Source organism: Triticum urartu, chromosome 4A, assembly GCF_056163025.1.
Source record: "Triticum urartu cultivar PI428250 chromosome 4A, HENAU_Tu73, whole genome shotgun sequence".
Classification (NCBI taxonomy): Eukaryota; Viridiplantae; Streptophyta; class Magnoliopsida; order Poales; family Poaceae; genus Triticum; species Triticum urartu.
The window spans coordinates 50,781,051-50,853,139 of NC_141876.1; the positions used below are offsets into that span (position 1 = coordinate 50,781,051).

A 72,089-nucleotide genomic window follows, 5' to 3' on the forward strand; every position below is an offset into this window, starting at 1 on the left:
CTCGTTGCTATGCATCACCATGATCTTGCGTGTGCGTAGGAATTTTTTTGAAATTACTACGTTACCCAACATCGGCTCCTGCCACCTGCTCACTATCCGGAGGACCTGCAGGATCTTAGAGCATCTCTAACAGATTTCTTATATCGCAGATCTGTAAAGTAAGTTTACAGTTCGTGGAATGCTTTGGATACAAACCGAAAACAGCCGCGGCAGAACAGAAACTGAAAATGAAACTGTAAATTTTGAAATCAGAACTTCCCGAGAGAAATCAAATGACTTCAGTATAACTAGTAGCATTCATAGTGTTTGATCATCATGCATATTTCATACATAGCCTATTTGTATAAAATAGATCGGAGGAGCAGTGGCCACCGTAAACCCTACTGCCAAAATTTGCCTCACTGGAGCCATCCGGGTGCGGCGGTGCCGCTACGGCGGCGGAGGAGCTCAGTCATTGTCGGAGGAGGAGACGAGGTTGACGTACATGTCGTCCCGCGCCTTGGCTTCGCGGTACCATGCCTCCAAATTGTTGTCGACATCTTGCGCCTTTGCGACCCCCTGCTCGAGGAGGACTACGTCGAGGTCGGCTTCCAATCGACGGCGTTGCTCCGCCTCCTCCTCCCGCGCACTGCGCGTGACGATGGCCCGCTCAAAGATGTTCGCCTCCGCCGGGGGAAGGAAATCCTCCGGCCTGATGACACCACCGCCCCGCCGCACCGGCTCCGCCTCGAGCTCCCTCTTCACCGCACGGAGCGGCGGGAGCTCCTCCGGCTCCCTTTTCACCGGCATGAGGAGCGGCGTACGGGAGCTCGACCCCTCGGCGGAGCTGCCCGCGCCGAAGGACAGACGTTTCTGCCTGCGGTCGTACTTCTTCGTCTCACGGCGGCGGCTCTAGGCCGCGGTTCGTGTACTTTCGGGCGGCTCGCTTCCTCACACCGTCGGCTTTGACACACTGCTGCCGCTCGAGGTCGTCGCTACCGCTGGAGCTGCGTCCCGAGCTCCACATCCCGCGCCACATGGTGGAGTGCGGCGGCAGATTGGAGTCATCGGCGACAAGAAATCGAGAAGGGGAGGGGGATTGCGGCGGCACGGGGGTAGGGTTTGGCCCCGTATACTCGTCGCGAATCCGTAGATATACTGCCCGAGGGGGTGATTTTTCAGGCTACTGTAAAAACATTTATGGGCCGGGCGACTATACGGGCTCTGGTCTAGCCTAAAAAAGGGCCAAGCCCGGACTTTTACAATTTGCACGTTTTTAAGAAGTCTGTTAGAGATGATCTTACTTTGTCCACTGACCCACAAAAAACGTATGGCATTAACATGTTTTTAGGGAATCAGGCCATGAAATAAGTATTTTAAGGGTCAATGCACAACATAATAAGATCTCTACGGGATGGGGGGGCTGCTGATGAGGCATTTATTTCTCAAAATAGGGAGACGTAGATAAACTAGTACTTTTCTTTTTTTTGCTCTCTTTGTTTTTATTTAGTCCACGTACTAGCTTTGGTCAAAGTAAAGCTTTATGAACTTTGATAAAATTTATAAATCACATCATATAAATTTGTTATGGTAAATATTTTTTTTATAAACTTGATCAAACATTATGAAGTTTAACTTCAGTCAAATGTAATATGCAAAGTAAATAAAAACAGAGTGAGTACTACGATTCGTCATAGTTAGTTCTAGTGCCAGTAGTTCTAAAAAAAGTCTACGGCCAGTAGTACATCAAATGATGAACTGCCACAGCGGCCCACAGACACTAGCCACTATGTTATTAGAATCAGGTACGACTAGGTTGCCACGCCCTCAAAGAAGAAGAAAAACCAGAGGCTCAGCACACAGAAATCAAACGAGTACAGATAAACCTTCACCAAATGCAGCTAACTAATGAGCAACATCAAAGGACGCCGACGCCTTGTCTGTTACCAATCGGCAGGGACACGAGCCGGCCCGACGTTTCGATCCCATCGTCTGTTACCGCCATGTCCATCTTGGAACGAGTGGTCTACCCAGAGACGATATTATCCGTTTCTGTCGCGTTCCATGTTGCCACTAATCGTTCAAGTTGCCACGCGTCATCGTCTACCGGATGCCCCTAGAAACCACTAGTGGCGTTTTCTTCGCTGGAAAAGAATCTAGTACTGTACAAATGAAGTGTGTACCATAGCGTAAAAAGAAAGATAAGTATGTACCACAAGATTCGCGCTCAAAGCAGCGCCTTACGCTATATCCCCATACAACAAGCACGCACCTCTTCATTCTCTAGCTCCCTTGCATATCACTGCGGCCATGGCGGTGCAATATTTCCAAGATTATTTCCGATTCTCACTCACGGCCAACACAAATTAATGGTTACATTCGAAGGGAGACTGGAGAATCGGAATACAGTTGAGAGGATACATCATCTTCTGGAAAATCTCGGTCGCCTTCGGGTAATGAGGGAAGCACCGCTCTCCATGTACCTGCCAGTTCTTGCCTCGTCTTCGTCTTCACTCGACTCGTCGGACCTCCACCTTGACCCGCCTTGGCCGGCTGCTCCTTCACCAACTGGGGGTTTCTTGCCCAAGCTTCAAACAACAGAGAAAGAAGAACACTTCAGTGTTAATTACTGTGCCCACCACAAGGTTCAAGTCTTTCAAGTAACCACCGGTGAAGGCAACCTTACAACAAATGATAGACCGCACCAGTCCAGGCCACAATCCATTACAACCATTAGAACTATGAATCTACATTATGATTTACATCGATTCCACCCAACTTCTGCGCTAGGGCCTATTTGGTTCACTGCAAACTTTGACTCAGCATGTTCGACAGTTTGAAGTTTAATGATGCGATCTGATTCAAGCCACGGCTGTGGCGAGTTCTACCCTTTACCCCCCCGGCCCCCGCGGTGATATTCATTTGTTAGCCAACTTCTGCAAAAAAAGTAAAGTGTGGCAAAGTATGGCAAGTGACCAAACAAAGCCCTTACTCTTCCTATGTACAGTAAAACTTATTTCTTTTAAATCAGGCCAGCACTACATTGTCTGCCTGAAAAATTTCAGCGGTTATCTACCAGGTATGATGTAGTCCCTCCGTTCACAAAAATGTTTATATATTTTCAATATGGACTACATATGGATTGAAATGAGTGAACAAACACAGTAAAACATGTCTACACACATCCAATTCAGAAAAAAAAAGTTAGAACATCTTATATTTGTGAACGGAAGGGGTACCAAACTGGCCACCTTGACAGAAGGGACAGACCTATTACAGCCAGCAACAAAGATCAATACCACACCAGGAAACAGCAGTCAGCCCCAGGATAGTTAAAAGTAAAACTGTACAGATATTTTAAATTTAAAATCAAATGGACAAACAGTAAAACTGGCACTACCCAACACATAATGTTGTGAACTTAAAATTTCATACAGAACTTCTCGGAGAAAAGCATTCTCCGAACCAACCATGGGCCATGCTTTTTTTTTTCTGAATCTGCTCAATTGACCAACCAGGGTTACCCAATAAAGTACCAGTTACTCTAAACCCTTGGCCTATGGGACTATGCTTTTAAATCGTATCAACCCTCAGAAATTACCGTGAAAATTGTCAAAAGGTAGTAACTAAATAAGCAACATCAAGTAAAACAATAAACATATTGCAACTGTACACAACAAAGATTACCTCAAAACGTTCGGTGTCATTAGAACTTTTGTCTTCTCCATATGATTCTCACGACGAAATCCAGCACTATCAGATACCTTTGTTTGGCCATTTTGACCAGCCCCAGTCCCACTTAAGATGAAAGGCTTCTCAGCACGTACACCAAAGTCAAACTCTCCCTTTCTGACAGAATCTTTTCCTTGAAAGAAAGTGTTTTTGTTACGCTCAGTCCTCACCAAACTTGTTCCGTTGGTTTTCTTAGGTGTATCGCCAGCACCCAAGTTGAAATACATAGGAATTGAATCATGACCAGCAGGTTTGGTTCCTTCTTTAAAACCTGGCTCTCCTTTCATAAAGCTGAGTTCTCTTGTCCCCTTTAAATATGGATTCTCACCATTTTGACCCAGAGAGGGGAATATACCCCCTGCAGTGGATCTCATATTGGATGCAGGTGTCGCTGGAGGAACTGGCCTACATTGGAGGATAGATGGAACCTTTCTGCCAAACTCTGAACGGACACTACCGATAAGAGCACCAGAATCAGTCAGCCCATGGATATTCCTGGAGTGGAGAGGGTTTGATTTATTCTGAAGAGCAGGGGTGAAGGACGAGCTCAATCCAATGGTCAGACTGGCTGATTTGACAACAGGATTAACAGGAGAAGACGTTTGCATGGTTCGGATGGCAAATTGACTTTGGTCCCCGCTGCTGATGGACCTCATATCCTCCCTCTGGACCTCAGGAAGCATTTCAAGGCATTTAACCTGTAAAGAGACATACAACATACTGAAGTGTTGTGTATGCATCTAAAGAATTCATGCAGTGCAGCAGATTATGTCTTGAAGAAAATAGGCATCTTTCATTCATCCAAAATTAAATTATATACTTGCTCTATTCAACAATACATAACACTTGTGACTTTGGCACGGTCTTCAGCATGTAACTTTTGTAATAAATATGTTGGCATGAAATAGCTATATCATAAAATACTTTTCATAACAAATGTGTTGATACTATTTTGACATAATCAATCTAGGTCAGAGATGTTTCATAGTACACCTTTTAAAATGCTATGTATTTACAGATGTAGGCGGTAGCGTGTTAGTAACAGTATGTCATGTTTGGAGGTTCACAGAGTGGTCCAGCAGAGTCATAACGAGCTCCAACAGTTCCTAATTATGTTTAATAAGAATATTTTCATAACCAATCTAGTAACAACATGTGCACATGCCAATTCCAAATACTACCTCCGTCCTGGTTTATTAGTCCCCTTCATATTTTGTGTCCAATTTTGACTAGAGCTTTAACTAACAAAATATTAATGCATGTCACCAAAAATTATATCATTGGATTCGTATTTGAACATAGTTTCCAATTATAATATTTTTTATGACATGCATTAACATTGTGTTAGTTAAATTTAAGGTCGAATTTTGGCATAGAATATGAAGGGGGACAATAAACCAGGATGGAGGTAGTAGTTTCCAGTACATTGGCTATCAAGCTTCTAATAGGACACACATTCTAAAACGACATCTGAAAAGAATATAGGAGTAGTCATTAAATCAAGTTCAGCAACTGCGACGCATATATTACAAAGAGAATAAATCAAAAAGCATTTTCCTGATAGAATAAAGCATAATAAAAACAAGACATGAATGCCGAGACAAAACCAAAGTATGGAAGTACTTACCACCAAACCTTCTCTCCACCGAGCAATTGTGCTGATTTTGGATGCAACCTCTTCACTGGCAGTTTCCAGTGTGTTTTGCTCGAAGTTCTGAAGACTACGATGGACATCATATGCTTCCAAGTACCGATAACGCTAAAAGAGCAACCAGAAAAAAAATACAGAAAGTCCTCTGCTAATTAGCTACTGATATGTTTCCTTATGATGAAAAGTTGAAAATATGTGCATATGTCAGTAGCCCATGGTAGTATTTCAAACTAAACTGACAATAGCACTATTTAATTCTCCATTAGTCCAAATTCAACTAGACTACAATAATTAGAAGTGTAGTGTAAATTTGGTAACTAACAGTCCAGCCAAATGCAACATACAAAAATCTCAAGGGTAGCGCCATCTACAGAGACCATAACATCAAAATCATATATGAGTTTAACAAAGTAAAAGTTGCTTTTAGGCACCAAGTGAAAATATCCATGAAGCATTATAACAACACATGTATGAAGCAAGAAAAGTATCCTACAGACAAGAGACAACGTGGGGACGAACTTCCCATTTATCATTTCTTCTAACAGTAACATCAAACACCACTGATTAATCTCTTCTCATTATATTTTCTATAAATATACATAGTATCTCTTTGCTACCTTGATTTATGTACATTAATAATAAGAAATAAGAAAACCTACATGCAAGGATGGATGCTTGAATTTACGGTTTAGGTACTTCCGTATCTCAGAACATTCTTACAAAATTCATTGATTCACTATGTTGGAACAAGTGCACCAGCCAAAAATTCAGCAAAAATACAATGCATTGTGCACTGTTCAAGAAAGACAGGTGGTTCTACCAGCGATGTTCTAAAAAATAACTAGAATCTTTTGTGTGCTTTTTCAGGGCACAGTGATCACACTTCCGCATGATTTAATGCAGGTGCACTATTCTTATATGAATATTTTCATATTTTGAGAAATTTTCGATAGGCACAAGTAACTAAAAAATAAAGTAGCACCCACCCTTGCATGTACAATATCCAATCTCTAATAGTAGTATACATGAACTTCTGTGTTCATGAAAAAATGCTGCACTAGCTAGGCTTAACCGCTTTGGATTCTAACTGTTATATGTATCTGTTCCATGTCTGAAAGATGTGCATGGCTATTAATATATGAAGTAGCATGTGAGTAAACAGAAGAGATTTAATGAAATTTCATTACACTAGAATTTCATAAACCTACAGTATCATTTCCTCGTGACCCTGAATCCCTGATGACCTTAGTACACTGAAATGACAAAATGAATATGCAAGCATACAGAAAATTTACCTGGAGGTAGAAAACAACAAGCAGACTACCACATGGCCCTGTGGGCGCCTCACGAGCAGAATCAAAGAGGGACTTGTGAAGATATTTCTCTTCCTCAGAATCCCAAGGCAGATCAATTATTCTATCAACAATATTTCGTTCAATGCAGATCTCACAAAACTCAACCATCATCACCTCAACATGATGCATCACATCTGCTGGTCTTTGCTCTTTTATCCTAGAGCAGTAGCTCCTATGGAACATAAATGCTTCTGTTACTTGGCCATATTCAATTCTTACACGGATTGCAGTCACTGCCTCACTAAGACATAACAGTCCATCTTTCTCAATGTTTGCAGTAGCGGAGAAGCTATCACACCCTGTGCACTTCAACACAACCAGTGCCACATCAGGTTTCTGACGTTCAAGAAGAACTTGTGCTATCTTTGGATGTGTTTCCTTGCTAGAAATCTTTGGAAGAAGAGAGCATGCCTCCTGCACAAAGAGTAGATGTGCATCACAATGGAAGTTAATTGACTACAAGAACAGTATTTACTGAATAAGCATTTTCACCATATACAAGTAGAACTCAAGCTCCGATGTCACTAGCACCATAAATGGGGAAAGGGGGACTTCACTAGAATTCATAGAACAAATGCTTGTTTTAAGCAAATTGCTAGTGAATATGCAGGTTTAGTATATACAAGTAGAACTCAAGCTCTGATGTCACTCACACCATAAAAGGGGAAAGGGACACTTCAATGGAATTCATAAAATAAATTATAGTTTTAACCCTTAAGCAGCATATATTGGAAATAACAATTCAGTGGAGGGCAAGTAAAAGGCAGAAACTAAAGGGACAGTTTCAACACAATACACATCTCCATTTACATGCTTATTCAGTATGGTAACAATATAAATTCTGTATGAGTAGCTAAATTAATAGGGGGTGCAAAACTGGTTCCAAGGGATTCAACCCCACATAGCTTGAAGTTCAAATGTATTTTGTACAAATAAGCAAGTTTTGTTTCAAGGGATTACAGTCCAAAAATGAGTGCAAAACTGTACAGGACTTGCAGAAAACAAACCCTAACAGCTGAACTACTGAAAGCACTCTCCCTCTCCTTTTCAAAATATTGTCCTCCAAAGCAACTGAACAGAACAATAAAATAAAGATATGATGAGAAACAGTTCTACTTTACTTCAGCACCCAAAGACTAGGCAGCCCAACCACCCCAAAAGGGTCTTTCTACAATTAGTAAGCTTGAAGCAATTGTGACCATATAATGTGAATAGCTTTGATAAATATGAAAGACAGGAAATTCAAAAAGCGGTGCAGATCACTCAAAAAAATGTCAAAACTCAACTTCACAGGCAAAATAGGAAAATATAATTAACCATTTGACTTGGACAAAGAAAACATTTAATGAATCAGATATATGCACGACCCATGCACCATAGCTAAGAACATCATGTCGAGAAAAGACAGGTGTTAATCAGTTACCTCCAGAGCCTGTGAAGAGTGGTCGTCCAAAAGACAGAATACTAGGCATTCGAGCAACGTTCTACAGGAGATCCCAAATGTAGCACCAAAATCATCCACCAGATACCTCCATTCTGAATCTGGTCTGGTCCAATGCCGATCAAATATGTAGTATAAGAACTAAAGAATGTCAAGGAAACCGAAAAAGTAGCATGTTTCAATGTTTGTGAGTAGCATTGTAATGTTGAATTCACTATCAGATAACAAAAAAAAAAGGATACAATTGCTTGCTTTGCAATCACCATGTCAGATCCTCCGTGAAGAAACAGTACATCAACTGCCTCACGCAAGTTTTTAAATGGGTAACTATTGACACTAAACTGATCAATTGTACAAGAGAACTCAGATGCTGATTGTTCATTCTGCAAACAGGTGATTTCCGCTCCTTCCTCATTATCCCTATAACTTAGTTGACACCCAAGGTTTTGTAGTGCCTGCTCGATGAAAAGTATACCCTGGTTGACTTCGTTGTGACCTGATGATTTATCAGAGAATTCAGGCCATTGTCGTTCTTCTGCAGACTTTTTCCTGTTAACCACATCAGCGCTCCAAGTAGCAAAACTAGCATGGCGCGAGCAAACTTTCTCAAGAAATTCATGCCTGGTGCACCATATCATGGCTTCCAAATGCTGTAGGAAAAACTCCAAAATTAACACTTCAGGAAGAAATAATGATGGTGTAAGACATCTGATTACTTTTCTTCTAAAGCATTTCAGTGAAAAACAAGTTATGGTCAACATAAATGAACAAGATAGAGAAACAAAAAGGGAAAGACAAGATAAAGAGGGATAAACGTAGTTGTAGTTGTCCATATTCCAGTCTAACTTGAGCTATGTATCCAAATCAATTCAAATAACTCCATGAATAGAAAGTAAGCTGCTGAATGAATCTACGGCCCAGTTCTTTTGCCAGAATCTGGGGATTCTCCCAGAATCCGACCCCTACCCAGCTTCTCCCAGAATCCTATCTAGTTAGGGTCTAACTAGATAGGATTGTAACACAAATGGGGCTCAAAGATTCTGGATTGTAAAACAAATGGGGCTCAAAGATTTTGGGAGAAGCTGGGTAGGGGTCGGATTCTGGCAAAAGAACTGGGCCTACACCTCCTAGCATAATCATCTTATAGCAAAACCCAACTACCATGCTTAGCAGAACTTAAAAGCCCTAATAGCCATGGATTTCAGAATTAAGACCTGCTTTGCCTTCATTGTGTTCTCGATGAGACGATGCAGGTCATTTACATGAACTGCCTCTCTGAAAGATGCGATCATAGCTTCAACAACAGTGGATATCCCTGACAGCTGCACTGCAAACTTTTGCATCTGGGATAACTTAGACTTCATCGTCTCTAGTCCAGATCTATCTAAAGACATGGTTAAGGTGTTATTAACAATATAACCTTGCCTCTCCCTCAACATGCATGGCTGTGCTTGAGTGAAGAGATGAAAGGCTAGTAAAAATATATATAAATTATGTAACTGGAACTAGAATTAGTTAAACATTGGTGGATACAAATTGTGCCTATCTCTGATATGAGTGACTTAACAGCCCTCTTGCACCAGTCCTTGATGACCACCTCGTCCAAAAGAAAAGCCAGAAGTGGATCACTTGACACAGCATTCTCATCCAAACAAACATCTGTTATATCTGATCTAAATGTCAAGGTAACAGAAGGAAAAAAAGAGGACACTATGTAAACAATTAAGATGAAACTGTGTCTATCAGCCTAAAGCAAAAGTAACCTTCTAAAGAGGATACAGTGGCAAATCAGGGAAACTAGATTATTCTGAAGCGCAACATCAAACAAGGAATGCAACCGCTGGACGTCCATGTTAACAGGATCACCATGGCCTTCCTTTTCCTGAAACCTTTCATCATGCTGCTTAGAGATAAGGCCGACCTCCAAGCACTTGTGGTAAAGGCGGAGCCGCACTCTTTTTCCATTATCAGGTATTGGACTTCTGCAAATTGGGCAGACATCACATCTCTGGCTACACTCGGCACATAACGAGGCATGCCCACATGAGTTAAGCACATGCTGCACATAGCGGCCGCAGCTACTCAAGTCCCTAGTTGCACGGCAGTGCTCGATTCTAGCCTCCTTGCTCAGCTCAATGAGATCAATGGACGCCAATTGCTCCAAAGCATTCTGCCAACATAAATTTAATTTTTCAGCAACTAGGCACAACATTTTACCACACAGGAATGTACTTCTATTAAATAAACCCTATGTGCTGAGCTCGTTTAAAAGACAAACATATAAATAAGTAAAACTTGGTATTTGTAGCCATTTAATTAATTGGCACCATACGAATTACTAGATGAGCATTATGAAAACATAAGAAACAGAAATAAAATGTTGAAGTCACATGCGCACCCAAACAGTTAAAGCACCTAGCAGCTTGACATGCGAATTGGATCATGTGCGATTATGTATCCGCAACAAATAAAAACTATCCCTTCAACTGAAAGACACTCACGGCGACTCAAACAAGTCATTCACTTGGTAACAACTAGTCATGCAGAAATTAAGCTTAGCAGATTGTGTAGCTATGACGTTAGATAACCATGTGAATGCTACAAGGGATGTGCTCTGCACTGCTAGCAATATATTCATATGTTTACAGCTGACTCCGTACCAAATCGGCCCATTTCAAGTGTTACCCTCTTGTACTACTAACTGGTAACTACATTTACCAACCAAGGACGATGACAACATGCTTGGGCGGTGACCACAACCTTTTACTGTTGACCAATCCAGCGCCCTGGCAGATGAGCCGAACCGAAACCGACATCTGCAGACGGTAGCTATTCTACCATGGGGCAGGGTTCAGATACGGGCGCTAACGGCTGGCTCGAAGCTGTAGGTGACCAAATTCCACGAGCGATGGGGGGTTGCTACAGAAGCACGGACCTGGACGGCGTCGCTGCCGTACTTGGGAGGGTGCCTCGGCGACGAAGGGAGAGCCTCCATCCGCAAACCCTCTCCAGCACCCACGGCTTGCTACCGCATCAACCGTGGCTCCGGGCGGCGCGGCTTGCGGGGGAGCGGGTGGGAGCCCCGGCGAGGGAGATGGTGGAGCCGGGAAGGGAGAGGCGCGGCGGCGGTGCGGCCGGTCCGGGGGGAGGCGGCTGGCAACAGTGGCGGAGCTAAGCAATCTGTCAAAGGCGAGCTAGGGCACGGAGTCGCCGTCTCGCGGTCTCGACCAGACGAACAGGCATTTCGCGAGCAACTGGATCGGCTCCTGCGCTCCAGCCCGATCAGGTCCGCGGGATGCCCTCGTCGCCCCTGGCCTGCTTGCTGTTTCTTTTCTTTTTGAGGGAGCTGGCCGGCCCAAGCGATAGGGAGCGGCCTAGCTGGCCCATTTCATTTTCCCGAGACCTGCTCGATCATTTGCCCTACGTATATCCACGAAAAAAAAAGAAATTGCCCTACCTTCTATCACTGGGAGGTGGACCCGAGCCTTTTTTCATTAAAAAAAGGTAGACCCCAGCCGGTCAGAGCGGTGGCAGAGAAGACGCCATGACACACACCGACCGAACCCGACAAAGTATCCTATTGAAAGTTTGAAATTCAGTTTCAAGAGAGCTAATCCAAACCGGAGCTAGAAAGGAAGCGAAGCTTGGCGTGAACCTAGGGAAGCACAAAGGTGATTCAAACGGATTGCCGTAACTAAAAGTAGTGAGACTAAAACTTACTAACCTCATCCATGTTTGAATCCAAATACTAATAAAGAGACTAAAATCAAATTAATGAGCATTTATTATCTTCTAAACCCTTCAATCCAGAACTCGCTTGTGTCAAAGGAGAGGAGTTAAATGAGGACAAAGAGGACTAATACACATTTTAATAGAGGTACCCTGACTAAAACATTTTAGTCTCAAGACTAGTTTTAGCCTCTTTTTAGTCAGGGGTGCTTGGAACTTTAGCATCTTGAAGAGACTATTTTTAGTCAGACTAAAATAAGTCCCTTGGATCCAAGCACCCTCCAAGTACAGAAATGTTTAAACATTGGGATAACCGTACATGGTAGGAAGGCGATATATTCAAAATGTAGCAATTAATGAGCATTCAGCAAAAGTTGGCCAAACAATCTTCAACATCGTCAATCAAATGGTTCCAAATTAATTTCCTTTCACAAGGAACGCACTTAAGTAACACAAGCTTACACACAGAATGGTTTCAGCAGTAGTCATCCCTGCTTTACTGCCCAGGAGCAAGGGCAATCAACTACAAGAAATACATGTTTATTTTTCACAAGTATCCGTAAATCATGGGCGTTTTCCCCGTCTGCTGTTTTTACTTGTACAATAAGGTTTACTTGTCCTCTGGTGCAGGTGTGGGTTCAGGTGCAGCAACAGTAGTAGCGAAATTACTGAGGCCCAACTTAAACATGTCGAGATTCAATCCGTTGTTTACCAGAACACTTGTAACTCCCATTTTCGATACCTGAAAGCAAGGCGTACATAAATTAGTTAATCATTTGTAAAAAAACTATTTACACCTGCATAATAATCACAGACTGGAATATCACACCGAAGGACCATTAGCTAGAACCAAACAATAAAAGGAGCATAAAAATCTGGCGCAGGACTAAGATACAAAGGTTCAAATCAAGGAACCGGTCTTACTGAATGAAAACATTGTTCAAGGAAAACCAGCCACAGTAAGATAGGGAGCTTCCAGAAGATGAGTGTGGGAGAGATGTCTCCCTTGGAAGAAAGAACCAACACAGTTTCAGCTTAAATGCCTATGTAATCTTAAAGCTAGATCACATGACTTCTTTTGAAGCATACCTCCCACTAGAGGCCCCATATAAACTGAAATTTTGAAAAACAGCAGTTGACCCTTGGGGCATTTTTTTTTGGCGAAAGTATTCTTGTATTACTCAGAAACTCAGATTGGGGCATGCAGTTACAAGATGAAACCATAATAATCTATTTTACCAAACAAGCTTCAGCTAGACTGTGCCTGAAAACAACGAGAAAAACTGATAAAGCTTACTGAAAATATTTATTCTACAAACTAAGGTTGTGTTCAGATTGGGGCATGCAGTTACAAGATGAAACCATAATAATCTATTTTACCAAACAAGCTTCAGCTAGACTGTGCCTGAAAACAACGAGAAAAACTGATAAAGCTTACTGAAAATATTTATTCTACAAACTAAGGTTGTGTTCGGCATTGAGATGGATTCTCACAATCCTGTTTGTCCCACCCACTCTTCCCTATTTTAGTGTTTGTATATATTTGTATGACCCACTTCACTTTTGTGGCTAATTTTCCAAAGTAAATTATAAAATAAGCACCACAAAACACAGTTCAGCAACCACAGCTGAGCCTAAGAGCAATGGTAAGACAAAACCACAATAACCTAGCCTCTGAAACCAGACAGCATAAGAAGAACTTTGAACCTTGTAGCAAATATTAAATCAACAGACTAAGAGCCAACAATATATATGCACCACAAATTTGATGCAAAACCTGGCAAGTTGAATAAAACTCCACTGGAGACCACATACTGAATATTCTGTATTAAGACGTTCAACATTTTTCGATAGTACTTGTGGATAAAGATGACTGCACTAAGAATTAGGACATTACCGATTGAATATTCCTGTCCTCGTCGTCAAAGAACAGCATGGACTTGTACGGAACCCCAGTTTTTCTGTGGATCTTTTGGAAATGCTCCGTCTTGTGAGTCCAGCTGGAGAATATTTCCTTCATACAGACCAAGAGTCCAAGAGTAAGCAATACGTCCAGTTTTTGTTACAAAAATGTGCACATGCTTAACTAGGATATTATGAGTTGAAGACAGAGGTGTATACCATGCATTGTCATAGATGATCACACATCAGAGCAGTGGCGGAGTGTGAACACTAAAGGGGGGGGGGGGGGGGGCTAAACGGCAGCACACGGCAAGATCAGCTAGGGAGATTAGAGTGGCCAGGTAACTTAAAGTGAGTTTAGCAATAGGATTAGCATCTCTTTGCATCAGATTCTTTTGGAAGGGGCGCAGGACCCAGGATTGTCCCGTCGACGCTCCGCCTCTGCATCAGAGATATTTCAAGTGATGTTTTTTCCAGGACTTCGCACAGAACAGAGCATGAATAATTCCATGCAGTGCTCTTCTACAGGATTAATAAGATGTGGTGTTTATTGTGTACTAAGTCTAAAGTTAAGATGTTAACAAAATTCTATTGGCATGTCAACTTTCTCGATCAACATACCTTAAATCTGTACGCAATTTCTATCTATATTCCGTTAGCCTTTCAGTGACAATGAGACATGTTTATTGCATACTAAGCTTAAGATGAAATAACAAGATCAGCATCCAACATTCTCAAGGGCCTGCCCATTTTTGATTCTGCTCCCATTCAGCTCAAGGCTTTCATGGTCAAATCAAAGGAATGAAAACATCCACGCGTAAGTATCCGTTTCGAATGTGCTCCATGCTTGGTGCATCGAAGAACCATTTTGCACGCATGCACATGCCTAATTTTAGCTACTTTTACATCACTAGGCTGATTGCTAACAAGCTGACTGAATTCCGGTGCGCTGAGGATGTACTAAAACCAGCTGCAGGGCGAGGTTTACCTGTGCGACGAACATGGGCTGGAGCTCGAGCTTGTCAATGAAGACCCTGGCGATATCGGAGGTGGGCGAGCGCGACGCAATGGCCATGTCGACCCCCTTCTCCTTGAGCGCGCACATGATGCCCTTGGCGTGGCGGTACAGGCTGGGCGACTCCCTCTTGGAGCGGCACTCGCTGGTGAATGAAAAGCGTCAAATCACCGGCGGAACCCAGCGGAATCGGGGCCGAGGAGCGAGGCGTACCAGTAGAAGGGCCACAGGGTGTAGTCGAGGTCGAAGACGACGAGGCGGGGGAGCACCTGGAACAGGCCCAGGATCTGCAGCGCCTCCGCCTTCACGCGCTCGTCGCCCATCCCGGAAGGCCGGACCCCTCCTCCTCTCCTCGCTGCTGCTGCGGCGGCCGTGGCGGAGATTGCTCGCCGGCGGCAGGGAGGGATTGGTCGCCCGGTTCAACGGCGTTCGGCTGGGGCAGGTTTTTTTTTTTTTTTTGAGGCAAAGCTGGGGCAGGTAAAAAGAAAGGATATGCCGACGACGAGATCAAAACGCGTGGAGGAGGATGGTGGTGAAAAGGCCAGACGACCAGGCCCATCCCGTCCTGGTGTTCTCTACTGGGCCGGTCCAATCAAGCGGGCCGGGCTCTTCGTGTTCCTCGCCGTGTCCGGGCCGGTCAGGCCCGCACCACTCGGGCTCTCTCTTCTCTCTCCATAACACCAGACCGGGAGGGGTTCTGCTCCCCAACCGGCGCCACCGAAACCCCTTGACGGCCGGACCACCGCTGCCGCTGCCGCCCGTCGCCGCGCCCCTCCTCGGCGTCCTCCGGAGGACGCCATAGTATTGCGGCATCCCCTCCACACCCGCTTCCATCAAGCGGTGTTCACCAGCAGGGGGGAGGGGGGCTCGATTCGGCTGCTGGGAGCGGAGGTAGGAGCGGCCAAGATGTCGGATTTCCAGACCTCCACGCACCGGGAGCGGTGGATCTTCCAGCCGCAGGACCTGGTAGCCCTCCCTCTCCGATCCATTCTCTCTTCTTCCCTGCTTGGTGCCCAGGGTTTGCTTTGGCCTGGGACGGCTAGCCTATACTATAGCATCCTCTGGACATCACATGGTAATGGCATGCTGATGCCGTTGATTCTGCTTTGCAGGTGAATAAATGGACGACGGCGAACCGGCGTTCAGCGGAGATCCTCGCCCAGGTTGGCTTCTCCCGACGCCATTGCATTCCTTCACTTGTTTATTTAGCTTATGTGTGGCTGCTCATTGTTTTTGTTCCCTTTGTTTAAATTTGTGAAGTATGGGACGACGAGATTGAAGGTGGACCCTGTTGATGGCTCAATATCGAACCCTGAACCTCTGCCCGATCATGGTACACGCCATTTGATGGTTTCTGCTGCCTATATGTTTCTATGAGTAGGCATGAGCTTGAGAAGCGATGTCTATGCACTGATTTCACTTAAAAGTTTGGTTCTTTCATAGTTGTGCTTGTTTCCTTGTTGGCCAGTGTTAATAGTAAGTTTTTGCAGAGTTTGTTCGACTACTCGCATTTAGATGTATTATTATAGTGTTAAACTACTGTTTTGAATTCAGTTGTTGGGAGCTCGAGCGTGAAGCCTCTATCCTGCGAAGAGGAGCAAGTGATGCGGATATTTTACGAGCAAAAGATTCAAGAAGTGTGCAGAGCATTCAAATTCCCCCACAAAATTCAGGTAAAGCATTCCTCTTCCAAGGTACCGTGCCTTTGCTAACTTAGTGATTGAATGCTAACAGTCAGTTGTTGCTTTGCAGGCTACAGCGATAATATATTTCAAGAGATTCTATCTACAGTGGTCTGTAATGGAGCACCACCCAAAGCATATTATGTAAGCAATGGTGATAACATGAATAATTTTGTGGTTAGGAACACATAAAATCCTGGTCTATGAATACTCAGCTAAGATTTACTTCCCTCTCAAACGTAGCTGGAAAACTAGGCAAACGAATGGGACCCTTCATACTTCTGTGCAAAGTGAATATGTATATCCTAATCAAAAATAAAAGTATAAGTGTCTGTAGCGTCTTATATTCCTATCAATGTTATTTCCTGACCCTGTTAGTATTTGCCAGTGGCCAAGTTAATCAATTTTGTTTTCACAGGTTAACCTGTGTATATGCTTCTTGCAAAGTGGAAGAAAATCACGTTTCTGCTGAGGAACTTGGCAAAGGGATTCAGCAGGACCACCAGATTATTCTAAATAATGAGATGATTGTTCTGAAAGTATGCCATTTCCATATTCAAGTTTTATAGCACCTCCAAGCAAACAGAATGTGACACTGAATTTCTTGCTTTCTTGCAGTCTTTAGATTTTGATTTGATCGTTTATGCTCCATATCGTTCTATCGAAGGATTTATTGATGACATGGATGTAAGTTCCGTGTGAACATTCCATTATATTCAGCATATAAGTCCATCATAATTTAGCTTATCCTATGGCTGCATTGGCTAATGACATTCTTTTTTTTTGTTCTATGAAGGATTTTTGTAGGGCAGGTAATGGTGCACATCAACGGTTGAAGGTCATACATTCCTTTCACCCTTTTGCCATACTGTTCAAGAACACATTAATAAAATGTTTACTGTGTTAGCCTTTTCTGACATGTGTACGTAAATATATGTTCTATATTTTACTCGATGTTTCCTGACAATCATTTACATAGCCATAGTATTTTATGAATGGCAGTCACAAATTCTATGTCCTAATCATTGAGAAAATAATGTGAGTTCATGATAGAAGTCTGGTTTGGTTAACCCTAAACTTGTAGATGAAGGTAAACTGTGAATGCTGGGGGTTTTACTAATTGATAATACCAAGATCTTAGCATAAACTTATGAGTTAAGCATTAGTTTAAATACTTTGATATCAGAATAAGGAAAAGAATGAACTATTATCTACAACCTTGGGTTTCCTAGGTGACCGTCAAAACATTGATAGAATAATGCATGAATGTTAGTTCTGAAAATTGAGTTGGTGCCACATTTGCTTTTGGAATTGCATCAACAGAAGGATACAGAAAACATGAACCATCAAGTCTTATCGATTTACTATATCACACTATGGCTAGTGCTGAACATTAACTTTCTTCACTTCTTTCTACTAGATAGTAAGACACGTCATACACCAATTCGCCACATAAGCAAATAAGGCAAATAAATATTGTGAACTAATTTGTGTGACTTTCTCAAACAATAACTAAAGCATCCATTGCCAAATTTATAAAACCAGTTTATAATGTAAAAGAAGCTCTTTCACCTTATTTCTTACATGGAAGGAAAGAAAGGTAATATGAATAACAAAACATGCAAGCTTTGTGACTGCCCTGCTTATGCATCAGATGTTTGTATTGTAGGATTTGCATCAAACTGCGAATTCTGAGGTTGACACAATGATGTTGACTGATGCACCTCTTCTCTATACTCCTGGACAGGTAGTCTTAAACTATAAATACTATGGTTAATCTTCAGTTAGTGTGCTACTCCAGTACATCACTGTCATTTTCATAATTTTCTTGGTTAATGTTCATCGATTAAGAAAGCTTAATCCTCAGCGTCAAGCTTAGGGTATTCAAACCCCAGAGTTTCAACCAATTTCTTATGTGATCTGATTGGATAGTGTGTTCCATTTTTTACAGTTGGCTTTGGCTGCTCTGTACAAGTCCAACAGTGCACTCAGTGTCCTCGATTTTGAAAGGTCGTAAACTTATCTTTGTTTATTATGACCTTAATTTGTCAGAACTCCGTGTTTCACGATGCAATATTTTATCTTACATTTACTCATTGTTGATCTTGCTAAATTCATTGATTGTTTGCAGATACTTGGAAAGTGTTTTTTCAAGGCAACACTTTGATTGTCCAGTCGAACAATTTATTCAGATAATCAGTTCAATCAATCACCTGGTAAGAATGTTTACCTGGCTTGGCACAAATACAGTTTATAACACAATCATGTAAACTCCCACCAATAGTTGTTCTTGAACTGTGTGTTTCATTTCACCGCTTGAACACTTTGTGTTAACAAAAAAGGATTAACCAAGGTGGTGCGTGGTTGAACATATGCCACTCTTTAGGAGGGTATTTAAACATTGATGCCCTTATCAGTACCTTTGGCGTTGCCTCTATTATCTGTGTATGTATATATGCAGGTTAGCCAGCTTCAACTACCTGGCACGAAAGAAATGAGGCATGCTGATCGCAAGCTGAAGCATTGTTTGGATCCAAGCTCAAGCTCTCATGATGAGTAAGCTCTCTCAACTCCACAAGCCTGCATGCCCTCAATGATTGTTTGTACCGTCATGTACTCATGCTTGCTATCTGAAAACTTCTACAGCCACAAGAAGAAAGAGAAGAAGTCAAAGCACAAATCGAAAAGGACTGCCAGTGATGCCCAGCTGTAAGTACCTTGCACACCAACACGTGTGTTTGACGATGTTCTTTCCAGTTCTTGCATCTGAACTTATGCCCCGCATAATCCTTCTCCGCAGCAACAGCTAGAAATCGTGCGGTTGGGCAGCCATGCCGTGTAGGAACTAGCTCTGGAAAGTGTGGTGGTAAGGACTTGTACCGTGCTCCGTGTGTTAGCCACTTTATCATGCAACCAAAATTAACGTATGAAGTATTTTTTGTCTACTCAGGCTCTCCGGTTGATGAGGTTTCGATTCCAACTTTCTCCAGCCATCAGATTGGTGATGCTCAGCTGATCTCCTCACCAGCCCAAGTCTTGGCCAAGGACAGGCAGTTTTCAGATGAGGCGTCCTTTAGGCCCTTGCACGTCCTGCGCCAGCGAGTGCTGTGCATTTTGTAACTCAATAATAATTTTATTAGAGCGGCTTAAATCTTGGGCGCGAGGGGAGAGAAACTTCGAGATGTAAACCATTGGATGCTATTTTGTTGTAACTTTATTTTATTAGAGTGACATAGGATAACTCCAACATTTCGTCTGCTCGCTTTCGTTTGGCATTTTGCCATTTTGTTCGTTTCCTGGTGGCGCAAATCCAACCCCCCCCCCCCCTCCCCACCAACACACACACCAAAAAAAAAAGAATTGGGTCGGGTTTGTGTCCTCAGAGCAACTTCAATGGGGCGACCCAAACGGACATGGATTTTGTTCACTTTTTGTCCGTTTGGGTCGCCCGTCCGCCTAGAGGATATGACATGCATGACGACTGCTCCCAACTCACAGACGCAAAAGCGGACATGCACCTCTGCTCCCAGTCGCTCCTCTACTCCTCGCCGGCAGGCACCTCTGCTCCCAGTCGCTCGCCCTCCCCTCCTCGCCGCCGGGCACCTCCCCGTGACGCCCCTCTGCTCCTCGTCGTGGTGCCCCACTGCTTCCAGCCGCGTCGCTCCCTCTGATCCCCGTCGTGTCGCCGCTGCTTCCAGCCGCGTCGCTCCCTACCCCCCCTCGCGCCGCCGCAGGATCTTGCCGGTGCTGAAGTCGAGAGCTCACTCCGCGCAGGCCGGGGCTCTGGAGGTCCCCCGCCGAGCGCTTCTTCCTCTGGATCGGCGGCGGGCACCTCTCGCATCGTCCCTCCGCTCCTCCTCGCCGGCGGGCACCTCTCGCATCGTCCCTCCGCTCCTCCTCGCCGGCGGACACCCCATCACGCCCTCCGCCCCTCGTCGCGCCGCCCCTACGCTGCCCTCGCGCCGCCGCAGGATCTTGCCGGCGCTGAAGTCGGGGGCTCGCTCCGCCGCGGGCTGCAGCACCTCCCCCCATGAGCTCCAGCGCCAGCGCCAGCTGCTCCGCCGCGGTAGGTGGCGGCCTGCGCTGGTGGCCTCGCTCCTCGTTGCAGCGGTTGTGGAGGTAGATGGGCCTCGACGCCGGCGAGGGGTGGGACGACGCGTGTGGGTGGCGCTGGATTAGGTGGGGACGTGCTGTGTCACTGATACGTGGGTCCAGGGGCGGACACGAGAGGGCAGCAGCGGACGAGAGCGGACGACAAGAGCGCTCGTTTTGTCTGCCGTGGACCCATTCATGGCCCATTTTTGCGTTCAATTTGGGTCGGGGCGGAGGGCAAACAGACAGCAGGCGGACACAGACGTCCGTTTGGGTCGCCCCGTTGGGCCAGCTTTTATGTCCGGATGAACCAAACGGACGGAATGGGTCGCCCCATTGGAGTTGCTCTCACGGACTACTTGATGTCCGCCCATGGACCATGTGGTGGCCACCCACCGAGCACGAGGTAGTCCGTCAAACCCTAGGCCACAGTAGTCGCCCATCTACGGTGCAAATGCCATGGAAGTGGACCCCTAGGAAGCACGACCATGTGGCTGGCTCATAGGGGTGCCGCCATGTGGCCTCGTTAACCGTGATGTCATTGGGGGCTGTGCCACCTAGGTATGGCTGATGTGTACTGGGAGGTGGCCATCCCATGGCCATGGCCTGACGTGCATCTGCCAGACGACTGTCACTTGAACTTGGAAAGGGTTTCACCGCCAGCCGTTTCGGCCTTCGGTCACCCACGTGCGTTGGAGATCTGTTGCCGTAGGGATCTACTGTCCGAGGACCTCGTCCACTTTTCGATGTTCGTCGAGGACTCGCCCTACTAGGACACATGGTTTGTGGATGAGCACGCCCAGAACCATCGCCCATGCTTCGCGCGGGAGCATGCTCAAACGTCGTCATGTGCGCCAGCGCCACCGTGTGCTCCAGCACCCGAGGACGACGAGGCCCTCGAGGCCTCCAAGCTGGGCGAGCTCGCGACATGGCCTAAGTTGTGCCACTGATGCTCCACACATCGGCGTTGGAGGCCATTGCGCCCGCCCCCACGCCGCTGCCGAAGCCAGAGCCATGGCCACTGCAAGGGCTAGCGGGGCACACGTGGACGTGAACTTTCACATTCCCTTGCACGCCGAGCCGGAGTAGGAGCAACAGGAAGCGCCAGTGGCCATATCCATGGCCGCCTCCGGTCTACATTGGCCTCGTCAGCGACGAGGACAATGACAAGGACAGTAGATCTAGGATTTTTAGTTTATTAATGTAATAGACGGACTTTTAGTGGAAGTTTGAAATGGGTATGTGTGTTGGGTGATGATTTTCCCCCACATAAATCCAAACAGACACATTTGAACAAAATGGGTCTCCTCATTGAAGTTGCTCTTAGTTCTCCGGTCACCCTTATCCTTGTGCCGGAGAACTAAGAGCAACTTCTAATGCCAAAATGGGTCTCCTCATTGAAGTTGCTCTTAGTTCTCCGGTCACCCTTATCCTTAGCTCTCCACATTGTCAAAATGCCTGAAATAATACAACCGTTTTGCTAAAGCACATCTAGAATTGATTTTACGCAGAGATTTGTGTAAACATTTTTATTGTCTTTTTTCTTTTTTTTTCCACTTTAATTGAGTTATTTAGATAATGTGCAATAATTAGGGCATTTCTAGATGTGCTCTAGACAGGCCCATAATACAAAGAACAAAATTATGTACTTATTGACTGCAACCTACAGCAACCTCCCTACGGGCCGACTTGTGCACATCCTCCGTGATTTCAATTGTGGGAATGTACCCTACCCCTCCCACCCTCACGTAATATCCGGTATTTGAAATTGTGGATCTCTTAATTTGGAGTTAATTGTAAGGAAGTACCACACTTGGGGCAGTTGTAATGGATCAGTACCACTATTCAGATTTTTTGCAAGTCAATACCACGTTTGAGGCTAATCGTTGCAAAACGGGATAAGCATCGGATAACGCTGTATCTGACATCCATGCCCCACCTGTCAGGTGACAGGCTGGCGAACCGGCCCAGCGCTCGGCTGACTAGGACCGGCCCGGCTCGTTCGGTCTATACGCCTCGGTCGGACCCAACTCCACCTCGAACCCAACTCACTCCCCTCGAACCCTAGCCCCCGCCCCGCTCGAGCTCTCGCCATCCGATTCGCCGCCGACCGCCGCACAATCCCCCACCCCAACCGCGCCGTGGTGCACGAGGATGAGAGCAGCGACGACTACTCCAGCCTGCAGTACATGAACTCCTCCGATGACGACGGCATGATGTACCGAGTGAGTGGTGGAGCTAGGGCTAGGATTAGGGTTTCTGCTTTGGGGATTTGATCTTTGATTTGGGGGTTTTGGTTCATTTTGCTCCTGTAGATCCCTGCCAGCATTGAAGACCAAGACTACATGGGCATTGAGACTGGAACCATTGTTCCCTGTGAGCACCATGGGCTGCCATGTGAAAGGCGTGTAGCCTTTGAGGGATTTGGGACGGGAAGGAGGTTCTTAGCCTTTCCTCTTAAAGTAAGATTCTGCACTTCCTATGTTATTTGTATTAAAATGAGTTTGTAGTAGCACCATACTATTAAAAATGGTAGTAGTTTGGTCCAAGTAAGATTCTGTTCTTGTGATTGTCATTCTTAGCTAATTAGTAGTACTGATGCACTGATGCTGATCATTGGAGTAGGCATGTGTTAATTTTATATGTGGCCAGGAGCTTAGTTTCCAATGCACATCATTGTTTAATAGGACATCTATGTGATTGTTTAGTGCTTTATGAGTACTTTATAGCTGTTGTACTTTTTGTAGTGATTAAATAAATTGGCTATATGAGATTGGGTTGTAGTGCACATGTTGTGATGTTCTTTAGGTCATTGTTAATTGTAGTATTTGATTGAAATCCAGTTAGATAGTTCTGTTGTTCTTTAGTTCTTTACTTAAAATCATATTATTTAATTGTAATATTTAGTGTAGTTGTGATGTTCTTTACAATCTTATTATTTAACAATATAAGTGTTGAATATATTGCAGGAAGGTCAGAACTGTGGTTTTGTTTCATGGGTTGACCCAGAGTGGCCTCCTACAATGCAGAATGCATTGTTGAAGCTATGGGAAATGTATCAAGACAACAGGAGTGATAGGAGTAAGGATAACCTGGAGAGTTCACTCACTATTCACCATTTAACAAAAGAAGAAAAATAGACTGGAGGCCAACTATGACAAATTAGTTGAAGATGTTCATCAACTTTTCAATGCCCAAGAGGATAGGGTCATGGATTTTAGATATTCGCAGTCTAAGATGCAGAGTGCAGAGGATAGGAGAGCAGAGGTGACCAACTCAGTTGTCTTAGATATGAAGACAGAGATGGAGAAGAAAGAGGCAGAGATCTTCAAGCTGCAAGATAAGTATGCAGTCCTTATGAACCTGACAAAAGCTCAAGGCACTGTCATCAGGAACCTGAAGTTCAACCATTTTAAAGAGAAGGAAGTGCTTAGTGTAGCCATGAGTAATTTGCAGTTCCAGGTTGATGAACTCACTAAGTGTCAGGAAAAGCTCAACCAAGAGAATCTCAAGCTGAAGTAGCTTGATGAACTCACTAATTGTCAGGAAAAGCTCACCCAAGAGAATCTCAAGCTGAAGCAGGTTGATGAACTCACTAAGTCTCAGGAAAAGCTCACCCAAGAGAATCTCCAGCTGAAGGATCACATTGGTGATCTGAGGAAGGGACATGATAAGATCACCCAAGAGAATATCCAGCTGAAGGACCACATGGGTGATCTGAAAAAAGGACATGACAAGCTCACTAAAGATAGGGCTCAGCTCAAGCTTCAGATTGTTGATCTGTTGAAAGCAAAGGAGAAGAACAAGCAGAAGATGAAGGGGATCCAGGCCATCTTGGATGAATGAACAAGATGAAAGGGATCCATGCCATCTTGGATGAATGAACAAGATGAAGAGGTTGCTTACCCGACCTTTTGTGAAGCACTGCTATTACCTAGTAAATTTGAACAATAGATCTATTATGTATCAGTTTCTGTATGGATCTTTTAGTTGGAATTATGGTTTTGTAAGAATCTATTAAGTATGTTGCTTTAAGTTGTGAACTATGCTGAACTCTAGTATGTTATGTTAGATGGTTGAAGTTATCTAAGATGCTTTATCTTACTTCCATAGATGATTTATCATATTTGTGTCTTTCATAGATGGATGTAGTTATATGATCTATGATCTATGTTGAAGTTTATGTTGAAACCTTTTGTGAAGTACTGTTATTACCTAGTAAATTTGAACATTGTGGCTTTTTGGGTTCCGTCGATGCCGAAAACCCCTAAACCCTTCCACTTGGGCTTTTTGGGGTTTCGTCGATGCCGACAACCCCTAAACCCTTCCACTTGGGTTTTTTGGGTTCCATCGATGTCGACAACCCCTAAGCATAACACTTCGGATTTTTTTGGGTTCCCTCGATGTCGATGACCCTAAACCTAACACTTTGGATTTTGGGGGTTCCATCGATGCCGACAACCCCAAAACCCTTCCACATGGGATTTTGGGGGTTCCATCGATGTCGACAACCCCTAAACCTAACACTTGGGATTTTTTGGGTACCGTCGATGTTGACAACCCCTAAGCCTAACACTTGGGCTTTTTGGGTTACCTCGATGTTGATGAAGGAAAAATGCCCTAAAGGAATAATAAAGTTGTTATTCATATTTCCTTATATCATGATAAATGTTTATTATTCATGCTAGAATTGTATTAACCGGAAACTTAGTACATGTGTGAATACATAGACAAAACATCGTGTCCCTAGTATGCCTCTACTTGACTAGCTCGTTAATCAAAGATGGTTAAAGTTTCCTGACCATAGGCATGTGTTGTCATTTGATGAACGATATCACATCATTAGAGAATGATGTGATGGAAAAGACCCATCCATTAGCTTAGCATAATGATCGTTAAGTTTTATTGCTATTGCTTTCTTCATGACTTATACATATTCCTATGACTATGAGATTATGCAACTCCCGAATACCGGAGGAACACCTTCTGTGCTATCAAACGTCACAACGTAACTGGGTGATTACAAATATGTTATACAGGTGTCCCTGAAGGTGCTTGTTGGGTCGGCATAGATCAAGATTAGGATTTGTCACTCCGAGTATCGGATAGGTATCTCTGGGCCCTCTCGGTACTGCACATCACTATAAGCCTTGCAAGCAATGTGACTAATGAGTTAGTTACAGGATGATGCATTAAGGAAAGAGTAAAGAGACTTGACAGTAACGATATTGAACTAGGTATGATGATACCGACGATCGAATCTCGGGCAAGTAACATACCAATGACAAAGGGAGCAACGTATGTTGTTATTGTGGTTGGACCGATAAAGGTCTTCGTAGAATATGTAGGAACCAATATGAGCATCTAGGTTCCGCTATTTGTTATTGACCGGAGATGTGTCTCGGTCATGTCTACATAGTTCTCAAACCCGTAGGGTCCGCACGCTTAACGTTTGATGGCGATTTGTATTATGAGTTATGTGTTTTGGTGACCGAAGTTTGTTCAGAGTTCCGGATGAGATCACGGACATGACGAGGAGTCTCGAAATGGTCGAGAGGTAAAGATTCATATATTGAAAGGTAGTATTCGGACATCGGGATGGTTCTGAGTGATTCCGGTATTTTTCCGGAGTACCGAGGGGTTACCGGAACCCCCCGGGGAAGTGTTGGGCCTACATGGGCCTACGGGAGAGAGAGGGAAGCCCGCGGGGGGGGGGGGGGGGGGGGTGGCTCGCGCCCCCCTCCTAGGGAGTCCGAATAGGACAAGGAGGAGGGGGCGCGGCCCCCCTTTCCTCCCATCTCCCTCTCCTTCCTTTTCCCTCTGGTGGAAGAAAGGAAGGGGGGTGAATCCTACTAGGAGTGGAATCCTAGTAGGAATCCCTCCCATGGCGCGCCCCCTCCTGGCCGGCCTCCTCCTCCTCCCCTCCTTTATGTACGGGGGCGGGGGGGGGGGGAGGAGGGACCCCAAAGACACACTAATAGTTCTCTTAGCCGTGTGCAGTGCCCCCCTCCACAGTTTACTTCTTCGGTCATAGCGTCGTAGTGCTTAGGTGAAGCCTTGCATGGATCACATCACCGTCACCGTCACCACACCGTTGTGCTAACGAAACTCTCCCTCGACCCTCTGCTGGATCAAGAGTTCGAGGGACATCATCGAGCTGAACGTGTGCTGAACTCGGAGGTGACGTACGTTTGGTACTAGATCGGTTAGATCGTGAATACGTTTGACTACATCAACCGCGTTAACCTAACACTTTCGCTTTCGGTCTACGAGGGTACGTGGACACACTCTCCCCCTCTTGTTGCTATGCATCTCCTAGATAGATCTCGCGTGCTCGTAGGATTTTTTTTGAAATTGCATGCTACGTTCCCCAACAATGGTATCAGAGCCGGATCTATGCGTAGATGATATGCACGAGTAGAACACAATGAGTTATGTGCGATAATAGTCATACTGGTTACCACCAGCGTCTTATTTTGATTCGGCGGTATTGTTGGATGAAGCGGCCTGGACTAACATTACATGACCACGTTCATGAGACCGGTTCTACCGACATGCTTTGCACACAGGTGGCTGGCGGGTGTATGTTTCTCCAACTTTAGTTGAATCGAATTTGACTACGGTCGGTCCTTGTTGAAGGTTAAAATAGCACACTTGACGAAAAATCGTTATGGTTTTGATGCATAGGTAAGAACGGTTCTTGCTAGAAGCCCGTAGCAGCCATGTAAAACTTGCAACAACAAAGTAGAGGACGTCTAACTTGTTTTTGCAGGGCATGTTGTGATGTGATATGGTCAAGACGTGATAAGACATAAATTGTTGTATGAGATGATCATGTTTTGTAAAAGTTATCGGCAACTGGCAGGAGCCTTATGGTTATCACTTTATTGTATGAAATGCAATCGCCATGTAATTGCTTTACTTTATCACTAAGCGATAGCGATAGTCGTAGAAGCAATAGTTGGCGAGACGACAACGGCGCTACGATGGAGATCAAGGTGTCAAGCCGGTGACGATGGAGATCATGACGTGTGGCACCGCGGCTCAGAGAAACCAGAACGCCCCGTATTCCAGCCCAGAGATCGAGGAGAAGTCTCTGGAATATGGCACTGCTTGACATAGAACAAATCAACTCTTATTACAAGAATAATAATACAAGGGTCTGATGTTACAAAGAAGCACATCAGCACGGCGACACTATGCCTGCGATACTACACTTGCTCTATGCTAGCAGCGAAACAACTCGTAGCAGCGGAATACTTCTAGCAGCGGAACAACGACGAAGGTGGTGAACTCCACTCCGCAGGGACTCTGGCTGGGACACGATCTAGCTCGCACGCACGACAACCATCGACACACAATCAAGCAATCATGGCATCACCTGCAATCTGGCATGACACACCAGGTCAGTACATTGAATGTACTTGCAAGCTCACAACAACCATTAACATCAAGGAAAGATAATAACATAGCATTTAACAGGTTAATTAGTTAACAACTACCATGATGAAGCAAGTACTAAGCATGGTATGAAACTGATACAATACTAATAAATCACCATCTCAGATCTCCATAACCATATCACTCTTGGCTAACCGGCCAAGCAATATACCATCTCGATCACCTCGTGATCCAAACCAAACGGTGATCATTCCGACGATCACTACCACGACCAACACTTGGTCTCAAACGTGATCTTTCTGGCGATCACTACCCTGACCAACACTTGGTCTCCAACATCATCATCAACATCCTGCCAATCTGTACTGCTCAACATATAAGCATATAAATATATCACCTATAAGTCATTTCGTCATGTGAGTGTTGATCGAACGGTGTGACCTAGTACAAACCCTTGCCCATGACCGAGGACATGGCTATCGATAGATTTAAATACACACTCTACAGAGGTAGCGCACTGTACCCACACCACATAACCCATGGCCTCGCACTCCCATTCGGGTGGACCAATTACGTTCTGACAAAACCGATCTACTGCCATGACACTCTCCCGGCCACTCCGACTCACTCCCCACTGGGCTAGTCCTAGGTGACCCCGTGTCTACCAAAGACACAATGACCACCATCGTGGCCAAAACGTCCCTCACGGGGACCGTGCACATAACAACAACAACGGGCACACAAGGTTATGTCTGCTTACCGGGCCAGGGTACCGCACGCCCATAACCTTCCCTCATTGGAGGCACCGGCGAGAGGCACAACAATAGACCGCATTAGGGCCTTCCCATAAAGGCAAATGTGGCTGCACTGGAAAAGCCCGGTTCGGTGGCACCTGACCAACTTAATGACGGAATTTATCCCCAAAATATAATAGTAATGACTGATACTCCGATATCATATATCAACCTATAATCCAAGTCATGGCACTATCCAACAATTAATCCAAAGCTTAATATCGTCATATCAACGTACTCCGAGGACAGTCTAACATTACTATCATGATGAATCCAATAATGATAAGACTACTACTCAAAGATCAAGAACTAACTATCCAACTATGATCCACATGCAAGCATCATTTCCATCATCATACTCCAAAACATAATATCATCTAGCATCATGATGAAACTAATACTAGCCACTAATAATCCAAAGGCAGCATGATATCCAAAGTAATACTCCCAAACATAACAGATACCATCATGACAATAATCATACTAGCCACTAAGAATCCAAAGGCACATGATATCCAAAGTAATGCTCCAAGATAATAACAGATACCATCATGAGAATAATCATACTAGCCACTAAGAATCCAAAGGCACATGATATCCAAATAATCATCAAAATATAAGTCCTAGAACTCCAAGCAATATCAAGATCAACACAATACTCCGAGAAATGCCATGAACAAATCATACATAGCTAATGCAATACTTTTAAATAAGTTTAAATAAATAAACTATGTCACTGCATTGCAATCATGCAAATGGAGGGTGTGGCTTGCCTGGGGTGGAAGAAAGCACCGAGAATAAGTGCGAGAAGCTCGCGGAACGAATCGCCGGAAAACGTTCACTCTCGGAGGGGGCTGAATAAGGGCAGGGGCAAAATGGTCATTTTCAGAATGTCAAAACATGGTGAAAATGATTCCATTGGAACGGGCTCTACGAAACGAAGAAGTAGGCTTTGGAATCACCTCATTTGGAGTTGCGAGGAAAAAGTTGTGAGGTGATGAAGATCATGGACTTTTCTGCAAAAATATCATCACAAACAAGTCCCTGAGTGGATAAGGCAGAAACGGGTTTTGAGAAAATACGCTTTCCTGAGATGAAAACGTACTTACGCCTGAATAAGAAACGGATTGCGCTTTTGGTTAAGGGAAAGCGTACTCCGCGGAGTACGTCTCCACTTAACCATGTCAGCGGGTCGGCCTGGTCAATGCGTGAGGCTGACGCGCGGGACCCACTGGCAGGGGGAGGGGAAGGCATCGTCTTTGTCTTCAAACCCCGACTCGCCCGCGTAGAACAGAGGATGGGGCCAGCGCCGACGACCATTCCGGCAGCTCCGGCCGTCTCCCGGGCCGTGCAGCAGACCTTCACGCTTAGGAGACCGAGACGCATCCGTCCAGAGCATCCATCCATCATGGGGAGGTTGGACTCGAGCGGGACCGCGGCTGTGGCGGATGGCGGCTCGGGCGGCGATGGGGCTCGCGACCAGAGATGCTCCGGCGAAGAGGGGTGGGCTGGGTAGGTCTGCCGGACGTAGGGAGGGGCTTTGGTGGTGGAGAGGAGGAGAGAAAGGGACTAGCCCGACCGAATTTAGGAGGGTTCCGGTGACGGGCATGGCATCCATGGGAGGAACAGAGAGCTCCTCGAGCTCGGGTGAGTAGTCGGGGAGGTCTATAGGAGAGAGTGGAGGAGGCTGGTGAGCTCGGGGGGGGGGGGGTCTCGGGGTGGCCTTATATAGGCGAGGGGAGGGGCTGCTGCGCTGGCATCGCCGCGGACGCGTGTCCGATGCCGCGGACACGTGCCCACGCTCGCGAGCTCGGAGGTAGACGACGGAGGAGGAGCAGTGGAGCGTCTCACGGGGTAGAGGAGGCCAATGGAGCACGGGGAGGATGACGACGGCGACGAACAGAGCCAAACCGCCACTGTTCGCCCGTGGAAACGCGGCGGCTTGCGTCGGTGAGGAAGCGGATGGAGGGGGAGAGGGGTCCAGGGCAACGACGACGAGAGGAAGACATTGGACACGGTCACGCACGCAGATGAGACGAGAGGAGGAGGGGCCCGAGCAAGAATCCATCCTGGGCGCGGCCAACGGCAGCAGAGCGCGCGCACAGGCTTGCCATTAACGTGGTCACGGCGTGCACTGGCATGTAGCGGGGGAGAGGGACTTGGACATGTTGTCTAGTGTGTAGTTCATCCAGGGCAGGCCTCAACTACGGTGGTAGATCGATTAAAACTGCTCTGGTTAAATGGTAAGCTCCCTCTGAAGTTTACTGCAGTAAACTTGGGTGAAAACTACTGATCAACAGGAAGGAGTTTGGGAGCAATGGAGTTGTCTACGAGGTTTAGGGTAAGAAAGACTTTCACCCTGGTAAATTTGAGGATATTTGGATCAAGATTTAATGTAGTTGCTTTGCAACTGACCAAAATGGTCCAGAAATGGGATTTGGATGATGCACTCACATGGTGATGCCACATGGGCTGAAATTTGTCAAAGCTTAATTATTAGGTCATAGTAAGATGCTGTAAAAATTTCATACCAAATGGATTTACCAAAATGGTACTTCCTTCACAGCTATCTTCATTGACCAGAAACTTGCAAAAATTCTAGAGAAATATTGGCTAGGTGAACTGGTGCCAAATTTGGTGGAGATAAGTCATTTGGGCAGGAGAATGCTCTGGTAAATTTTCAGGCAAAATGAAGCAATATAAAATATACTTGCTTTACAACCTGAAAATATTGACAGAATCAAAGATTTGATGTTGTGCTCACATAGATCAAGGGATGGAGCTGAAATTTGTAGCAGTGATATAATATGAGCACAAGAAGAGGCATGTAAAATTTCAACTTATTTGGATAACCCTAGCTAGCACTTCCTTCACAAAGGTTTCCCTAAGACAGGAACTTTGAAAAATCACTGAGGAAGTTTGGCTAGGAAAATAAAGTTGAATTTTGTCACAGGGCAATTATTTGGACAGGAGAAGATGTCAAAAAAATTTGGGGTCAAATGGGCAAAGATAAATAGCACTTGCTTCACAATGTGCCATTTTGGACAGAATAGGAAATGAATTTATTGAGCATGATGGGAAATATGGCCAATGAAATATTTTGCCATATGTGAGGAATATATGACCCAAACAATTTATAAGAATTATTTGGGGATTTTTGGATGGGCAAAAATATGGGTTGCTTCACAACATAGAGCAGACAGGGTAATTCCTTTAACAGAAAAAGGAATTTTCCCTAGAAAAGAAATTAGGGTTTAGTCAAGCAGTGGAGTGACATGGTCTTGGCAAGGTCTTTAGGATGGTGAGCCACTTGGGAGAGGAAATGAAGATGATTTCCCAGGTGACAAAGCCACATAACCACTCCAAAAAGAAAAACAGAGCAAAAAACCAATTAAATCAAAAGAAAAAGGAAAGGGCCAAAATCCAGGCTATTACATGACGGTGCTTTGGAGATGGAGATCAAAGGCACAAGATGATGATGGCCATATCATGTCACATATTTTGATTGCATGTGATGTTTATCTTTTGTGCATTTTATTTTGCTTAGTACGATAGTAGCATTATAAGATGATCCCTCACTAAATTTCAATGTATAAGTGTTCTTCCTGAGTATGCACCGTTGCTACAGTTCATCGTGCCGAGACACCACATGATGATCGGGTGTGATAAGCTCTACGTTCACATACAACGGGTGCAAGCCATTTTTGCACGTGCAGAATACTCGGGTTAAACTTGGCGAGCCTAGCATATGCAGATATGGCCTCGGAACACTAAGACTGAAAGGTCGAATGTAAATCATATAGTAGATATGATCAACATAGTGATGTTCACCATTGAAAACTACTCCATCTCACGTGATGATCAGACATGGTTTAGTTGATATGGATCACGTGATCATTTAGATGACTAGAGGGATGTCTATCTAAGTGGGAGCTCTTAAGTAATATGATTAATTGAACTTTAATTTATCATGAACTTAATCCTGATAGTTTTCTTGCATATCTGTGTTGTTGTAGATCAATGGCCCATGCTACCGTTCCCTTGAATTTTAATGTGTTCCTAGAGAAAGCTAAGTTGAAAGATGATGGTAGCAACTACACGGACTGGGTCCGTAACTCGAGGATTATCCTCATTGCTGCACAGAAGAATTACGTCCTTGGAGCACCGCTAGGTGCAAGACCCGCTGCAGGAGCAACTCTGGACGTTATGAACGTCTAGCAGACTAAAGCTGATGACTACTCGATAGTTCAGTGTGCCATGCTTTACAACTTAGAATCGGGACTTCAAAGACATTTTGAACGTCATGGAGCATATGAGATGTTCCAGGAGTTGAAGTTAATATTTCAAGAAAATGCCCGAGTTGAGAGATATGAAGTCTCCAACAAGTTCTATAGCTGCAAGATGGAGGAGATCGGTTCTATCAGTGAACACATACTCAGAATGTGTGGGTACCATAACCACTTGACTCAACTAGGAGTTAATCTTCCTGATGATAGTGTCATTGACAGAGTTCTTCAATCACTACCACCAAGCTATAAAGGCTTCATGATGAACTATAATATGCAAGGGATGGAAAAGACAATTCCCGAGCTCTTCGCAATGCTAAAGGCTGCGAAGGTAGAAATCAAGAAGGAGCATCAAGTTTTGATGGTTAACAAGACCACTAGTTTCAACAAAAAGGGCAAAGGGAAGAAGGGGAAATTCAAGAAGAATAGCAAGCAAGTTGCTGCTCCCAGAAAGAAGCCCAAGTCTGGACCTAAGCCTGAAACTGAATGCTTCTACTGCAACGGGACTGGTCACTAGAAGTGGAACTGCCCCAAGTATTCGGCGGATAAGAAGGATGGCAAAGTGAAAGGTATATTCGATATACATGTTATTGATGTGTACCTTACTAATGCTCGTAGTAGTGCCTGGGTATTTGATACTGGTTCTGTTGCTCATATTTGCAAATCGAAACAGGGGCTACGGATTAAACGAAGATTGGCTAAGGACGAGGTGACGATGCACGTCGAAAATGGTTCCAAGGTCGATGTGATCACCGTCGGCACGCTACCTCTACATCTACCTTCAAGATTAGTTTTAGACCTGAATAATTGTTATTTGGTGCCAGTGTTGAGCATGAACATTATATCTGGATCTTATTTGATGCGAGATGGTTATTCATTTAAATTAGAGAATAATGGTTGTTCTATTTATATGAGTAATATCTTTAATGGTCATGCACCCTTGATGACTGGTCTATTTTTGTTGAATCTCGATCGTAGTGATACACATATTCATAATATTGAAGCCAAAAGATGCAAAGTTAATAATGATAGTGCAACTTATTTGTGGCACTGCCGTTTAGGTCATATTGGTGTAAAGCGCATGAAGAAACTCAATGCTGATGGACTTTTAGAATCACTTGATACTTGCAAACCATGCCTCATGGGAAAGATGACTAAGACTCCGTTCTCTGGAACAATGGAGCGAGCCGTTGACTTATTGGAACTAATACATACTGATGTATGTGGTCCGATGAGTGTTGAGGCTCGCAGTGGGTATCGTTATTTTGTGACCTTCATAGATGATTTGAGCAGATATGGGTATATCTACTTAATGAAACATAAGTCTGAAACGTTTGAAAAGTTCAAAGAATTTCAGAGTGAAGTGGAAAACATAAGTATCACAAGTGGCTTCTCTCGAGAAAAATAGCAAACAATGGGTAAACAAATTACTGTTGGGCAATTGATAGAACCTCAAATAATTATGACGATATCCACGCAATGATCATTACATAGGCATCACGTCCAAGATTAGTAGACCGACTCCTGCCTACATCTACTACTATTACTCCACACATCGACCGCTATCCAGCATGCATCTAGTGTATTAAGTTCATGGAAAAACAGAGTAATGCAATAAGAACGATGATATGTAGACGAGATCCGTTTATCTATGGCGGTAGATATAGATCCCATCTTTTTATCCTTAGTGGCAACGATACATACGTGTATGTTCCCTTTCTGTCACTGGGATCAAGCACCGTAAGATCGAACCCACTACCGGGCACCTCTTCCCATTGCAAGATAAATAGATCAAGTTAGCCAAACAAAACCCAAAATTCGGAGAAGAAATATGAGGCTATAAGAGATCATGCATAAAAGAGATCAAAGAAACTCAAATACTTTCATGGATATAAAAAGATAGATCTGATCATAAACTCAAAGTTCATCGATCCCAACAAACACACCGCAAAAGAGTTACATCATATGGATCTCCAAGAGACCATTGTATTGAGAATCAAGAGAGAGAGATGAAGCCATCTAGCTACTAACTACGGACCCGAAGGTCTACAAAGAACTACTCACACATCATCGGAGAGGCACTAATGGAAGTGGTGAACCCCTCCGTGATGGTGTCTAGATTGGATCTGGTGGTTCTGGACTCTACGGCGGCTGGATGAATATTTTATCGACTCACCGATGGTTCTGGGATTTTTGGGGTATTTATAGAGCAAAGAGGCGGCCCGGGGGGAACCCGAGGTGGGCACAACCCACCAGGGCGCGCCTGGGCCTCCTGGCACGCCCTGGTGGGTTGTCCCCTCCTCGGGACTCCCCCTGGTGCAACCAGGGCCCAATATCTTCCATGTGGTCCATAAAAAATCTCCATAAAGTTTCGTGGCATTTGGACTCCGTTTGATATTGATTTTCTGTGATGTAAAAAACATGAAAAAATAGCAACTGGCACTTGGCACTATGTCAATAGGTTAGTACCAAAAAATGATATAAAATGGCTATAAAATGATTATAAAACATCCAAGATTGATAATAAAACAACATGGAACAATAAAAAAATTATTGATACGTTGGAGACGTATCAGCATCCCCAAGCTTAACTCCTACTCGTCCTCGAGTAGGTAAGTGATAAAAACAGAATTTTTGATGTGGAGTGTTGTTCATCATGTCATATCATATTCTTTTCTTTATAGCATGGACATTTGGACTTTTATACGATTCAAAGCAATAGTCTATTTTTGACATAATAATTTAGATACTCAAGCGTATCAACAAGCATCCATGTCTTTCAAAATATCAATGCTAAAATAAGTTATCCCTTTCCCGTCATGCTCAAACATTGATCCATTCATGAAACACACTCGAATATTAACTACACCCAATACTTAAGCACGATCATATTGCCTCCTAGTTAGTGCTTTTATAATAGAAGATGGAGACTCAAATTAAAAAAATGCATAAAGTAAAAGAAAGGCCCTTCGCAGAGGGAAGTAGGGATTTGTAGAGGTGCGAGAGCTCAAAGCAAAAAATTTGAGATAAAAACTTTTTGGGAGGTGTATTCATCCCACCAACAAAAATGACTTAGAGTTCCCAATACTTTCCATGCATATATATAACATAGGCGGTTCCCAAACAGAAAATAAAGTTTATTCCTTTTTACACCATAACTTTCACTTTCCATGGCTAACCGTATCCACGGGTGCCCTCCATACCATCACTTTCCAAGGAATTTATTATTTGACAACATAAAGTAAATTCATTTATTTTTGCATTTCGGGACTGGGCATCCCTAATACCTTTGCCTTACTCTCGTGCAATGACAAGTGAATAAACACTCATCTTGAGAATAACACATCTAGCATGGAAAATATTAGCCACCCATCACCGCTCCGCGAGCGAAACAAACACACAAAAGGGAAGTTTATTTTGAAATTATAGATGGCGCATGCAAATTTTCTTAGAACGGAAAAATAATACCGCATATAGGTAGATATAGTGGACTCATGTGGCAAAACTGGTTTAAAGGATTTTGGATGCACAAGTAGAGGTCATACTTAGTGCAAAATGAAGGCTAGCAAAAGATTGGGAAGCGACCAACCAAGGAACGAATAATTTCATAAGCAAGCATTAAGCTTAATTAACACCGAATAATGCACCACAAGTAGGACATAATTTTCAATGCATGATTATTGACTTTCGCATGCATAGGGAATCACAAACCTTAACACCAATATTCCTACTAAAGCATAATTACTCATCAAGAAGACTCACATATCACATTATTATATCTCAAAACTATTACTAAGAATCAAGTTTATTTTGTCCAATGATCTTCATGACACATTCTTTTTGTCTTTGTCCTTCTTGGATATCTATCACTTTGGGACTAATTTTCATGTGTTGCTTTTCATAAGCTCAAACAAATATAAGTGAAGATCATGAGAATAACAAATTTTCTTTCTCTCAAAATAATTTAAGTGAAGCAAGAGAGAATTTCTTCAAAAACAAATCACACCGTGCTCAAAAAGATATAAGTGAAGCACTAGAGCAAGTCCTAGCTCATAAAAATTTAAGTGAAGCATAGAGAGAAATTCTAACAAGTCATGACATAATTTTGGCTCTCTCAAATAGGTGTGTCCAGCAGGATTGATGACTTAAAACATAAAATAAAACAAGCAAAGACACATATCATACAAGACGCTCCAAGCAAAACACATATCATGTGACGAATAAAAATATAGTCTCGAGTAAAATACCACTAGTTGTTGGAAGAAAGCGGGGATGCCACTCAGGGGCATCCCCAAGCTTAGTTGGTTGCTCATTCTTGGATAATAGCTTGGGATGCCGGGGCATCCCCAAGCTTAGGCTCTTACATCCTTCGTTCATCCATCGTAAGATAAGCCAAAACTTGAAAACTTCAATCACACAAAACTCAACAAAGCCTTCGCGAGATCCGTTAGTATAGAATAATAAATCACTACTATAAGTGTTGCATCAAACCAATTCATATTTTGTTTTTGTATTATATATAATGTATTCCAACTTTTCTATGGCAAAAACTCATCAAAGAAAACCATAGAGCCATCAAACTAAGCACACAACACAAAGAAAACAGAATCTGTCAAAACAGAACAATTTGTAGCAATCTGACTATTTCGAATAGTTCTGTAACTCAAAAAACTCTGAAAAATTAGGAGGACCTGAGAAATTTGTATATTGATCTACTGCAATTGGAATGGGTATTTTTTAGCTCTCTGGTAAAAAGTGAAAATTATTTTCGTGAGCGCAAAAGTTTCTGTTTTTTCAGCAAGATCAAATAACTATTGCCCAAGAAGATCCTAAAGGCTTTACTTGGAACAAACACTAACTAAAACATAAAAAAACACAATCATAGCAGTAGCATAATTGTTCTAACACTCAAAAACAGGAAGCAAAATAACAAAATAAATTTTATTCATTGGGTTGCCTCCCAACAAGCGTTATAGTTTTACGCCCTTAGCTAGGCATAAAGCAAGGATCTATGTTTTGTCATCTTTGGTTCGAGATCCATAAGATGCCCTCATGGTTGATTCATAAGGTGGCTTAATTATAGTTCCAGGAAAGTGTTCTATACCCTTCCTCGAAGGAAATTGGAACTTAATATTGCCTTCTTTCATATCAATCACGGCACCGATAGTACGTAAAAACGGTCTACCAAGAATAATTGGACAAGACGGATTGCAATCAATATCAAGAACAATAAAATCTATGGGCACATAATTTATATTTGCAAGAATAAGAACATCATTAATTCTTCCCATAGGCTTTTTAATAGTAGAATTCGCCAAGTGCAAATTCAAAGAACATTCTTCAAGATTAGTAAGACCAAGCACATCACATAAAGATTTCGGAATTGTAGAAACACTAGCACCCAAGTCACACAAAGCAAAGCACTCATAATTTTTTATCTTGACTTTGATAGTAGGTTCCCATTCATCATGCAATTTTCTAGGAATTGAAACTTCTAATTCCAATTTTTCTTCATGAGCTTTCATCATAGCATCAACAATATGTTTATTAAAAGCTTTATTTTGTTCATAAGCATGGGGCGCATTCATCATGAATTGCAACAAAGAAATACAATCAATCAAAGAGCAACTATTATAATTAAAGTCTTTGTAATCCCAAAGAGTGGGTGCATCACTAGCTAATGTTTTGACCTCTCCAAACCCACTTTCATCATTTTTCTCAACAAGATTTTCACCCTCCGAAATATTGGGACGCCTTCTACCTAAAGTTGACTCTTCTCCAGTCCCTTTTTCATCATTCTTAACTTTACTAAACAAAGAAACAATAGAAGAAACACCAATCATTTTAAGATCTTCATCACTTTTATCTTCTAGCGAGATTGGTTTAGCAGCCATTTGATTTACTAAGGTAGCTTGTGCATCGGATATTTTTCCTAGCAAACTTTCAGCAAAAGCACACTTAGATTGAAGATTACAAACTTCTCTACTAATATCATCAAGTTGTTTTGTGATAGCATCTAGCACAACGGAGTGTTCCTTCAGTTCTTCAGTAAAATACTTATTATGCTCAAATTGTGTAGTCATATATTCCTTAGTACTTTTTCTCAATTTCAAGAAAAATATTTGGGTAAGGAACATCATAATATTTTCTTTGAGGTATCATGATTTCGCAAACAAGAAAGCACACAAAAACAGATCCGGCAAGAAAACAACGAACGAAAAAAGAGAGGCGAATAAAACGACAATTTTTTGTGAAGTGGGGGAGAGGAAAACAAGAGGAAAATGGCAAATAATGTAAATTGCGAGGAGATGAGATTTGTGATTAGGAACCTGGTTATGATGAAGATCCTCCCCGGCAACGGCGCGAGAAATTCCTTTTGATGTCGCTTGAAGCTACGTCGATATTTCCCCAAAGAGGAAGGGATGATGCAGCACAGCGGGGGTAGGTATTTCCCTCAGATATGACACCAAGGTAATCGAAATAGTAGGAGAACCAAGAAACACAACGTAAACAACCCCTGCACATAAATAACAACACCTCGCAACCCGACGTGTTAAAGGGGTTGTCAATCCCTTTCGGGTAACGGCGCCAGAAGTGGCACGTGGACAGGAGAAAGTTGTAAATATTGATAGATCGAACGCCAAATAAAATAAATTACAGCAAGGTATTTTTGGGTTTTTGGTTTAATAGGTCTAAAAATAAAAGCAAATAAAAAGTAGATCGCAAAGGCAAATATATGAGAAACAAGACCCGGGGCCCGTAGGTTTCACTAGTGGCTTCTCTCGAGAAAAATAGCAAACAATGGGTAAACAAATTACTGTTGGGCAATTGATAGAACCTCAAATAATTATGACGATATCCACGCAATGATCATTACATAGACATCACGTCCAAGATTAGTAGACCGACTCCTGCCTACATCTACTACTATTACTCCACACATCGACCGCTATCCAGCATGCATCTAGTGTATTAAGTTCATGGAAAATGGAGTAATGCAATAAGAATGATGACATGATGTAAACGAGATCCGTTTATCTATGGCGGTAGATATAGAGCCCATCTTTTTATCCTTAGTGGCAACGATACATACATGTCGGTTCCCTTTCTGTCACTGGGATCAAGCACCGTAAGATCGAACCCACTACCGGGCACCTCTTCCCATTGCAAGATAAATAGATCAAGTTAGCCAAACAAAACCCAAATATCGGAGAAGAAATACGAGGCTATAAGAGATCATGCATAAAAGAGATCAAAGAAACTCAAATACTTTCATGGATATAAAAAGATAGATCTGATCATAAACTCAAAGTTCATCGATCCCAACAAACACACCGCAAAAGAGTTACATCATATGGATCTCCAAGAGACCATTGTATTGAGAATCAAGAGAGAGAGAGAGATGAAGCCATCTAGCTACTAACTACGGACCCGAAGGTATACAAAGAACTACTCACGCATCATCGGAGAGGCACCAATGGAAGTGGTGAACCCCCCGTGATGGTGTTTAGATTGGATCTGGTGGTTCTGGACTCTGCGGCAGCTGGATGCATATTTCGTCGACGCCCCTAGGGTTTTGGGATTTTGGGGTATTTATAGAGCAAAGAGGCGGTCCAAGGGGCACCAGAGGTGGGCACAACACACCAGGGCACGCCTAGGCCTCCTGACGCGCCCTGGTGGGTTGTCCCCTCCTCGGGACTCCCCCAGGTGCAACCAAGGCACAAGATCTTCCATCTGGTTCATAAAAAATCTCCGTAAAGTTTCGTGGCATTTGGACTCCGTTTGATATTGATTTTCTGCGATGTAAAAAACATGGAAAAACATCAACTGCACTTGGCACTAGGTCGATAGGTTAGTACCAAAAAATGATATAAAATGACTATAAAATGATTATAAAACATCCAAGATTGATAATAAAACAGCATGGAACAATCAAAATTTATAGATACGTTGGAGACATATCACCTTCTATCACAGATCTGAAGGCAAGATATTTGTTGCTATGAATGGATCCTTTCTAGAGAAGGAGTTTCTCTCGAAAGAAGTGAGTGGGAGGAAAGTAGAACTTGATGAGGTAATTATACCTTCTCCCGAATTGGAAAGTAGTTCATCACAGAAATCAGCTCCAGTGATTCCTACACCAATTATTGAGGAAGCTAATGATGATGATCATGAAACTTCAGATCAAGTTACTACCGAACCTCATAGGTCAACCAGAGTACGGTCCACACCAGAGTGGTATGGTAATCCTGTTCTAGAGGTCATGTTACTAGACCATGGCGAACCTATGAACTATGAGGAAGCGATGATGAACCCAGATTCCGCAAAATGGCTTGAGGCCATGAAACCTGAGATGGGATCCATGTATGAGAACAAAGTGTGGACTTTGGTTGACTTGCCTGATGATCAACAAGCCATAGAGAATAAATGGATCTTCAAGAAGAAGACTGGTGCTGACGGTAGTGTTACTGTCTACAAAGCTCGACTTGTTGCGAAAGGTTTTCGACAAGTTTAAGGAGTTGACTACGTGTGACGCCCGAACAATTAGCTACAGTAATCCCCCCTAATAGTGGCCATGTCATCATGATTACTATGCAAATTGCCATTTTTTCTAAAGTCCAAGTCAAAATCAAATTTGAATTCCAAGTCGAAATAATTTTTCTCTAAACGGTAAAACAAAAATGTTTGTTGGGTTGAAAATATTCACTAAATAATTATCATATAAGAACCAACATTATTTGAGTATCTGAAATGCCATTAACCTATTTTGACTTGGACCAGTAGCATTTAATTTATCAATTACAATTTAAATAAATGGTGAAACTTCTCCGAATAAATTGAGACCTTGTGTGCAGCTTCAGAATCCTACCTAGTAATTACATGCAAAGTTCCACCTATAAATAAATTCATTTAGTAGTACCTCAAAATAATGCAAAACAGAGGTGAACTAAAGAAAAGCATAAAATAAAACAAAAACAAAAGGAGCCCAGCTAACTACTGTGCATTGGGCCCTAGTGGCCCCAGTGCACAGCCGGCCCAGCCAATTCACGCCTCTTCCTACCTCTTGTTCACCTCGCTCCCGTGGACGCCCGTGCGCCGTCCGACACGCGGATGTCGCGCTGCCGCCCATCCCATGGTTGAAGAGCTGGATAAGAGCCCTCCCTCGAAGCCCCTCTCTCTACCATGAACCCTAGCTTCCTCCATTTCCCCTCTGGCGCCATTCTCCACCAAATCGAGCCGCGTCCGAGAGCTCCCATGGCTGCGCCGTTGACGTTGGCGCGGACACTGGCCTCCCCTCGCCTATCTAGCAGGTCCAGGAGATGCACACCTTCACCCTCTTCATCTATGACAAGTCGCGCGAGCGGGGACGCCCTCATGCCGTCGCAATCGTCCATCCCCATCGTCGGCCGTCGCTTCTACCTCGTCGTCGACCCGCCGCTGCTTGCGCTCCCGTTCATTCGAAGAGCCACCATGTGCTCCCTGGTGAGCACCCGCGCCGATTCCCCCTGCTTGCCCCCTCGATTCGTTGCGGTAGCCTCCGTCCCCGACCTCGTCGGAGCTTGCGTGTACATGTATGTACGTACGTTTGTACTGCTGATGCTCCGAGTCGAGCCCCGTGCTCGCCCCGCCGTGGCCTCACGCATGCTCACCTGTGCGTCGCCGCACCCTACTGTTCCATACCGTGCGAGCTCCGGCTGAGCTCGTGGTCAGCCCGACCGCCGGCATGCGCGTGGCCGTCCCTCCCGCTGCTGCAGCCGCCCGCCTGCGCGCGCTCGCCGCCCTAGCTACGCCTCACGCGCGCCCAGCCGCGCGAGCCTCGACCGCTAATGCCCTGCCGTGTCGTGCCCCCATGCCAGCGCCTTCTTGTGCCCGCAACCGCCTGACGTTGCATGTCGTCCCCACGCCTCCCTCCTCTCATACCTTGCCGCCTAGCGCCGCCACTCCCCGCTGGCCGCCGCTCCCATCGCTGGGCGCCCGTGCCCCCTGTCACCTGCGCCGCCCGCTTCACCTTGCCGTCGCTACACGCACGACCTTGCCTCCCCTACTGCAGCGCCCCTGCCCGCTTGCTCCTCCTCTATACTGTACTACTGCTAACTACTGTAGATGTAGCTAGCTTTTCTAATTATACACTAACTGACCCTCTGGACAGCCCTTAAACAGCGACTAAACGACTTTTAATAGAAGTAAAAATAATATGAGTGAGTAGTACACTTGACGAGGCTCAAATGAAATTACAAATTGCTATGTTTTGTTAACAGAAAAACAGAAACTGAAATGCTGCAGTAGCACTTTTCCAACAAAGTTTTGATCAAGCAAATGGATGCTAACATAGCCGCACTTGTTACTGTCATCTAGATCACAGAAAATTGATCAAGATTGATATAAGTCACTACTCCATAGGATGAGTAGAACAATAGCTATAGCCTCCGAAAAACAGCTAAGTGATGTTTAAAACTGTCGAATTCTCAGACTTAGCAAAATTTCAAGGATTTTCAGAATGTTGTTTAAATCTTTGAAAAATCATAGAAAAATATCCGTAGCTCGGATGAAAAAGTTTTATACATGAAAGTTGCTCAGAACGACGAGACGAATACTAATTTGCGGGAACAGTTATGGGCACTCGACGTCGTGGTATCATCCAAAGCCTTCTTAATGTCAGCGACTGAGCGGCGCGCACCGGGTTGGACCGCGTAACGCAACTTCCTTTGTAATGGAGGTTGCTAGGTCTGCTCACCGGCCGTGTACGCAAGATGCAGGTGTGCAATGGGCGATGGGCCCAGACCCCTACGTGCATAGGATTTAGAACGGCGTGCTGACCTATCTGTTGTGCCTAGGTAGGGCTGCGACGTGTTGATCTTCCGAGGCTGGGCATGACCCAGGAAAGTGTATCCGGCCCAAAGGGGATCGAACGTGTTGGAAAATGTGGTGCACCCATGCAGGGAAGTTTATCTATTCAAATAGCCGTGTCCTTCGATAAAAGGATGACCAGGAGTTGTACATTGACCTTATGATAACTAGAACCGGATACTTAATAAAACACACCCTTTCAAGTGCCAGATACAACCCGGTGATCGCTCTCTCACAGGGCGACGAGGAGAGGATCGTCGGGTAGGATTATGCTATATGATGATACTTGGTTAACTTACCATCTACTCTCATCTTCTGCTTCAAGATGGAGGCTACCAGAAGCGTAGTCTTCGATAGGACTAGCTATCCCCCTCTTATCCTGGCATTCTGCAGTTCAGTCCATAGATACTACCCATTTCATTGATACCAATGCATATGTAGTGTAGATCCTTGCTTGCGAGTACTTTGGATGAGTACTCACGGTTCCTTTCCTACTTCTTTTCCCCCTTTCCCTGTTACTGCGATCATATGATGGAGTCCAGGAGCCAGAGGATTCCGAGGATGATTCTATGTGGAGTTTGACTTCGAGGAGTAGTTAGGATGTCCCAGGCAGGAGGCCTTGCCTTTTCGATCGTTGCTACTTTTGTGCTAGCCTTCTTAAGGCAAACTTGTTTAACTTATGTCTGTACTCAGATATTGTTGCTTCTGCTGACTCTTCTATGACCGAGCTCTTGTATTCGAGCCCTCGAGGCCCCTGGCTTGTAATATGATGCTTGTATGACTTATTTTATTTGTAGAGTTGTGTTGTGATATCTTCCCGTGAGTCCCTGATCTTGATCGTACACGTTTGCGTGTATGATTAGTGTACGATTGAATCAGGGGCGTCACAAGTTGGTATCAGAGCTGACTTCCTGTAGGAATCCCCCTTATACACTCCTTGGACGAAGTCGAGTCTAGATATTGCTAAAACGTTTACTAACATGGCTGTGTGCCTTACGGGCCCATGTCGCCATTGGGTGGTACTAGGATCTTTTACTCCTCGTCTATACTCTGGGACTCTGATCTCTCTTCTATTCAGGTTAAATGATTTTGCTAACTCTAACTCTAGGTTCTTGTAAATACTTTCTCTCGGAGAGCCCTTTCATTCCATATGATGACCGGCTTCACCAGAAGATTCTGAAGATACTCTCCGATATTCTCTTGAGACTTTGTGCCCACCACTTTTGCTATTCTTGTCCACCTATTAATCCTTATGGATAACTGTTTACACTTGTTGTTCACACCTTCATTCCCAGTTGCCCTTGTTATTACTTGATACCTGAAAAATTCCCCAATATTCCGAGAATCCTTTGTGCCCACCGCTTTGCAGCTCTTTTCCGCATTAATACCCTTTCGAATAATTCCTCGCACATAACGAGTATCCGCTCATCACTAGTTGTTCATGTGTTTCACATGGATCTTCAAAAATACTATTCGATCTTTCGAAATCCTCAACAACCTATTGCTCTTTTCTTGCTTGCTTGCATTATGATTAATCCCATAAGTTTGGTAATCTTATTGTCATCCTTTGTCATTATCATTTTGAGTCCATTGATACAATATGTTGTGAATGCTTGCAATCCTCAATCAGATCCTAGAATTCATCCTTCCGGCTCAGACGTCATTTTAACATGTGCTGGATCTCGACCAATCAAATCGCCATCGATTGTACCCCTAAGGCTATTCTACCTATCCATCCCTAATCAGAGCATTGCTTCTGATCCCTTGTCTTGGAATTCATAATTCCTTTGCAATTGAGCTTTGAGTTAGTCAGTTGTTTCTATAATATGATCTCCTTGCATCCTTTCTTCTTCTGGTTAAGTACCGATGCTCACATCAGATCCCTTATGGACCACCAGATCCTTTGTTGGATTTTGTCCGACACCGTCCTTCATGTTCATTAACCTTGTGAGCCTTTCATCGGATACATAATGCCTTTGGTAAATTGTATCCCCTGCTTTTGTCAACCATGCTCTGCTCCCGAGCTTGAGTTATTCGCTCCTGAATTTGTGGTATGTGTTCATAAGATGCCCCGATGGGTTAAACCTATGCCTTCCTTACTCTGTGTGAATCCGAAAGATTTCATGCGTCATACTTATCTGGTATTGCACTAGGTAAAACTTTCAACAACTAATGTCATTTTTGAAAAGCGAGAGGTGAATGGAAGGTTATACATTGAAGAAGTGGGATTCGACCTTGAACTTTGTGTTCATGCCTATGGAAACGATGTAGATCTTATCATGGAAGCTTCTTGTAACAATAACTATTCCCTTGATCTAATATCATTTGGTATCTGTGAATTGATCCTTTGCAATCGTGGTTCCGACCATGATTGTTCTCCTTTAATTCCATTTCTCAAACAAGATGAAGTGTTTGTCTTCTGCAGATCATGTCACGTGTCCACCCTATACTCTGCTCTACCGTCGAGGATTACACTCTGGTATCTCGAGTATATCACGGAACTACATAACTCCTTATGAGTTCTTCATCTAGTATTGCTTCTCACCGATTTCAGATTTTCCCCGGGTTCTGGGTTATAAGTCACTCGAGAACACCAATAACTGAATTGATTCCGCACTCCGATTCAATAAGTATTTTTCACTGCTTACGAGTTTAATAATCCTTCAAGTCATTCCTAGCCTGATCGGCTATATCATTATTGTGCAAAATTTTAACTATGCTACCGGTCCTTCTTCCCGGAGCACAATTTTTGATGATGAGCTAACCTTACGTCGATCTTCCTCGTCGTATCATTTCACCTTCAACAACAAGCTTGATTTCGAGTTTGTGTCATACCCGTGGTTCCAATAAACTTGCGCTTCATCATTCCTTTGACTTGATGCCATCGCTGATCGATTACATCTTCATGAAATCTCTCGACAACTGTGTCGTGATCATCATCAACATCCTAAGCTCTTCAAAGATATATATCAAATTCTTGATGGTTAATACAATCCTTGCCCCTCAAAGATTCATGTTATCATCGACCACTTTATTGCCAACCATTCAACACAAACTGGTTCGTGTTTGGTGTTATACCTTGAGATCCTTGCTACCCAGCAGTTTTTACATTGGAAGTATTACCATCTTTTATGTCAAGAAAGTCGTGAAAATTTCACCATCTCTTATGAGATCTTGTTACAGGTGATACTTGTTTCCATATCCGTTCATTCCTTGGTCCCCATGTTGTTTCTAACCGGAAAACCGACAATTCAACTATGATGAGCGACATCAAAACTTCTACCAACCCTATTGCTTTGAAGTTAATGGTCGATATTTCATTCTTAGACCATTGGTTATCGAATCACCATTCTAACATTGATCATGCTACCTAAGCCCATATTTCGGGTGCATATTTCAATCAACGATTAACTGTGTATGTTTTCCTCGAGCATACCTCATTATATCATTTGATCTGACAAATGTTATCTCCTTGTTCGAATACTGGTGGGAATCCATCTTTTGGAAATCTCGATTCATTGTCGCTGAGTTCATCAGCCACCTCCCCATCCACTCCTTGGTTTAATGATGAACTCATGATTCGGAACTTGCTTCCATAGTTCATTTCCTGAGAATCTTACAATGTCATCTCGTCAATTTGAGTTACACCTTTTCTTCTTAGGCATCCTGAGTCAGGGGTATCCTGGCACCAATCGGACCTGGATCTCGGTCAGATATGATGGTTGGAACATATTCCCAAGAGTTATAACATTGGTCTTTAACCCAATAAGGTGATGTCATCCTAACACACCTCCCGGAGGACCTAGTGTTATAGTTTCCTTTTTAACAAGGTTAACCATTTTTCCATGAGGAAATTGAATGCCTTGTTTAATAAGTTTATCCTGATGGATCCTTTGAGTATCCAAAATCTCACCCTTACTTGATGACCAGGTCAATGCTATCTCGAAGCATGTCTGTGGTACTCCGATTTTCAATAAGAACATTTGAAGCACAATGCTAAATTTTCTTTATCAAATTATCCAAACACCTTGTATGGGTAATGTCATGAAATTTCTTCCCCCTTTCCTAAAGCATTTTCTACATTATATCATGTCATGGATATCATGCTCTGTTTCTCCTTGGGAAGGATATACCCCTGAATAATGTGTTTAAACACATTTCCTTTCCATTGTACTATTTAATCTAATGATCACCTTTTCCTTTCCATTGTTTTGTTTAACCTATCTGGTGATTTATAGGATCTAAGAAGTAACATTCTTCTGCTTATGTAAACACCTGGTTGTACAATCGTGTCGGTAAGACCCTGTTACTATTGTTGACGACATTCCGGTAACCACCGATGGACGAGAACTTTGCCTATTGGTACGCCTCGTTCAACGAGCAGGAGAATGGTTCTCTTCTTCCCTCGCCCTTGGTACTGACCTTGTTGACGACATAACTGACAGGTTGTTCTCTGGCATGCCTTGCTATCATAACCGTGCAAGATGTCACTGCTCTTTCTACTTTGAACTCACATGGTTGGCCCATAACCCACAGTTCCACAGGATCGAAACCTGACTCTCCTGTACCCCCCATTCCTAAGGTTGTTCCTCACATATGGTCTCGTATGTAATTCACGAGCCACCGTCTGAGAGATCATCAATTCTGGTATCAGACACAATACTTATTCCCGTTTCTTGGAACCCCTTTCACGCCCTGTTTCAAGCATCGAATGATTGCCTTCCCATTCGAAACTTATCATGGTATATTCTTACTATGATCTCGATATTTTATTATGTTTCAATTCAAGAGTTACTTTCCGCCACCTTCCCTGATGTTATCTACCAGATAATCAACCTTGTAGAGGCCCGTTCTTCCGAAGCTACCCCCTTAACCTTTTTGTAAGTACGATGGATTTCCCGAAGGAAGGATGATGACTTGAAGCGGAAAAATGAAGACATCAAAGTAATGGGTCAACCTATTTGAGAAGGGCAACCAAGAACGAGAAGATCCGTTAGAATTTTGTAACCGATTCCTCCCCCTTAACTCTACCTCTTAAACCTCAGGACGAGATTTCTTGTAGTGGAGGAGAATTGTGATGCCCGGGTAATTAAGCTATAGTAATCCCCCTAATGGTGGCCATGTCATCATGATTACTATGCAAATTGCCATTTTTTTCTAAAGTCCAAGTCAAAATCAAATTTGAATTCCAAGTCAAAATAAATTTTATCTAAACGGTAAAACAAAAATGTTTGTTGGGTTGAAAATATTCACTAAATAATTATCATATAAGAACCAACATTATTTGAGTATATGAAATGCCATTAACCTATTTTGACTTGGACCAGTAGCATTTAATTTATCAATTACAATTTAAATAAATGGTGAAACTTCTCCAAATAAATTGAGACCTTGTGTGCAGCTTCAGAATCCTACCTAGTAATTACGTGCAAAGTTCCACCTATAAATAAATTCATTTAGAAGTACCTCAAAATAATGCAAAACACACGTGAACTAAAGAAAAGCAGAAAATAAAACAAAAACAAAAGGAGCCCAGCTGACTACTTTGCATCGGGCCCTAGTGGCCCCAGTGCACAGCCGGCCCAGCCCATTCATGCCTCCTGTTCACCTCGCTCATGTAGACGCCCGTGCACCGTCCAACACGTGGATGTCGCGCTGCCGCCCATCCCATGGTTGAAGAGCTAGATAAGAGCCCTCCCTCGACGCCTCTCTCTCTCCCATGAACCCTAGCTCCCTCCATTTTCCCCTCTGGCGCCATTCTCCACCAAATCAAGCCGCGTCCGAGAGCTCCCATGGCTGCGCCGTCGACGTTGGCGCGGACACCGACCTCCCCTCGCCTATCTAGCAGGTCCAAGAGACGCACACCTTCACCCTCTTCGTCTGTGAAAAGTCGCGCGAGCAGGGACGCCCTCACGCCGTCGCAATCGTCCATCCCCATCGTCGGCCGTCGCTTCTACCTCGTCGTCGACCCGCCGCTGCCTGTGCTCCCGTTCATTCGAAGAGCCACCATGTGCTCCCTGGTGAGCACCTGCGCTGATTCCCCCCAGCTTGCCCCCTCGAATCGTTGCGGTAGCCTCCGTCCCCGACCTCGTCGGAGCTCGGCGTACGTGTACGTACGTACGTGTGTACTGCTGCTGCTCCCAGTCGAGCCCCGTGCTCGCCCCGTCGTGGCCTCACGCACGCTCACCTGTGCGTCGCCGTGCCCTACTGTTCCACGCCGTGCGAGCTCCGGCTGAGCTCGCGGTCAGCCCGACCGCTGGGACGCGTGTAGCCGTCCCTCCCGCTGCTGCAGCCGCCCGCCTGCGCGTGCTCGCCGCCCTGGCTACGCCTCACGCGCGCCCAGCCGCGCGAGCCTCGACCGCTAATGCCTTGCCGCGTCGTGCCCCCATGCCAGCGCCTTCCCGTGCCCGCAACCGCCTGACGTTGCCTGTCGTCCCCACGCCTCCCTGCTTGCGTACCTCGCCGCCTAGCGCCGCCACTCCCCGCTGTCCGCCGCTCCCGTCGCTGGGCGCTCGTGCCCCCTGTCACCTGCGCCACCTGCTTCACCTTTCCGTATCTACACACACGTCCTTGCCTCCCCTACTGCAGCACCCCCGCCCGCTTGCTCCTCCTCTATACTGTACTACTACTAGCTACAGTAGATGTAGATAGCTTTTCTAATTATACACTAACTGACCCTCTGGACAACCCTTAAACAGCGACTAAACGACTTTTAATAGAAGTAAAAATAATATGAGTGAGTAGTACACTTGACGAGGCTCAAATGAAATTACAAATTGCTATGTTTTGTTAACAGAAAAACAGAAACTGAAATGCTGCAGTAGCACTTTTCCAACAAAGTTTTGATCAAGCAAATGGATGCTAACATAGCCGCACTTGTTACTGTCATCTAGATCACAGAAAATTGATCAAGATTGATATAAGTCACTACTCCATAGGATGAGTAGAACAATAGCTATAACCTCCGGAAAACAACTAAGTGATGTTTAAAACTGTCGAATTCTCAGACTTAGCAAAATTTCAGGGATTTTCATAATGTTGTTTAAATCTTTGAAAATCATAGAAAAATATCTGTAGCTCGGATGAAAAAGTTTTATACATGAAAGTTGCTCAGAACGATGAGATGAATCCTAATTCACGGTCCGTTCATCCACCACACATCCCTAGCATAGCGAACATCGAACCTTTCCCCCTTGGTTCATCTGTCCGAAAACGCGAAACACCGGGGATACTTTCCCGGATGTTTCCCCCTTCGTCGGTATCACCTCTTACTGCGTTAGGGCACACCTAGCACCGTTACTTGTCATGTCATGCATCGATATGCATATGTTTGCATTGTATTCATTGTTTATTCCCCCTCTTCTCTCCGGTAGACAACGAGACTGACGCTGCTGCTGGTGCCCCGATCGACTACGTTGTTGACGACCCCTACTTGCCAGAGCAACCTGGCAAGCCCCCCCTTGATCATCAGATATCACCTATTCTTATCTCTACTACTTGCATTAGAGTAGTGTAGCATGTTACTGCTTTTCTTTAATCCTATTCTGATGCATAGCCTGTCCTTGCTACTACTGTTGTTACCTTTACCTGCAATCATAAATGCTTAGTATAGGATGCTAGTATTCCATCAGTGGCCCTACATTCTTGTCCGTCCGCCATGCTATACTATCGGGCCATGATCACTTGGGATGTGATCACAGGTATATACTTATATGCTTATACGTGATACATGTGGTGACTAAAGTCGGGTCGGCTCGTAGAGTACCCGCAAGTGATTCCGATGTGGGGGCTGAAGGGGCAGGTGGTTCCATCCAGGTAGTGGTGGGCCTGGGTTCCTGAAGAACCCCGACTATTACTTTGAGGCGGAGCGACATGGCAGGTTGAGACCACCTAGGGGAGAGGTGGGCCTAGCCCTGGTCGGCGTCCGTGGTTACTTCAAAATAACATGCTTAACGAGATCTTAGTATTTGATCTGAGTCTGGCCACTGGCCTATATGCACTAACCAACTACGCGGGAACAGTTATGGGCACTCGACATCATGGTATCAGCCGAAGCCTTCTTGATGTCAGTGACTGAGCGGCGCACACCAGGTTGTACTGCGTAACGCAACTTCCTTTGTAATAGAGGTTGCTAGGTCTGCTCACCGACCGCGTACGCAACGTGCAGGTGTGCAATGGGCGATGGGCCCAGACTCCTGCGCGCATAGGATCTAGACCGGCGTGCTGACCTCTCTGTTGTTCCTAGGTAGGGCTGTGACGTATTGATCTTCCGAGGCCGGGCATGACCCAGGAAAGTGTGTCCGGCCAAAGGGGATCGAGCGTGTTGGAAAATGTGGTGCACCCATGCAGGGAAGTTTACCTATTCGAATAGTCATGTCCCTCGGTAAAAGGACGACCCAAAGTTGTATCTCGACCTTATGAAAACTAGAACCGGATACTTAATAAAACACACCCTTTCAAGTGCCAGATACAACCCGGTGATCGCTCTCTCACAGGGCGACGAGGAGAGGATCGCCGGGTAGGATTATGCTATACGATGATACTTGGTTAACTTACCATCTACTCTCATCTACTGCTTCAAGATGGAGGCTGCTAGAAGCATAGTCTTCGATAGGACTAGCTATCCCCCTCTTATCCTGGCATTCTGCAGTTCAGTCCACAAATACTACCCATTTCATTGATACCAATGCATATGTAGTGTAGATCCTTTCTTGCGAGTACTTTGGATGAGTACTCATGGTTGCTTTCCTACTTCTTTTCCCCTTTTCTCGGTTACTGCGATCATATGATGGAGTCCAGGAGCCAGAGGATCCCGAGGATGATTCTACGTGGAGTTCGACTTCGAGGAGTAGTTAGGATGTCCCAGGCAGGAGGCCTTGCCTTATCGATCGTTGCTACTTTTGTGCTAGCCTTCTTAAGGCAAACTTGTTTAACTCATGTCTGTACTCAGATATTGTTGCTTCCGCTGACTCGTCTATGATCGAGTTCTTGTATTCGAGCCCTCGAGGCCCCTGGCTTGTAATATGATGCTTGTATGACTTATTTTATTTGTAGAGTTGTGTTGTGATATCTTCCCGTGAGTCCCTGATCTTGATCGTACACGTTTGCGTGTATGATTAGTGTACGATTGAGTTGGGGGCGTCACACTACAATGAGACCTTCTCACCTGTAACAATGCTTAAGTCTGTCTGAATCATGTTAGCAATTGCCACATTTTATGATTATGAAATTTGGTAAATGGATGTCAAAACTGCATTCCTTAATGGATTTCTTAAAGAAGAGTTATGATGCAACCAGAAGGTTTTGTCGATCCTAAAGGATCTAACAAAGTGTGCAAGCTCCAGCGATCCATTTATGGACTGGTGCAAGCCTCTCAGAGTTGGAATATACGCTTTGATAGTGTGATCAAAGCATATGGTTTTATATAGACTTTTGGAGAAGCATGTATTTACAAGAAAGTGAGTGGGAGCTCTATAGCATTTCTAATATTATATGTGGAGGACATATTGTTGATTGGAGATAATACAGAATTTCTGGATAGCATAAAAGGATACTTGAATAAGATTTTTTCAATGAAATATCTCGGTGAAGCTGCTTATATATTGGGCATCAAGATCTATAGAGATAGATCAAGACACTTAATTGGACTTTCACAAAGCACATACCTTGATAAAGTTTTGAAGAAGTTCAAAATGGATCAGTCAAAGAAAGTGTTCTTGCCTGTGTTACAAGGTGTGAAGTTGAGTCGGACTCAATGCCCGACCACTGTAGAAGATAGAGAGAAAATGAAAGGCATTCCCTATGCTTCAGCCATAGGATCTATCATGTATGCAATGCTGTGTACCAGACCTGATGTGTGCCTTGCTATAAGTTTAGCATGGAGGTACCAAAGTAATCCAGGAGTGGATCACTGAATAGCGGTCAAGAACATCCTGAAATACCTGAAAATGACTAAGGATATGTTTCTCATTTAGGGAGGTGACAAAGAGCTTGTCGTAAATGGTTACGTCGATGCAAGCTTTGACACTGATCCGGATGACTCAAAGTCGCAAACCAGATGCATATTTATATTGAATAATGGAGCTGTAAGTTGGTGCAGTTCCAAGCAGAGCGTTGTGGCGGGTTCTACGTGTGAAGCGGAGTACATAGGTGCTTCGGAAGCAGCAAATGAAGGAGTCTGGAAGAAGGAGTTCATATCCAATCTAGGTGTAATACCTAGTGCATCGGGTCCAATGAAAAGCTTTTGTGACAATACTGGAGCAATTGCCTTGGCGAAGGAATCCAGATTTCACAAGAGAACCAAACACATCAAGAGACGCTTCAATTCCATCCGCGATCAAGTCAAGGAGGGAGACATAGAGATTTGTAAGATACATACGGATCTGAATGTTGCAGACCCGTTGACTAAGCCTCTTCCACGAGCAAAACATGATCAACACCAAGACTCCATGGGTGTTAGAATCATCACTATGTAATCTAGATTATTGACTCTAGTGCAAGTGGGAGACTGAAGGAAATATGCCCTAGAGGCAATAATAATGTTGTTTTTTATATTTCCTTATATCATGATAAATATTTATTATTCATGCTAGAATTGTGTTAACCGAAAACTTAGTGCATGTGTGAATACATAGACAAAACAGAGTGTCCCTAGTATGCCTCTACTTGACTAGCTCGTTAATCAAAGATGGTTAAATTTCCTAACCATAGACATGTGTTGTCATTTGATGAACGAGATCACATCATTAGGAGAATGATGTGATGGAAAAGACCCATCTGTTAGCTTAGCATAATGATTGTTTAGTTTATTGCTATTGCTTTCTTCATGACTTATACATATTCCTCTGACTATGAGATTCTGCAACTCCCGAATACCGGGGGAACACCTTGTGTGCTATCAAACGTCACAATGTAACTGGGTGATTATAAAGATGCTCTACAGACTACGGGTGTCTCCGAAGGTGCTTGTTGGGTTGGCATAGATCAAGATTAGGGTTTGTCACTCTGAGTATCAGAGAGGTATCTCTGGGCCCTCTCGGTAATGCACATCACTATAAGCCTTGCAAGCAATGTGACTAATGAGTTAGTTACGGGATGATGCATTACAGAACGAGTAAAGGGACTTGCCGATAATGAGATTGAACTAGGTATGATGATACCGACGATCGAATCTCAGGCAAGTAACATACCGATGACAAAGGGAATAACGTATGTTGTTATTGTAGTTTGACCGATAAAGATCTTCGTAGAATATGTAGGAACCAATATGAGCATCCAGGTTCTGCTATTGGTTATTGACCGGAGATGTGTCTCGGTCATGTCTACATAGTTCTCGAACCCGTAGGGTCTGCACGCTTAACGTTCGATGATGATTTGAATTGTGAGTTATGTGTTTTGGTGACCAAAGTTTGTTCAGAGTCCCGGATGAGATCACGGACATAACGAGGAATCTCGAAATGGATGAGAGGTAAAGATTCATATATTGGAATGTAGTATTCGGACATCAGAATGGTTCCGAGTGATTTGGGTATTTTCCATGGTGGGTTGTGCCCCCCTCGGGGCACCCCCACGTGCTGCACTGGCCCATCAGGAGTCTTCTGGTCCATAAAAAATACACAAAAAGTTTCACAGTGTTTGGACTCCATTTGATATTGATTTTCTGCGGTGTAAAAAACATGCAAAAAAACAACAACTGGCACTTGGCACTATGTCAAATGGTTAGTCCCAAAAAATGATATAAAATGAATATAAAATGGTTATAAAACATCCAAGAATGATAATATAACAACATGGTACAATCAAAAATTATAGATACGTTGGAGACGTATCAGCATCCCCAAGCTTAATTCCTGCTCGTCCTCGAGTAGGCAAATGATAGAAACATAGTTTTTGATGTGGAATGCTGCCTAACATGTCATCTCATATTTTTTTCTTTATAGCATGGAAATTTGGACTTTTATATTGTTTGAAGCAATATTCTATTTTTGACATGATAACTTAAATACTCAAGAATATCAACAAGCAACCATGTCTTTCAAAATATCAACACTAAAATAAGTTATCCCTAGCCCATCATGCTCAATCATTGATCCATTCATGAAACACACTCATATATTAGCTACACCCAATGCTCAAGTACAATCATAGTGCCTCCTAGTTGGTGCTTTATAAGAGAAGATGGAGACTCAAATTAAAAAAAATTGTGTATAGTAAAAGAAATGCCCTTCGCAGAGGGAAGTGGGGATTTGTAGATGTGCCAGAGCTCAAAGCGAAAATTGAGAGATAAAAACATTTTGAGAGGCATACTTTTCCCACCAACGAAAACGACTTAGAGCTCCTAACACTCTCCATGCTAGATATATCATAGGCGGTTCCCAAACAGAAAATAAAGTTTATTCCTTTTTCCACCATACTTTCACTTTCCATGGCTAATCGTATCCACGGGTGCCCTCCATACCAAAACTTTCCAAGGAATTTATTATTTGACAACATAAAATAAATTCATTTTTCATTTTGGGACTGGGCATCCCTAATACCTTTGCCTTACTCTCGTACAATGACAAGTGAATAAACACTCATCGTGAGAATGACACATCTAGCATGGAAAATATTGGCCACCCCTCACCACCTCGCGAGCGGTAGGAGCACATAAATGAGAAATTTATTTTGAAAATTAGAGATGGCAGATACAAATTTGCTTAGAACGGCAAGAGAATATTGCATAGAGGTAGGTATAGTGGACTCATGTGGCAAAACTGGTTTAAAGGATTTTGGATGCACAAGTAGTGATCATACTTAGTGCAAAAATGTGTTGGGGAATGCAGTATTTCAAAAATTATCCTACGATCATGCAAGATCTATCTAGGAGATGCATAGCAACGAGAGGGGGAGAGTATGTCTGCGTACCCTCGTAGACCGAAAGCGTAAGCGTTATGAAACGCGGTTGATGTAGTTGAACGTCTTCGCGATCCAACCGACGCCTCCACGGTCTGCACACGTTCAGCTCTGTGATGTCCCTCGTACTCTTGATCCAGCTGAGGCCGAGGGAGAGTTTCGTCAGCATGACGGCGTGATGATGGTGATGATGAAGTTACCGACGCAGGGCTTCGCCTAAGCACTACAACGATATGACCGAGGTGGAATTCTGTGGAGGGGGGCACCGCACATGGATAAACAATCAACTTGTGTGTCTATGGGGTGCCCCCTCCCCCGTATATAAAGGGGTAGAGGAGGGGGCCGGCCGGCCACCTTGTTTAGCTAGTCACATTGCTTGCAAGGCTTATAGGGATGTGCATTACCGAGAGGACCCAGAGATACCTCTCCGACAATCGGAGTGACAAACTGTAGGATTGGAAGTATGTCTAGAGGGGAGGGTGATTAGACTACTTGACCAAATAAAAATCTATCCTTTTCCCAATTTTAGTTCTTGGCAGATTTTAGCAACTTTGGACAAGTCAAGCAATCTTAATACAATTCAAGCAAGCATGCAAAGAGTCTATGAGCAGCGGAAAGTAAAGCATGCAACTTGCAAGAATGTAAAGGGAAGGGTTTGGAGAATTCAAACGCAATTGGAGACACGGATGTTTTTGTCGTGGTTCCGATAGGTGGTGCTATCGTACATCCACGTTGATGGAGACTTCAACCCACGGAGGGTAACGGTTGCGCGAGTCCAAGAAGGGCTCCACCCACGAAGGGTCCACGAAGAAGCAACCTTGTCTATCCCATCATGGCCATCGCCCATGAAGGACTTGCCTCACTAGCGGTAGATCTTCACGAAGTAGGCGATCTCCTTGCCCTTACAAACTCCTTGGTTCAACTCCACAATCTTGTCGGAGGCTCCCAAGTGACACCTAGCCAATCTAGGAGACACCACTCTCCAAGAAGTAACAAATGGTGTGTTGATGATGAACTCCTTGCTCTCGTGCTTCAAATGATAGTCTCCCCAACACTCAACTCTCTCTCACAGGATATGGATTTGGTGGAAAGAAGATTTGAGTGGAAAGCAACTTGGGGAAGGCTAGAGATCAAGATTCATATGGTGAGAATGGAATATCTTGGTCTCAACACATGAGTAGGTGGTTCTCTCTCAGAGAATATGTATTGGAAGTGTAGGTATGTTCTGATGGCTCTCTCCACAAATGAAGAGTGGGTGGAGGGGTATATATAGCCTCCACACAAAAACTAACCGTTACGCACAATTTACCAATCTCGGTGAGACCGAATTGAGAAACTCGGTCGGACCGATTTAGCAAACCTAGTGACCGTTAGGATTTTCGGTGGGACTGAGATGCAACTCGATAGGACCGACATGGTAAGGGTTAGGGCATAACGTAATCTCGGTGTGACCGATTACACAAACTCGGTGGGACCGATTTTGGTAATAAGCTAACCAGAGAGTTGGTCAGGTAAACTCGGTGGGACCGATCGCTCATTTCGATGGGACCAAAATGTTACAAAAGGGAAACAGAGAGTTTACATTGCAATCTCGGTGGGACCGATCGCTCATCTCGGTAGGACTGAAACGTTACGAAGGGAAACAGAGAGATTACAACCCCATCTCGGTGTGACCGAGATCCCTATCGGTGAGACCGATTTGCCTAGGGTTTGTGGCAGTGGCTATGACATCTGAACTCGGTGGCGCCGGATAGAAAGAATCGGTGGGGCCGAGTTTGACTTTTGGTTTAGGTCATATGTGGATTTGGGAAGGTAGTTGAGGGTTTTGGAGCATATCACTAAGCACTATGAAGCAAGAACTTCATTAAACAACACCTCATCCCTCCTTGATAGTATTGGCTTTTCCTATAGACTCAATGTGATCTTGGATCACTAAAATATAAAATGTAGAGTCTTGAGCTTTGAGCTTGAGCCAATCTTTTTGTCCTTAGTATTTTGAGGGGTCCACTTTCCTCATCCATGCCATGCCATTCATTGAGCTTTTCCTGAAATATTAATCTTGCAATAGCATTAGCTCAATGAGCTATATGTTGTTAGGAATTACCAAAACCACCTAGGGATAGTTACACTTTCAATCTCTCCCTTTTTGGTAATTGATGACAACATATAGATCAAAGCTTCGACAAATGATAATAAGAGTGAAAAACATTGTCGCTTTGAGAAGTATGTGAAAAGCAAGAGCTCCCCCTAAATTTGTGCATAGTTTATGATTTGCTTTGGACTGCAAATGCACAGAGAGTTAGGCTCATGGGTTACTCTTCCATGTCACATACATCTTGGTGGAGCGCTCAAAATGATAATAATTAAATACATGCACTCATCACCAAGCAAAGTGAATGATCATGTAGGGATAAAATGATAATGTCATCTAACAATTATTAATGTAGCATATGATCAAACACACATGATCATCCAAGTATCACACAGACAAAAAGTATCTCAAACAAGCAAAGCAAATAAAGTTCAACCACCAAAGCAAGAGAGAATAAAAAGCAGCGCTCTCTCTCGAAGCCTATGATCTATACATTTTTCTTCCCCTTTGGCAACAAGTTACCAAAAAGTTCCTAGAAAATGCATAGCACTAAATCGTCTCTCAGGCTTGGTCTTCAGGTGGTGGTGTCCGGATAACTCGAAGAACGAAGGCTTCAGTCGATGTGGATGGAGCTGATGGAGTAGGTGCTGGAGCTGGTGGCACTGCAGTTATAGCTCGTGCAAATGAAGTGGCTCTGGTGTCTGGAACAGGCACTGCAGCAGACCTCCAAGCTCTAGGCACTCTGGCAAATGCATCAGTGGTTGTCTTGCCCTTCCTCTCTTGCATATCATCCTGAAGTTGCTCCACAACAGACTGGATCTCAGTTACCTTCACATCCAAGTCGTAGAACTTCTGCTCCACGATCCTCTGCAAGCTCTCCTGGTTTTGAGTCAGGGTGGCCAGTCCCTTATCAATCCTCAGAGTGGAGGCAATCAAGTAGCCAAGCTGATCTTGCTTGCTCTTCAGAAGATACTGAGATGCTTCTTCAGTACTTGGCATCCTTGCAGCCTTTTCAACCTTTGCCTTCTTCCTCTTTGCTTGAACATGCACAGAAGATGGTTCATTCTCATTCATAACCACAATGTTGTCCTCAAATTCTGGGTAGATGGGCAGATGCTCCTTGTCCAACAGATATGTGCCTGTGCCCATCTTGGAGTTAATCAGCTCCTGGATCTGTGGGGCATACCCACAACTCCTCTTCTGATCTGCAGCTGTCCTCTTTATGGTTTCCACTATGAGGCTCATGACTTTGAACTTCTGTGGGACATCAAAGATGTGAAGCAAGTTTATTGCATGGCCTCTGATCATCTTGTGATCACCTGACTTTGGCAAGAGAGTGTGCCTGAGGATCCAGTTGATAGTTGGCAATCCTGACAGAAGGTAATGTACAGATCCAAACTTATGTGTCTCAAGAGCAGCATTTGGGATCTCCTTGTACATGTGTGCCATGGAGTTGTGATCCTTCTTCTTCTTGGCATAGACATCCAAGTCATCTTCACTCTCTTTTGGGGCATTGATCAACTTAGCCCATTCTGCAACTGTTGACTGGTACCTTGTACCTTCAGACATCCAGACAATCCTTCCATCTGGGTAGAAGTGAGCTGTGGAGTAGAACTGCATGATAACCTCATCATTCCATTTTGTGACCTTCTGAGCCACAAACTCATCAACTCCACAAGCCTTGAAACTGTCATACACACCTGGATAATGTTCATCATTCTCCTTGATGTAGTCCCAGTCGACCCATCTCATGTCACACACTATTGGTTTCTTGTCAAGCAAGATGGTCTCATAGAAGTCCTGCTGTTCCTTTGTATGGAACCTGTAGTCCACAACAATCCTTCTCCTGGTGGCATATGGATCAGACTCTCTCCATAGCCTCAATCCTGAATCGTTCCTTATCTTCATGTTCTCAGCTACTGGATGAGCATCATTGTGATCTGGAATTTTTGGCTTCAACTTCCTCAAGACATGTGACTCATCATCTTCTTCTTCCATTTCAGCTTCAGGCATTGGGGCCTTGTTCTTCTCCTCAGCAGGGATGTTCCTGGTGCTCCTCTTTGGTTTTGGCTTTGGAGCTGGAGCAGCAGCCTTAGGAGCAGTCTTAGGCTTAGATGGAACAGCCCCTGCCCTGATGGCATCACCCATAAGCTTCTGAGCTTTGGGTGCTGGTGCAGCATCTTCTTACTCTTCCTCTTCAGAATCTCTCATGATTGAGGATCTCCCAAGCACTCTAGCAGTGGTCTTCTTGACCCTCTCTTTCCTCTTCTTCTCTGCCACAACCTGCTCTTTGGGTGCAGATCCCAAAGTCTCTTGAGTAGATGCTCTGACCTTAGACATTGGAATTCTCTTGGCAGGCACTTTGGTCTTCATACCAGGCTTGGTGGCAGCAGCTGTGCCATATTCCTTCTTCAAGACTTTCCTCTTTGAGGTGGTTTCTTCTTCCTCAGCCACATAGTCCTCATCCTCTGACTCTAAGGTTCTTTTCTTGCTGGCCCTGGTGGGAGCCTTTGGCAGATTGCTTGGTGTGCTCCTGCTGCCATCATCTGAGCTGCTAGAGGGACTAGTGCCCTCACTCAAGTGAACCTGCTCCTCTGACTTGTTCTGGCTGTCACTTTGATCAGACATATTGCAAACACTGACAGCAGACCCTGTGAATAGATATAGATGAGATAGAGTGGATGAGCATCACAAAATGCAGAGGTTTTTGCAAAGAATGAGTCAAAACTTAGTTTTAGTTTTCCACAGAAAGCATTTCGGATCAACCGATTTGTAAACTCGGTGATACCGAAGCAGCTGTTGGAACCTAAACTAGTGAACTCGGTCAGACCGAGTCATAGTTCGGTGGCACCGAGACTGCTAGGGTTTCACAAAGTCCTGAACTCGGTCACACCGATTTGCAATTCTCGGTCAGACCGAGAATCACATGTGCAATGGCCTGAGCCGAATCGGTGGTACCGAGTTCCACAACTCGGTGGGTCCGAGATGGTTTCGGTGGAAACCTAACCCTAAATTCTCAATTCACGACTAAACTACGGAGTGTTTTCGATGGATAGAATGATCTCAATCGTGGCAAGATACATGGCGAACACAATGTGCTAGGAATCAGATAAGGATAGCACAGTGATTGAGTTCATACCTATCGGATTTCGGGTTCCAGCAGACCCTTGAGTTTCAAACACTGGGGTGCGCACGGAGATTTTGCCTTCTACCTACCTGCGCCCCACCGCCGTGCTAAGATCTAAGCTGTGGAAAGAACATCACAAGAGACACAGGGTTTATACTGGTTCGGGCCACCGTTGTGGTGTAATACCCTACTCCAGTGTGTGGTGTGGTGGATTGCCTCTCGGGCTGATGATGATGAGAGTGTGTGGTGTGGTGGATTGCCTCTCGGGCTGATGATGATGAGCAATACAAGGAAGAACAGCCTCGCGAGGGTCTGTTCTTGGCTGGGGGGATGAACTGCTAGGAGGAGTTCAGTCGCCCTTCTCTCTCTCTCTCTCTCTCTCTCTCTCTCTCTCTCTTCTCGATTCTCTCTCTGATTTCGATCCGATCTCCCATCTCCCCTCTACCCTGTGGGTGGCTAGTCCTATTTATAGGCAAAGGCCCTGGGCCTCTTCCCAAAAATTGAGCGAGAAGGGCGCCAACAATTGGCCATTTTGAAGGGGAACATCTGGTACACTTATCCTGACTAAAGTTGGTCCTCGCCTGCCAAAGGCTCTGGTGGTGACGCTGGCTTGGGCTCCACAATGACTTCCTCCCTGCCGTTGGACTGGTCTTGGTCTTGTTGCACCGAAACGGGTGCCTTTGCTTGATGCTCTCGCCTGCGCTTGCTCCCTTTGCACCAAAGAGGAAAGGAGGACACTGCGCGCCTGGCGCCCGCCTGGCGCCTTTGGTCGTCATGGCTTGCGTCACGGGCACCTCGTGAGGTACCCCGCCTTGATCTCTCCGCCTCCTCGCGAGCCAGCCTGATGAGGCCGTTCCTGAGGAAGCTCCGTGTCGTCCGCCCCGCGAGGCTTGGCCCCTCGCGAGGGTCTTGGGTCTGGGTTGATGAAGATGGGCCGTGCTGGGCCCCCTTTTGAGCCACGCCGCGGGCCATAGGCAAGCAGTCTGGGGACCCCCGTTCCCAGAACACCGACAGTAGCCCCCGGGCCCAAGGCGCGTCCGGACTTGGCCGTGCAGGGAGGAGAAAGGGCAAGAGCGAAGCACCACGGGCCCTAACAGCCTGCGGCCTTGGGCGCCGCGTGGCGGTTGATTGGACGTGGGCGTCTCCACTTTCCACGGCGCCTCGGCAACTGCACGGACTGGACAAGTCCCTGCATGCAAAGCGGGTCATGATTACCTGCGATTGTGGAGGTCGGCGGTTGGCCTTCGCCGGCCATAACTACGGAACGGCACGCGCCCTTCCAGTCCATCCCTTCTTGCTTCTCCTTCTTCCCGGTCCTTGCTTCGTCTTGCTGCGATGGCTCCGATCTGCCGGTTCTCAGCGGCAGAGAAGGGAAAGGCTCCCCGAGAGGAACCAGACCCGCTCCCGCCGAAGAAACGGCTCGCCCCCCGCGGCCGGGACGAGGGGGCCCATCAGGTGGTGTCGAGGCCCTGGTGCGAGCGGCCACCGCCGGGGTTCCCGCTTCCCTTGTACGCCCACATCGAGGGCTCTGAAGGAGTCGATGCCGATCGCCACGGGCGGCGCCGCCGTCGGCGCCGACGGGTCACGAAGGTGTGGGTCGTCCTCCCTGGGGTCCACACCGAGGGCTCCTCCCGAGAGTTCGTGCTCCACGCCGCCATGCCTCCTCAGTCTTGGATTCGCCTTCCTCCCTTCTTCGCCTCCATCATCCCGCAGGGAGAACTCCTGAAGCTTTGGCTGCAGCACCCTCGCGACCGAGGTAGAGGTCGCGGTCGTTGCCTCGGGCGAGGTCTTCATGACTTGAGGCTGGAGCGAAATCGCCCGGGTTTGCAGGACAAGAGGTGCCCTCGCGATCCACTTGGAGCACGGTGGTGCTTCGGTGATGTTCTTCAAGGTCTTCGATGCTAACGGGCGCCGGCTGGAGTGCTGCCCCGAGAGAGGTGGTCGGGACCCTGCTACGGCGAGGACTGGGCCCGCCGACCGCTCCCTTGGCGGCTCCTCAGGTGGCGGAGGCGTCGGAGGTTCCAGCGACTCCGGCGAGCTCTTCGCGACTCCAGAGACGAGCGACGACAGCTACGAGCCCCCGAGCCGGCGCCGCTCCTGGAGCAGGGCGGTCTCGTCAGGCCGTCGCCGACTCTGATCTGGATGGGGTTGGCGCCGGTGCTTGACGGCCCACTGTTAATGATGGCATCTTTTGCAGGGGCATGTGTAGTTAGTGTCCTTTTAGGATCTGTTCCCTGCGAGGAATCAAAGACGCGTCCCGTGGGGGCTTGTAAGGTGCCTGTGATCCTGTTTTGTTAATATAACCCTTGTCGTAGAATTGTGCGAGTTGCTCATTCCGTCTTAGCTCAGTTCTCCCTTTCGAACCTCACAAGGGCTTGGTGCTCTGCGCCGATAGGTCCCAGTCCCAAGGCGGCTTCAGCCGTCGCTGGTATGCCAGGTCGCGATGCCGTGGTCAAGGCCAGGAGGTGAGCGACCCGGGGTCCGGTAAGAGCCCCTGAGTCGCGATGCTCAGGAGGTCCCCTTTGGCGCTCAAGCAGCCGTCGTTCGGTGAGAAAGGAGAGCGGCGTCGCTAACACGGGATTGCATTAGGTGCGGGGATGGTGCCACGGTAGCTGGTGCTTCCGGGTGGTGACTTATCTCGAGAATCAGGGGCCGCTCTCTGGTGTGTCGCCGGGTCCGTGCATCGGCAGGCGTGAGGTTGCTCGGCGAGGTCCTCGCGTGTTCCTCCCCTCTCGCCTTTTCTCCCCTTTTCGCTCTACGTCCTCGGGTCCCGGCCCTCGAGCGAGTCTCAGCCATCGCCGGTATGCCAGGTCGCGATGCCGTGGACAAGGCCAGAGGGTGAGGGCTGGAGAGCCAGTAGGAGCCCTGAGTCGCGATGCTCAGGCACCCCCTTTAACGTGCAAGCGGTTCGCGCGGATGAGAGTGAAGGAGACACCGCAAGGGCCTCGCCTGACGCAGCTCCTTTAGGAGATCCTGTAGACCCATCATAGAAAGAACGAGGGGTTGCCATGACAATTGACAGTCAGCCATTGGTTGCTTCCGTCCTGCCTTTAATTCCCGCACATGTATCATGCCTCGGGGAGGCGTTTAAACTTGCGTTTGGCATTGAGATAACAGTGTGGACTGTAATATTTGCTTTTGAATTCCTTGAAATTTACGCTTTTCCTTCCTACTTGCTTATGTTCTACGCCGGCAGAGCCCGACCCCGCGCATACCTCAGCCGCCGTTAGCCCCGACTGGAAACCAGGACGGGACCAAGGAGTGAGGGGCTACCTGACAAGTTAGGCTCCTGAGTCACGATGCTCAGGAGTCCCCCTTGGCGCATGAACAGCAAGTAGGGAGGTGTGATGTGGGTGGATCTACCGTTCTACGTCTGCAGAGCCCGGCCGCGCGCATACCTCAACCGCCGTTAGCCTTTCGGAACTAAGGAGTGAGGGGCTACGTGACCAGTTAGGCTCCTGAGTCACGATTCTCAGGAGTCCCCCTTGACGCTCAAACGGCCTTCGTACCTTGGCTCCGCTCGGGGAGAGACGCGTGACGAACCAGGCCCGGGGGGGCCTGGCTGGGTGGCGTGCGTCTGGGCGTGACCCAGGCGCAGCCCCCGTGCCCAGCCCCCTCGCGCGGCACTCCCGAGGGGAGGCGTTATGATGAGGCTGAAGGAAACATGCCCTAGAGGCAATAATAAAGTTATTATTTATTTCCTTATATCATGATAAATGTTTATTATTCATGCTAGAATTGTATTAACCGGAAACATAATACATGTGTGAATACATAGACAAACAGAGTGTCACTAGTATGCCTCTACTTGACTAGCTCGTTAATCAAAGATGGTTATGTTTCCTAACCATGGACAAAGAGTTGTTATTTGATTAACGGGATCACATCATTAGGTGAATGATCTGATTGACATGACCCATTCCATTAGCTTAGCACCCGATCGTTTAGTATGTTGCTATTGCTTTCTTCATGACTTATACATGTTCCTATGACTATGAGATTATGCAACTCCCGTTTGCCGGAGGAACACTTTGTGTGCTACCAAACGTCACAACGTAACTGGGTGATTATAAAGGATCTCTACAGGTGTCTCCAAAGGTACATGTTGGGTTGGCGTATTTCGAGATTAGGATTTGTCACTCCGATTGTCGGAGAGGTATCTCTAGGCCCTCTCGGTAATGCACATCACTTAAGCCTTGCAAGCATTGCAACTAATGAGTTAGTTGCGGGATGATGTATTACAGAACGAGTAAAGAGAGTTGCCGGTAACGAGATTGAACTAGGTATTGGAATACCGACGATCGAATCTCGGGCAAGTAACATACCGATGACAAAGGGAACAACGTATGTTGTTATGCGGTCTGACCGATAAAGATCTTCGTAGAATATGTAGGAGACAATATGGGCATCCAGGTCCCGCTATTGGTTATTGACCGGAGACATGTCTCGGTCATGTCTACATTGTTCTCGAACCCGCAGGGTCCGCACGCTTAAGGTTACGATGATAGTTATATTATGAGTTTACGCATTTTGATGTACCGAAGTTTGTTCGGAGTCCCGGATGTGATCACGGACATGACGAGGAGTCTTGAAATGGTCGAGACATAAAGATTGATATATTGGAAGCCTATGTTTGGATATCGGAAGTGTTCCGGGTGAAATCGGGATTTTACCGGAGTACCGGGAGGTTACCGGAACCCCCCGGGAGCTATATGGGCCATAGTGGGCCATAGTGGAAAAGAGAAGAGGCATCCCAACATGGGCCGCGCGCCCCTCCCCTCCCTTGGTCCAAATAGGACAAGGAGAGGGGGCCGGCCCCTCTCTCTCTTTCCCCCCCTCGCGAATCCTATTCCAACTAGGATTGGGGGGGGGAATCCTACTCCCAGAGGGAGTAGGACTCTCCTGGCGCGCCTCTCCTAGGCCGGCCGCACCCCCCCTTTAGTCCTTTATATACGGAGGCAGGGGCACCCCAGAAACACACAAGTTGATCCATGTGATCTTATTCTTAGCCGTGTGCGGCGCCCCCAGTCACCATTGTCCTCGATAATATTGTAGTGGTGCTTAGGCGAAGCCCTACGACAGTAGTACATCAAGATCGTCACCACGCCGTCGTGCTGACGGAACTCTTCCCCGACACTTTGCTGGATCGGAGTCTGGGGATCGTCATCAAGCTGAACGTGTGCTAAAACTCGGAGGTGCCGTAGTTTCGGTGCTTGATCGGTCGGGCCGTGAAGACGTACGACTACATCAACCAAACGCTTCCGTTGTCGATCTACCAAAGGGTACATAGATCACACTCTCCCCTCGTTGCTATGCATCACCATGATCTTGCGTGTGCGTAGGGAAATTTTTGAAATTACTACGTTCCCCAACAGTGGCATTAGAGCCTAGGTTTTATATGTTGATGTTATATGCATGAGTAGAACACAAGTGAGTTGTGGGCGCTATAAGTCATACTGCTTACCAGCATGTCATACTTTGGTTCGGCGGTATTGTTGGATGAAGCGGCCCGGACCGACATTACGCGTACGCTTACGCGAGACCGGTTCTCTCGACATGCTTTGCACAGAGGTGGCTTGCGGGTGACAGTTTCTCCAACTTTAGTTGAATCGAGTGTGGCTACGCCCGGTCCTTGCGAAGGTTAAAACAGCACCAACTTGACAAACTATCGTTGTGGTTTTGATGCGTAGGTAAGATTGGTTCTTGCTTAAGCCCGTAGCAGCCACGTAAAACTTGCAACAACAAAGTAGAGGACGTCTAACTTGTTTTTGTAGGGCATGTTGTGATGTGATATGGTCAAGACATGATGCTAAATTTTATTGTATGAGATGATCATGTTTTGTAACCGAGTTATCGGCAACTGGCAGGAGCCATATGGTTGTCGCTTTATTATATGCAATGCAATCGCCCTCTAATTGCTTTACTTTGTCACTAAGCGGTAGCGATAGTCGTGGAAGCACAAGCTTGGCGAGACGACAACGATGCTACGATGGAGATCAAGGTGTCGCGCCGGTGACGATGGTGATCACGACGGTGCTTCGGAGATGGAGATCACAAGCACAAGATGATGATGGCCATATCATATCACTTATATTGATTGCATGTGATGTTTATCTTTTATGCATCTTATCTTGCTTTGATTGACGGTAGCATTATAAGATGATCTCTCACTAATTATCAAGAAGTGTTCTCCCTGAGTATGCACCGTTGCGAAAGTTCTTCGTGCTGAGACACCACGTGATGATCGGGTGTGATAGGCTCTACGTTCAAATACAACTGGTGCAAAACAGTTGCACACACGGAATACTCAGGTTATACTTGACGAGCCAAGCATATACAGATATGGCCTCGGAACACGGAGACCGAAAGGTCGAGCGTGAATCATATAGTAGATATGATCAACATAGTGATGTTCACCAATGAAACTAATCCATCTCACGTGATGATCGGACATGGTTTAGTTGATTTGGATCACGTAATCACTTGAAGGATTAGAGGGATGTCTATCTAAGTGGGAGTTCTTAAGTAATATGATTAATTGAACTTAAATTTATCATGAACTTAGTCCTGGTAGTATTTTGCAAATTATGTTGTAGATCAATAGCTCGCGTCGTTGCTTCCCTGTGTTTATTTTGATATGTTCCTAGAGAAAATTGTGTTGAAAGATGTTAGTAGCAATGATGCGGATTGGATCCGTGATCTGAGGTTTATCCTCATTGCTGCACAGAAGAATTATGTCCTAGATGCACCGCTAGGTGACTGACCTATTGCAGGAGCAGATGCAGACGTTATGAACGTTTGGCTAGCTCAATATGATGACTACTTGATAGTTTAGTGCACCATGCTTAATGGCTTAGAATCGGGACTTCAAAGACGTTTTGAACGTTATGGAGCATATGAGATGTTCCAGGAGTTGAAGTTAATATTTCAAGCAAATACCCGAGTTGAGAGATATGAAGTCTCCAACAAGTTCTATAGCTAAAAGATGGAGGAGAATCGCTCAACTAGTGAGCATGTGCCCAGATTGTCTGAGTACTACAATCGCTTGAATCAAGTGGGAGTTAATCTTCCAGATAAGATAGTGATTGACAGAATTCTCTAGTCACCATCACCAAGTTAGTAGAATTTCGCGATGAACTATGATATGCAAGGGATAACGGAAACGATTCCCAAGCTCTTCGTAATGCGGAAATTGACGAAGGTAGAAATCGAGAAAAACATCAAGTGTTGATGGTAGACAAGACCACTGGTTTCAAGAAAAGGGCAGAGGGAAGAAGGGGAACTTCAAGAAAAACAGCAAGCAAGTTGCTACTCAAGTGAAGAAGCCCAAGTCTGGTCCTAAGCCTGAGACTAAGTGTTTCTACTGCAAAGGGACTGGTCACTGGAAGCGGAACTACCCCAAGTGATTGGCAGATAAGAAGGATGGCAAAGTGAACATAAGTATATTTGATATACATGTTATTGATGTGTACTTTACTAGTGTTTATAGCAACCCCTCGGTATTTGATACTAGTTCAGTTGCTAAGATTAGTAACTCGAAACGGGAGTTGCAGAATAAACAGAGACTAGTTAAGGGTGAAGTGACGATGTGTGTTGGAAGTAGTTCCAAGATTGATATGATCATCATCGCACACTCCCTATACTATCGGGATTAGTGTTGAACCTGAATAAGTGTTATTTGGTATTTGCGTTAAGCATGAATATGATTTGATCATGTTTATTGTAATACGGTTATTCATTTAAGTAAGAGAATAAATTGTTGTTCTATTTACATGAATAAAACCTTATATGGTTACACACCCAATGAAAATAATTCGTTGGATCTCGATCATAGTGATACACATAATCATAATATTGAAACCAAAAGATGCAAAGTTAATAATGATAGTGCAACTTATTTGTAGCACTGCCGTTTAGGTCATATTAATGTAAAGCGCATGAAGAAACTCCATGCTGATGGGATTTTGGAATCACTTGATTATGAATCACTTGATGCTTGCGAACCATGCCTCATGGGCAAGATGACTAAGACTCCGTTCTCCGGAGCGAGCAACTGACTTATTGGAAATAATACATACTGATGTATGCGGTCCGATGAGTGTTAAGGCTCACGGCAAGTATCGTTATTTTCTGAACTTCACAGATGATTTGAGCAGATATGGGTATATCTACTTGATGAAACATAAGTCTGAAACATTTGAAAAGAATTTCAGAGTGAAGTGGAAAATCATCGTGAAATAAAATAAAGTTTCTACGATCTGATCGCGGAGACAAATATTTGAGTTACGAGTTTGGTCTTCAGTTAAAACAATGTGAAATAGTTTCACTACTCACGCCACCTGGAACACCACAGCATAATGGTGTGTCCGAACATCATAACCGTACTTTATTAGATATGGTGCGATCTATGATGTCTCTTACTGATCTACCACTATCGTTTTGGGGTTATGCATTAAAGACAACTACATTCACGTTTAAAAGGGCACCATCTAAGTCCGTTGAGACGACACAATCTGAACTGTGGTTTGGCAAGAAACCAAAGTTGTTGTTTCTTAAAGTTTGGGATTGTGATGCTTATATGAAAAAGTTTCATCCTGATAAGCTCCAACCCAAATCGGAGAAATATGTCTTCATAGGATACCCAAAGGAGACTATTGGGTACACCTTCTATCACAGATCCGAAGGCAAGACATCCGTTGCTAAGAATGGATCGTTTCCAGAGAAGGAGTTTCTCTCGAAAGAAGTGAGTGGGAGGAAAGTAGAACTTGATAAGGTAATTGTACCATCTCCCTTATTGGAAAGTAGTTCATCACAGAAATCTATTCTTGTGACTACTACACCAATTAGTGAGGAAGCTAATGATGATGATCATGTAACTTCAGATCAAGTTACTACCGAATCTCGTAGGTAAACCAGAGTGAGATCCGCACCAGAGTGGTACGGTAATCCTATTCTGGAAGTCATGTTACTAGACCATGACGAACTTGCGAACTATGAAAAAGTGATGGTGAGCCCAGATTCCGCAAAATGGCTTGAGGCCATGAAATATGAGATGAGATCCATGTATAAGAACAAAGTATGGACTTTGGTTGACTTGCCAGATGATCGGCAAGCCATAGAAAATAAATGGATTTTCAAGAGGAATACGGACGCTGATAGTAGTGTTACTATCTACAAAGCTAGAATTGTCGCAAAAGGTTTTCGACAAGTTCAAGGTGTTGACTACGATGAGAGTTTCTCACTCGTATCTATGCTTAAGTCTGTCCGAATCATGTTAGCAATTGCCGCATTTTATGAAATCTGGCAAATGGATAAACAAAACTGCATTCCTTAATAGATTTATTAAAGAAGAGTTGTATATGATACAACGAGAAGGTTTTGTCAATCCTAAAGGTGCTAACAAAATATGCAAGCTCCAGCGATCCATCTATGGACTGGTGCAAGCATCTCAGAGTTGGAATATACGCTTTGATAAGTTGATCAAAGAATATAGTTTTATACAGACTTGCGATGAAGCCTGTATTTACAAGAAAGTGAGTGGGAGCACTACAGCATTTCTGATAAGTATATATGTATGACATATTGTTGATCGGAAATAATGTAGAATTAATCTACAAAGCATAAAGGAGTGTTTTTAAAGAAGTTTTTCAAAGAAAGACCTCGGTGAAGCTGCTTACATATTAAGCATCAAAATCTATAGAGATAGATCAAGACGCTTGATAAGTTTTTTCAATGAGTACATACCTTGACAATATTTTGAAGTAGTTCAAAAATGGAACAGTCAAAGAAAGAGTTCTTGGCTGTGTTACAAGGTATGAAATTGAGTAAAGACTCAAAGCCCGACCATGGCAAAAGATAGAAAGAGAATGAAAGTCATTCCCTATGCCTCAGCCATAGGTTCTGTAAAGTATGCCATGATGTGTGCCAGATCTATTGTATACCCTACACTGTGTTGAGCAAGGGAGTACAATAATGATCTAAGAGTAGATCACTGGACATTGGTCAAAATTATCCTTAGTGGAATAAGGAAATATTTCTCGATTATGGAGGTGACAAAAGGTTCGTCGTA

At 44.7% G+C, this 72,089-nt stretch overlaps 3 protein-coding genes across 4 annotated transcripts; 1 reads left to right on the forward strand and 2 right to left on the reverse strand.

The window, feature by feature from the left end:
* Positions 1-2,157: 2,157 nt before the first annotated feature.
* Positions 2,158-11,440, reverse strand: HOS1 (ubiquitin-protein ligase). Its single transcript, XM_048713570.2, has 10 exons — positions 11,094-11,440; positions 9,938-10,328; positions 9,692-9,826; positions 9,373-9,542; positions 8,401-8,808; positions 8,141-8,299; positions 6,658-7,131; positions 5,339-5,470; positions 3,667-4,409; positions 2,158-2,567 (listed from the first exon to the last, which is right to left on the reverse strand). Exons 1-10 carry the CDS (start codon positions 11,151-11,153, stop codon positions 2,402-2,404), a joined length of 2,838 nt encoding a protein of 945 aa, XP_048569527.2. The 5' UTR covers positions 11,154-11,440; the 3' UTR covers positions 2,158-2,401.
* Positions 11,441-12,282: 842 nt separating this feature from the next.
* LOC125550546 (Haloacid dehalogenase-like hydrolase (HAD) superfamily protein) lies at positions 12,283-15,300 on the reverse strand. The gene is made up of 4 exons (XM_048713569.2): positions 15,018-15,300; positions 14,778-14,949; positions 13,785-13,901; positions 12,283-12,629 (listed from the first exon to the last, which is right to left on the reverse strand). The coding sequence occupies exons 1-4, from the start codon at positions 15,125-15,127 to the stop codon at positions 12,498-12,500; spliced, it is 531 nt and encodes a 176-aa protein (XP_048569526.1). The 5' UTR covers positions 15,128-15,300; the 3' UTR covers positions 12,283-12,497.
* Positions 15,301-15,462: 162 nt separating this feature from the next.
* On the forward strand, positions 15,463-19,743 carry CYCH;1 (cyclin H;1). Of its 2 annotated transcripts, XR_015600254.1 has the most exons (15): positions 15,467-15,770; positions 15,917-15,967; positions 16,065-16,137; positions 16,359-16,477; positions 16,557-16,630; positions 16,905-17,025; positions 17,105-17,173; positions 17,283-17,324; positions 18,156-18,233; positions 18,438-18,496; positions 18,618-18,702; positions 18,948-19,042; positions 19,133-19,195; positions 19,287-19,352; positions 19,437-19,743. XR_015600254.1 is itself a non-coding variant. In XM_087517723.1 (13 exons), the coding sequence occupies exons 1-13, from the start codon at positions 15,711-15,713 to the stop codon at positions 19,197-19,199; spliced, it is 993 nt and encodes a 330-aa protein (XP_087373849.1). In that variant the 5' UTR covers positions 15,463-15,710. The 2 variants fall into 2 exon arrangements, 1 of the variants encoding a protein (XP_087373849.1); XM_087517723.1 differs by lacking the exons at positions 19,287-19,352; positions 19,437-19,743 and having other exon boundaries at positions 15,463-15,770; positions 19,133-19,199.
* Positions 19,744-72,089: the final 52,346 nt, after the last annotated feature.

What these genes read in the sequence shown, in the direction of transcription:
- HOS1 (XM_048713570.2), bottom strand. Translation starts at nt 11,153, where the DNA reads ATGGAGGCTCTCCCTTCGTCGCCGAGGCACCCTCCCAAGTACGGCAGC. An exon ending in ACACAATGAAGGCAAAGCAG is followed by an intron (nt 8,809 to 9,372) that starts GTCTTAATTCTG and finishes TTTTTCCTACAG; the next exon opens with CATTTGGAAGCCATGATATG. An exon ending in ACTCTTCACAGGCTCTGGAG is followed by an intron (nt 7,132 to 8,140) that starts GTAACTGATTAA and finishes CTCTTTGTGCAG; the next exon opens with GAGGCATGCTCTCTTCTTCC.
- LOC125550546 (XM_048713569.2), bottom strand. Translation starts at nt 15,127, where the DNA reads ATGGGCGACGAGCGCGTGAAGGCGGAGGCGCTGCAGATCCTGGGCCTG. An exon ending in AGCCCATGTTCGTCGCACAG is followed by an intron (nt 13,902 to 14,777) that starts GTAAACCTCGCC and finishes GTCTGTATGAAG; the next exon opens with GAAATATTCTCCAGCTGGAC. An exon ending in AGGACAGGAATATTCAATCG is followed by an intron (nt 12,630 to 13,784) that starts GTAATGTCCTAA and finishes CCTTGCTTTCAG; the next exon opens with GTATCGAAAATGGGAGTTAC.